The 72,089-nt window shown below is 38.9% G+C and overlaps 1 protein-coding gene across 3 annotated transcripts; it reads left to right on the forward strand.

Moving 5' to 3' along the window:
• The first annotated feature begins 18,512 nt into the window (after window positions 1–18,512).
• Window positions 18,513–44,087, forward strand: LOC149808530 (uncharacterized). Of its 3 annotated transcripts, none has more exons than XM_089978641.1 (8): window positions 18,513–18,762; window positions 21,853–21,929; window positions 33,876–34,190; window positions 34,846–34,979; window positions 35,346–35,475; window positions 36,924–37,061; window positions 38,886–38,969; window positions 41,885–44,087. In XM_089978641.1, the coding sequence occupies exons 1-8, from the start codon at window positions 18,722–18,724 to the stop codon at window positions 43,261–43,263; spliced, it is 2,298 nt and encodes a 765-aa protein (XP_089834767.1). In that variant the 5' UTR covers window positions 18,513–18,721; the 3' UTR covers window positions 43,264–44,087. The 3 variants fall into 3 exon arrangements, with proteins under 3 accessions (XP_089834767.1, XP_089834776.1, XP_089834786.1); XM_089978650.1 differs by having other exon boundaries at window positions 35,346–35,469; XM_089978660.1 differs by having other exon boundaries at window positions 35,346–35,469; window positions 37,005–37,061.
• Window positions 44,088–72,089: the final 28,002 nt, after the last annotated feature.

Below are 72,089 nucleotides of genomic sequence, written 5' to 3' on the forward strand. Positions count from 1 at the left end.
CAAAGTACGTTGGAAAGGATATCCACTTAGTTTTGATTCTTGGATCGACGCTTCGCAAGTCATCGACTATAAAAAGAAGTGACCATCATGCCCTTTCACACAGCAGACGCAGCTACGTCGATCACACCTTCTTCACCCAGTTCTTCTGTGCAAGATTTACAAAAACAACCCTTGTGGTTGTGGTGTGGAGAACGTGTGTCTAAAACGCAAATCGTCTTTTTCTGCCAAATCTTCGTGGTGTATTGTGTCATCGGGGCAGCCATCGCCAATTTGAGTTTGCAACAAGGAGACAAACAATTGTGGACCATTTTATTGAGCAGTTGCATCGGTTACCTGCTTCCCAATCCCTCCCTGAAATTCTCCTCGAACGGGAACCTTGTGCCCAGTGCCAATGTCAGTCACCACTCCAACAACAACCACAATCAGAACCACATTTTAGACGGAGACACGCCTCTGACGTCCAGTAACCCCTCGGACAGCCACAGAACTCTGGAATTATGAGTCACCAAAACCAATTTTACTTAACCTTACCCAGTGACAGTTCCATGGAGGTGTTTCCCCACAACACGTTGTGTTGTTACACGGTCAAATTACCTCAGGCCATCCCCTTAGATCACGAAGCCCATTGGGAAGTGGCTTTAGTAGAAATGATTCACCCGACCCAAGTCCTCAATGTCCTTTTCGATCAAAATTTTTTTACGGTGGAAGTTCATGACGAGCAAGTGCAAAAGTATTTGACTAATGTCAAATATGATCTCAAAAAATATGATGACACAACTAAAACGTGGACCTACAAGATTTTGATTCCCCCAGGCTATTATTTTAGTGGTCAACATTTGGTCAGCACCATAAGCTCCAGGTTTAATGCCGTGTTTGGGAAAGCGATGGACCTTGCCCAAAAAAAGGTCACCATGCAGTACCACAAAGCAGCTCGTCGCTTCTTGATTACAATTGAGGCTATTAAAATCGTGTCCAATTTATTTTGTCCTGAATTGTTTGACATGTTGGGCGGTGACATGGAGCTGAGGAAGAAAGTAGAACAAAATGGACAACCCGAATCACCAGTCATTTCTGACAACGAGTCTTTTGCCCAGTATTTTCGTACCCCGGTAGAACTGAACCAAGGACTGAATTTGATGTTTGTGTATTCCGATGTGGTGGAGTACAACGTGGTGGGACACACCTCCGTACCGTTACTGCGTGTCATTCCTTTCAAAGTGGACTCTGCCACGTCCGCTGACGAGGAAGGTGGAAACACTTACCACGTCCACCGGGAATTTGTACATCCTCATTATTTACCTGTCAGCAAGTCGTATTTGGACACGGTCAACATTACTATAAAAGGAGATCTGGGACAAAATATTCCATTCACCAAAGGAAAAGTCACGGTGAAACTCCATTTTCGAAAACGGTTTTCTCACGACTCGTAAGTAAGTCATGTATCCAGTGTACCGAGGGGTGGCTCGACAGCGAGGACACGGTTTAGGAGATATGCTGAAATCGGCCTTTCGTTCGGTGGCCCCGGTATTGAAACCGATGGTGACACGCGGATTGCACGCCTTGAAAGATGCGGCACTGACACAAGGCAAAGAATTTCTCCAAAATGTCATCATCGACAAACAAAACCCTAAAGAAGCCTTCATGAGGGCAGGCAAAAATGTCTTGCTACAAACGGGCAAAGACCTTTTGGGCCGACGAGACACACCTATAAATGCCCTGCACGCTACCGAGTCAGGCATTCAGCAAGGACAAGGCAGAAAGAGACGACGACGAAGAAAACACCCTTTCAGCAGACTTCAAGCTAGAAAGGCCAAGAAAAGAAGAACCGTTCGAGACTTAGACGTTTTCGATTATTGAGACACAGCAACAAAAAAATTCTGCACCGAGAGTCATGCGCCTGTTCCAAGACGGAACTGGATATGTTTGCCATGCCCCCCACCATGATGACGATGCAAGAATCTCAGTGGGTGGAATTTCACCCGGTCTCCTCATTGACCGATTCCGCTCCCATCGAGTTTGAAATCAAAGGACAGCCCGAAGATTACATCGATCTGAATAGCAGTTACTTGTACTTGAAAGTGAAAGTGATGGAAGGAACACCCCCCGTTCCCATAGACGCTGATGAAGCAGTAGCTCCCGTCAATAATTTCATGCATTCCTTGTTTAGCGAAGTGGACTTGTACTTGAATAACAAACTGGTCAGCAGCAGCATGGATACTTACCCTTATCGAGCGTACCTGGAAAATCTCTTGACGTACGGAAAAGAAGCCAAGAACACTCATCTGGATGCTTGCGTGGTATGGAAACCTGACCAAGCGACTAAGTTCAACGGCATTACACTTGCTGGGGATGCTTCAAATCCAACGGGATTTGTAGAACGACAAAAGAAAATTGCTGGAAGTCGTAGTTTAGAAGTGATGGATCGTTTGCATTTGGACATGTGGTTACAAGAAAAGTATTTGCTGAACGGGGTGGATGTCCGCCTGAGACTGAATCGCAGTAGTGCTGCTTTCCATTTGATGGCTGCTGCTGATGCCACTTACAAAGCCATCATCCAAGAAGCCAGACTCTACGTGCGTCGTGTGGAAGTGTTACCTAAAGTAGGTAACGACATCAGTCAGACATTGAGCAGAACAACCGCCAAGTATCCGATACGACGCGTAGAAGTGAAAACGTTCACCATTCCTGGTGGACAGCGATCCATGATCGAAGATCATCTGTTCCAAGGACAGTTACCCAAACGTTTGATTGTTGGTATCGTCAAGAATTCAGCTTTCAATGGTGTCTACAACGAAAATCCTTTTGAGTTTAAGCATTACAATGTGTCCAAGATCGAAGTCAGTCGCGATGGCAAGACCTTGTGTACCCGACCTTTCGAGCCTAACTTTGGTGGCGCGAAGAATTACTTGAGATCGTACTTGTCCCTGTACGAAGCTACCGGACAGTTAGGAACCAACACCAGTCACGGCATTACGTACGACGATTATGCAGGAGGCTACGCTTTGTGGGCTTTCGATTTCACTCCAGACCAAAGCAGCGACGAGGGACATTTCCACCCTATAAAATCCGGCCAGATTCGTGTGGAAATTCAGTTTGCGAGTCCACTGGATGCAGGGAACACAGTGAACGTCATCCTGTATGCATAATTCGATAATACCATAGAAATCAACAGTTTGAGAGAAGTCATTCTAGATTACTAGAAGTCATGGAAGACTGTTATCCCTCTTTACCTAGTGGAGAAACTTTGGACATGAAATGTAAGGAGACCGTGGAAAAAGAAGAAGTGATCATGATGAAGTCGAGATGGCCAGAACAAGAAGCCCATTTAGTCTCCTGTTTTGCCAAACACTTGGTGGAAAAAATGACGGAGTTGATCAAGAAAAATTGCTATGGATGTCAAAACGATCATCCCAGTCAAATTCAACACGATAAATGCCTGATGGTGAGTCAAGAAGAAAAATTGGACGAGTATCTGGACGATGCTTGGAGTCTCATCTCGGACAAAGACGTGTTGCACCAGTGGTATAAAGACTTGCGTGAACATTCTTGTCCACCATTAACCACTCAAGAGATCCATCGTATCGAAGCTCTCCTGAATCAAAGTGAGGAGACGAAACGAAGAAACGGTTATTTGTCAGACTTTTTCAAGCAAAATGTCAGGATCGAATTGACCACTTATTATTACCTGTGAAGAAAAATACCACACAAATGGATACCTGGGAACTTTATTACCTTTTGAACCACAGTTCGTATACGGCTTCTTGGAATCCTGTCGTCTGTGCTAAAGATGAACTCCCTCATCGCAAACCTCAAGACCATCAAGCTTACGTGATCAACACGGACGACAGTCATCTCCCAGGAACCCACTGGGTAGCCGTCTACTTTCCTCAAGAAGGATGTGTGGAATATTTCGATTCGTACGGATTGCCCCCCTTTGGAAGACGAACCGGGGCAGTTTTCCAGCCTAACCATCCATTGTCGACTCATCCTCCTACGAAGATGTGCTCCAAACTAGCTAAGCTAAACGAAGCCTACGTGAATTTGCATAGGGTCAGACACAGTTTGATACCGAAGCCAGAAGAGATAGAGAATGTGAGAATGCTAAAAGTCACTGAAGACCTGATAGAAGGGCTCTTCAGAGAAGAAGTGAACAGGGAGAAAGAAGAATGGACAGAGAAGTACAGACTTCAGAGACAGCAGCAACAGCAACAACAACAACAGCAGCAGCAGCAACAGCAGCAGGAACCTGAACCTGAGAGAGGCTTTGTCGATTGTCGTATCGACACGAAAGAGTTCTTCTTCTCTTTCCGAAGAAGCAGACCTATCGTCAGAAAGTCTATCCTTAGAGGACATCGCATTCTTAGAAACTAAAAAAGATTGCCATAGCAAACAAAAAAACAGCCCTTTTCAGGGCTACCCCAATACTCTAGAAAAGAAATAGCCATCCATTTGCCAATGTGTGTAGGTAGAGTAGTGTGAAAATAAACACTAACTCTGTTTTAAAAAATGTGAGGGTATGTGTTTGTGTGTTTGTGTGTTTGTGTTTGTAAGTGATCAAGTACGTTGGTATGGATAGTAGATTAAAATAATGTCTTTTTTTGGTGTTTGAGGTGTATATTTGGGGTTAGATTGGATTGCTTTGCGTATGTAAATAGTCTATTGAAGTGATTTATAAAAAATTTTAAAATAGTGATGGGTAGCATAAAAAGTGAGTGAGTGTTTCTTTTAGGTCCGCGCATTGTTTTTTTTTTGGTCATGATCAGGTAAGATCAATTTTATGTTTTTAGGGGGATGTTTTCCTTCACGTTCGCGCTTTCACTATAAACTGAAACTCGTTCGGCAGTCCAGCTACCCTTGTTGATTGATCAACACCAGAAATGAACACGAGACTGTCTAAACTGTTGGAACTTCATGTGCATCTGGAATATGCCAGGCGCATATTAAATGAACTGGCCGCGGAAGCCATTGTGGAGGAGGGAAGGATAAGAGAGGAGGAGGAAAGAAGAAACAAAGAAGAGGAGAGAAGAAACAAAGAAGAGGAGGAGGAAAAAGAGAGAAGAAGAAATTTCAGAATCCCAGAAACCGAAAATTGGGATTCTGAAGCCACATATCCTGCCTCTGCTCTCTCCCCCATGTGGAACTGTTTTACGCATCAACATGCTCTCAAGTACATCGACGTCTTACCACACCTGGTTCAAGCGTACAACCATTCTTACCATCGTAGCTTCGATGTTCCCCCACCCCACCCCCCACACCCGCCCAGGAAGTGACCGAGCGCTGTTTGGTACTTCCCCGGCGGTGACAGTTCACAATAAAAAGAAAGATATTTGATACGCACTGGCAAAACCAAATGCACTTTCGACAACAGTAACTTACCCAAATGGACCACTGAAATGGTTTATGTCACTGGACGAGTGCGTGATCGTGATTTCCATTTTATGAAGTATTCTTGAACGAAGAGCACATAAAGTGGGAAAACGCTGTGTCAAAGAAGTCAAAGTGCGTTTGAAAAGATATCCTTCAAGTTTGGATTCTTGGATCGGAGCTTTGCAAGTCACCGTCTATAAAAAGAAATACCCATCATACCCTTCAACACAGCCTCAGCTGCCACTGCCATAGTGACCAATCATTCCCGAGTTCTTCTCTGCAAGATTACAAAAGCAACCTTTGTGGGTGTGGGGTTGCGAACGTGTGCCTAAATCTTCCAAATCGGTATGGTATATTGTGTCATCGGTGCGGCCATTGCTAATCTGAATTTGCCACAAGGAGAGAAACAATTGTGGAACATTTTACTGAGCAGTTGTATCGGTTATCTTCCTCCCAATCCTTCCATGAAATACTCCTCAAACGGGAACAACGGGAACCTTGCGTCCAACGTCATAACAACCCTCTCTTAGATATTCCTGTCACTTCGAGTGACCTATCGGACAGCAGAACTCTGGAATTATGAACAACAGTAACCAATATTGCCCTGTAACATGTCCGTGGAGGTGTTTCCCACAATACTTTGTTGTGCTGTTTCATGGCCACATTACCTCAAGCCATTCAATTACATAGCCTATTGGAAAGTCGCTTTTGGTGGAAAAGATTCACCCCGTAAAAGTCCAAAATGTCCATCCAAATCAACATTTGTTTGCGGTCGAAGTTCATGACGAGCAAATGCAAAAGTACTTGAATAACATTGTAGATTATAAAATAAAAACACAGAACTTAGAAACTCAAAAGTGGACCTATAATTTGATAATTTCCTTAGACTATTGTTTTAGCGATCAACATTTGGTGAGCACAATTGCTACCAGGTTCAACGTCGTGTTTGGCAAAGCCATGGGGAGTGTCAGAACAAGTGTCATCATTGAGTACAGTACAGTCTCTCGTCGCCTACTGATGAAAGTTTTGGAGCGTAAAGTGTTGTCATTTTTATTTTGTCATGAATTGTTTGACATTTTGGGTGGGAATGTTGAGATGAAGATGACGATGATAAAAAATATAGGATTACCAGTCATTTCCGACAATAATTCTTTTGCCAAGTTAATTTTCCCCGGTAGAACTAAACCAACGTCTTAATTTGAGTGTTGTGTACTCTTATGTGGTGGAGTACTATGGGGGGGGACATACCTTTTTACCCTTAACTGCATGTCATTTCTTTCAAAGCGGATTCTGCCGCTACCGCTGACGAGGATGATTAAAACACATGTCACTTTCACCTCGAATTTGTACACTCGCACTATTTACCCATTAGTAAGTTGTATTATGACACTGTCAACATTACCATAAAATGAGATTTTTTCAATTTTCTGGAGCCATTTCCTGAAAACGGGTACATATAATCATGATAATATACACCTGCGCAAAATCGTCACAAGTTCTCAAGCACAAGAAAACCACTAATTTTCTGTAGAAGGATAATAGTAAATTGAACACTCTATACTCACTCACACACTAACTTTTGAACCTTTTAACCCTCTCTCTTGCTCATCAACCAATATTTATTTCATTAATAAATCAAACAACTAACCAGACTCAAAAATCTAGTAATCAAACCAATTTAAGTAAACCACAATGCAGAAAACAACATAAATAGTCCAACTACTCACCAACAAATTGGTCATTAAAGCCAGTGGCAATAGGAATAGACAAATAAGTAAACAATCAGCTTTATATGAACGAATATATAAACGAATGGCAGCTTGCAATGCAAACACACCACAAGTACGGGAAACCCCAACCTTTACCAACATATGACAACTAGATTTCACACCTAAACCAGACTGTAGGGAGATATGCGCCAGAATATTTTCTAACACATCCACACCAGAAAGGCATAATCTCATTCAGGAGCAAGCCAGCATATTAAATAAATCATACCCTGTGGAATTTAGAGACATAACCAAATCATTGTAACTTGAGGATTTAGATTCGACTTAGAAATTCAATCCCCCAAACCCGGCAGGGAAAGTAATTCAGGACAAACCACTCACCCACTTAAATGCAGTTAACACAATCCCCAACACGAAAACCTATTGGAATCAAGATTTAGCTACCTAACAACCCAATTAAAACAAAAACAACCTCAACCACAAACTGTACTACCCTAAGTGACCAAACAGCCAACAATAAACGGGGGGGGGGGGGAGGGTAATATCAACAACAACCACAAAAACACCAGCATGGCCACCTACCAAGCAAACTCTCAACCCCCCAAATCTAACCCAATCTAAAGCCGCCAGGGACATAAAGACATCAACCCCAACAATTGACAATAAGCAAAGGAAAACAACAACAACACAGTAGCGTCATGTAACACTCAAACCCCACCAAAAAAGTCCAGTTAAACCTAACAAAGGTAGGTACCATAACAGCCAAACCCCAGGTCCCTCTATATTTCTAACCGTAAGGGATATTCTTCATAACACCTAGGAACTATCAAGGAAAAACAATACGCCAAATAGAGAAACCACCCCCACCCCTATTAACAGTAATCAAACCAGTAGTGAAGGGAAGACACCCATGAAAAGGAAAAACGTTAAACGACCCAAAACAACAGACCAAACAACAGCTGAAATAAGGAATCAGTCACCAAATAATAAACAACCAAACCCATCTAAACAAAATAATTCCAAACAAACCAAGTTCCCCTACCAGTACATAGAGCACACATTATACATAAGTAGCATCTCTACCAAATAAATCAATCTAAGCATAAACGGCTTAAAAGGGGCCTTAAAGAGGGTACACCAGGGCAAATTTACAGTATTTCGGCCCAACACCAGCTACCTAATTGTGCACTGTAGCACACTAAACCAATTGGCAAAACTCCTTGAAATGGAATCAGTTTAAGACATCAAGATAAATGTGCAAGGCACCAAAAATAGGAAAAACACCACAACATCCCAAACCAAAAAACAGAACCAACGCCCCACCTGACCATATCTACCAACCAATAACTGTCAAACCACCCCCACCCCCAAGTAGAAAACACCAAATTTAAAGCAGTACTTAAATTAAAAGGCCCAACCAAAGGATGGACTAGAAAACTAAACACAAAAATTAAAATAAAATGGGGCGCCAATTGAAAGGGCTTACAGACTCAATAATTATAAAGGGCAGTTAACCAATATAGCAGTCATTGAGTCCATAACACCCCTTATATTAATGGTAAGATTAGGACCGTATGGAGTTCGTCATCGCCTGGAACCAAACGTAAATAAACCCAGATTTTGTAGCAACTGCCAGCATTGGGGGGACTATCCGTCCATCTGAAAATACAACACCCAATGCAATCAATGTGGGGGCCAACATAAGGCACCTTGTAAAAGGACGGCACCTAAATGAACTAACTGCAGTGGAGAACAAAATCCTCAATCCCCCGAATGCCCTTATACAAACAGAGAAACTAGAACAATATATCTCATGAACAGCAAGCAAATATCCTATAATGCAGCCAGTAAAATCGCAGTTAATTAAAACCAACCTAGAACAAAACAAGAAACACATTACTCACATCCAAACAGTGAGTCGTAATTCAAATCCAAATAAATCAACTACACAAGCAAAATAAAAATCAAGACTATAAAAGCTAGGAAAAAATAACTGAACCACCCAATCAGGAAAAATATAAACACCCTCCCCACCCACCAGCAGTTAAAGAAAATCCAAACACAAATAAGGAAAACACAGCAGCACCACCAATTGAACATGTTAGTCATGAAATAATTACATTAACCATGAATAGCCAAACTCCATGTAAAAACAACGTAGAGCAATACCTAGGCAAACTCAAACTAATATTAGCCAAGCTACCCGAAACCCCCTCCCCCACTGATATATAACCAAAGAAATGACCACGCACCACTATGAATAACACAATCAAGAATAAATTAGTAAAATGGCATTGGAACTGTAGGGGTATATCAAGTAATATCAACGAATTAAAAATCAAATCACAAGGCCAAGTTCCAAAGCCTGATATTATTTGTACACAAAAAAAGTAAGATCTCAGAAAAAAACTAATCAACTACCCAAACTCCCTGGCCACTCCCCAGGCCACTTTAAAAATCGTAACATAGGACAGGGAGGGGGCCTAGTCATTTCTATCCTAGAACAACTACATAATATTACACCAGTTAACATAACCCACACCCCAGATAGTAATGAAAATTTTAAATTACAATCCCTAATATTCCATACAGGGAGGGGAAGCCTTCAAATTGTTACCATACGACCCAGGCAGAAACACCAACGCCTATAACATGGCAACCTTTAGGCAAATAACGAACAATAAAATGGAAAATAACATCGTCATATGGGGAGATTTAAATGCATACAACGAGCTGTGGTGGTGGGGTGGGGGGGTGGGTGGGCGATAGAACGGACAAGAGAGGCAGGTTGGTTGAGGTATGGGCTGCCGAATCCAACCTGACCATCCTTAATGACAGGACAAACACTCGCTTAAACCCAGAGGATGGATCACTGTCTGCTATCAACCTAACCATATGCTCACCTAAAGTAGCACAGATGACAGACAGCAGAGTGGAACAAACCGGCTCGCTAGGAAATGACCACTTTCCGATCATCAGCACTCTGCAGATGGCGGTTCAAAATAACCCCACCAACAAACACCCTAGATGTAAATATGACCAAGCTGACTGGGAGTCCTTCAGAATACAATTAACCAAAAGTAACACCAAAATACCTAGAAAATGATAACGTAAATATATTGTATTAAAATTCAATTAACACACTTGAAGCAGCTGCCACCTCCTACATCCCTAAATCCAGTGATACACAAACCGAACAAACAAACAAACTGTACCATGGTGGAATAACCTTTGTAAGCAGGCTCATACAGAAAAAATGAAAGGCCTTTAACAAATTCAAACGATCAAGAAACTCTTTAGATTTCACAACATATAAAGATATGGAAAAACTTAAAATAAATTATTTAGCAGGAAGAGGAAAGATCTTGTCGACATTTCTGCTCTAAAATTAATGTCAAAACTAGCCCCAAGCAAGTATGGGACAAAAGAAAATCAATTAAAGGATAACACTAAACACCTCCCCCAAAATAGCAGGTACCACCACAAACAAAGAAAAGGCAGATTAACTCGCCAACCAATTTACTGCAATTAGTAGTAACCTTAACCACACCCCAACTTTTCAACAACATAGGGATAAATTAGGAACAAAAAAAAAACACTCACACCTCTTCAAAGACCTAGGGACAAAGGAATCCAACATAAACTGTAAAATACCCTAATATGAGTGGGACATAGCCTTAGGATCTATAAACGGAAATCTCGCCAGAGGAAGATCAAATAGTTTACATTATATACAAACACCAGCCTGAAAATATTACCAACTCTATACTAAAGCTATTTAGTAAACTATGGGCTATCGTTAAACTACCTGATAAATAGAAACACGCCATAGGAATCCCAATCCCTAAACTAGAAAAAGACGCAAATTATATTAATTCTTATAGACCCATTTCCCTAACTAACAATATCTGTAAAATTATGGAGACAATTATAACAAATCGCCTTTAATGCCACTTGGAAAGTAACAATCTACTCTCTGAAAATCAATGTGGATTTAGAAATAGAAGGTCCATTATTGATTGATGCATAAGATTATAAGCAGCAATCAAAGTAGCACTAACCTTCCACCGCAAAGCAGACAGAAATTTAATAGCAGCATTCCTAGATCTTGAAAAAGCTTTTGACCTCGTCTGGGCTAAAGGATGGATAGCCAAACTAATTCATTTTGGAATCACAGGACGAATGTTCAACTTTATCGAAAACTTTCTAACCAGAGTGTTGGGTGCATGTTATGAACTATGCTCACTAGAAAACTTCACAAGGGATAGTACTCAGCCATACACTCTTCAACATCATGATAAATGACCTCGATTTAAAAATAACTTCGTCCCGAATTGAAATGTCACAATTTGCGGACGACAGTGGACTCTGGCGATCAGGAAACCCGGAAAGTCACACAGTTATCAGTGAAATCCAAAATTGTCTAAACCAAATAGGGAAATGGGCAGATAAATGGGATTCAAACTATCTCAAGAAAATACCATTGCAGTTCTATTCTCCTCCAAACTTCAAATCAAACTAAAGTACCTAAACTTACCATATAAAATAAAATCATTAAATTTGTTAAATGTGCTAGATTTCTGGGTATCTACTATTACGAACATCTAAACTGGGGACATCATATAGATCAAATAGTTAACAGTTATAATAAGGATCTAAACTTACTTAAAAACCTTAAAGGTACCACATGGGTGCTAATCCAACCAGGAAACTCTGTTAACACTACATAGGTCGTTAATAAGATCTAAATTAGACTACGGGTGTCAAATATATAACTCGGCACCTCATAAACAGCTTAAGGAATTATACTTAATTCAAAAGAAAAGCACTAATAATATGCACCGGCACTCTGCCGCCTGTATCCCCAGCTGAACTCCAAACTCTAACTGGAGAATTACCACTGTACTTAAGAAGGCAGGAGTTAACCTAAAGATAACCTCAAGACACACAACTAGATTACCAACCCACCCCAATTCACACCCCATCCGGGTAGCCATCACTAAATGTAATAAACCATTCAGCAATACATTAGTACCCAACGTGCCTGCAGGGAAACACGTGATCAACTAACTGTACCTTTACTAATATCTAACTTCCAGGCTGGTATCACTAAAAACTATGACGGAATGCCATGGACTAAAATCATCAATCAACATACAATTAACTAAACTTAGCAACAACAACGAACAGAAGCATCAGATAAAATCAATTTCCATAATAGAACTAATGACTAAATCCTTAATTCAGTCAACATTTACACTGATGGATCCAAAAAGCCGAACCCTCCAGGACTGCAGCAGCAGTATTAATCTCTGAACTGAACATTAAAATGTGAAATAGACTACCGGATCGTTGTTCCATATACACAGCTGAATTCTGAGCCATCATGGAAGCCATAAGATGGATTAAAGAAAATAATATAAAAACCAGTAATATTAAGTGACTCGCTAAACGTTGTTTCATGTATCCCCAACAATAACAACGACTCAAGGAAAGCTTAATAATAACCATCAAAAAGTTGACTTCATGTGGATACCATCCCACATTGATATTAAAGGAAATGAATTGCTGACCAAGTAGAAAAGCAAAATCTACATGGCCCAGCTTAAACTAACCTCCTCTACAGTGTTAGTGAATAATAAGTATTACCAACACTTATATCAGTAGGATATGGCAAGAAAACTGGAAGCGAAATACTACTGGATAAAACTATACTCCATCATGAAAAACGTCACCAGATCTAGGAAACCACCAAAAATGAACCATATCAATCAAAGGATTATAAATAGAATTTACACAGGAATAACCAAATTGGCCAGCAGCTTTGGGCAATACATAGGACCGCAACCCCACAACCCAAAACTGCTAGCACTGTCGGGTTCCAGAAGACCTAACACATATATTCAACACCTAGCCGAAGGTGACAGTAATATCTATACCACCAGAAATTCTAGGCCCCCAAAATTAGAGAATATAAGGTGGTCAAACACCCAAGACCATCAGGGCCCTCTACACAAAGTAGAAGAACTATAAACAACTTGAGGAATGAAGGAACACAAATTAGCAACTATAAGGTGGTTTAAACACCAACGACCATCAAGCACAAGGCTGCAAATGAAACAACGATAATCTAGACAATTAAGACCCTAAACACAGAATCATTCATATAACGTAGTCTCAAAAGTCCAAGACCATCAGGACCAGCCACACAAGGTGGCAAACTTTACTAAAAACTGTCACCTAAGATATCTCTCCTAAGCTAAATTTTAAACTCAAAACAGCACAGATGTTTTTGTTTTTTTTTTTGTTGTTTTTTTTTTTTTTTAACTGTGTAGGACGACGATTTAGACCAGATACCCTAAAGTCTAGGAGCACCGACCTGTGAACTTGGAGTCGCCTTTCCACCTAATCCTCTCTTGCCACGGCCAGACACCAAAATAAATAGCATGCAGTGCACGCCCTTAATACTACTGACAATTTAAGTACCAACATATGAGTATGTGATGGGTCCATACCCACTCATACATACCTAAATGCAGCTAAGTAGTAGCGACTGAATAGGTCGAGTGTGTGTGGGGTCTTTTTCCTCTCGCCATCAAGCTCTCCATTTATACAGTTAAGGACTAATTTTAGTTACAGTGCCTGACGGCTTCAATCAAACAGTGCTCTGTGAGCACATAAAAGCCTGGGGGAAGTGGCTCGAATTCCGTCCCCTAGGAGTAATCAAACAGCCTACCTTGTAAGCATAAAACAGTGGCACATGCACGATTATGCGAAAACCACTTAAATCTAAATTAATTAATTCGCGCCATTCTACACGGAATATCCAGAGAAAAGGGGCACCGAGTGGCCGAGTGGTCTAAAGCGCTCTCCGTTACGGATGACTGCCATCTCACCTCTGTCTGCGTGGGTTCGAGTCTCGAATTCGGCTAATGTGGTTATGTGAGAAAGCTTGCCAGTAGCTTTTCTTGGATCGGTGGTTCTTTCCGGGGTTTTCCGGGTTCTTCCTCCACCATTAATACTGGCCGCCATGTATAGCCTATCGTGTGCTGAAAAATGGTGTTAAACCCTACAACAGCATCACCAACAACAACCAAAGAAGATAGCCAGTAACCATATGGATCAAATGATCAAATTACAGGAAGTGGTGGACACAATAGGCATGGTAGAAGTGCTACTAGTGAGAATAGAAAATATAGCCTATAGTCCGCAAATTTTAAAATGGAATTAATCAGTTTAAAAAAGGCTACGGAACAACCGAGGCAAATGATTAACGAAAGAAAGGAGGAAGAGGATTGAATAAGGATAGAAGAGTGGAATAACAAAATAGAAAAGGAAATGCAGGACAAAATGAAAAACGAAGACAACAGCCATTACAAAACTAAGACGATGGTGGAGGAAAAGAAGAAAATAAAAAAAGAAGAAGAAGCCCAAGCGTCCTTTTCAGGGCCCCTCATGTGCCTTGAAAAGATTTCATAGTTTAGGTGTGATAAATTGATATATCTATATATGTATCTATGTGTTATTTATGAACAAAACACCTTGTCCATAAACAGACCGGGTAGGGTGGGGTCTGTAATGTATTTTCCCATTATCCGTAAACAGCATCCCTTCAAAACTAACATGCATTTAAGTAAATATCCATGTTCTTCCTACATTGGATTCTACGGTGTGTCGAATAGTTCACGTATAAGGAAAGAGTTGACACTTTGTACAGTAAGTTATATACACATTAGTGGTGATTTAGTGACATTTTTCTGTATTTGTGATCATTTGTTATTTATGTTGTTTAGTGTTTGACATTTGAAGAATGGATAAATTTGACTTTATCGGTGTATAGTTTAGTCGCTTAGAAAGAGATAAGGTGTTTGACATTTGAAGAATGGATACATTGGACTTTATCTTTGTATAGTGTAGTCGCTTAGAAAGAGATGAGGTGCTTTACAAAAACAAGATACAAAGAGGCAGCTTGATGTCGCTGGTGGTCTAAACAGAGGGGATATATTAGACCAAAGTTTTACATTTCGCACAGTTTGTCTTTAACCCATTACCATGATACCAATACTATGGTTAAAGATTCAAACTCAAGATTCGTTAATTAGTAAAGTATTAAAGAAATGTGAATTAACAAAATTTTGGTACAGTAGACAGCTATTCAGAAATAAGTGTGAGCCGAGAATATTAAAATATTCCAGACTGGTTGTTTGGGAATCTTTATAATATTTGGGACTAACAATTGTGTCATTATTGTAAATACCAAAATACGCGTAGAACTTGCATTATTGTCTTCATAAAATGTGCGTGTGTGTGAGATTTGGATTTTTAACATAGCTTTAACAATTTTCCAGTCATATCGCTACGATGTCTGTTGACAGTTTATAGCGGTGTCTAGCACTGGGGCATCATGCCGCAGACATGTAGTGACAGTGTCCCACCTAGTCATATTATCCTGACACCAGGCCGACCAGTCCTAACAATAACCTTTTAATGCTGAGCGCCAAGCGAGGCAGCTGTTAGTGTGTGTGTGATTTGGATTTTTAACGTAGCTTTAACAATTGTTCAGTCATATCGCTACGATGTCTGCAGTGTGGCAGTTTATAGTGATGTCTAGCACTGGGGCATCATGCCGCAGACATATAGCATGATGTCCCACCCAGTCACATTATCCTGACACCGGGCCGACCAGTCCTAACACTAACCTCTTAATGCTGAGCGCCAAGCGAGGCAGCTGTTAGTACCGTTTTTTTAAGTCTTTGGTATGACTGGTCGGGGATCGAACCCACGACCTCCCGCATCCAAGGCGGACGCTCTAACCACTAGACCACCGGAACGGTTGGCAGCTGTTAGTGCTATTCGTATAGCTCTTTGGTATGACTCGGCCGGGGATCGAACCCACGACCTCTCGCATCTGAGGCGGACGCACTAACCACTAGGCGACCGGAGCGGTCTCATAAAATGTAGTTAATGCATACACAAGCCTTACTACCTTTACTTAGAAGCTACTTTGGAGATTCATCAGTACTGAGTAGAATCCATTTGATTTGTAAGATAGTATGTGAAAAAACAGCTCAAGTTCATTTTCTTCAAGCTTTATTCAAAGTCAGCTTCTCTTTGCCAGTAAATTGATTATCCATACGTGTTAGTGACATGTCATTTTCTCTACATACATACTCTATGTTGCTGTAAATTACATCAAAGGCAGTGGACACAAATATATGGAAATGTTTTAATTATTCTTTCACAGACTCACTGCTAATACTACACTGAAAGAAATGGGACATCACAATTACCATAATTTGTAGCTATTTGTTCGCGATCAGAGCACGATTCCCCACCCACCTATATGGATTGATCCATTACCAATAGCCCTTAATATAATAATAGTATGCACTATATGTGGGTTACACTAATTCTCTGTTCTTGGCAACGTAACAAATGTACATGATAAATCATGAGTTGAAATCTACAGTGGTCACATGGTAGCTATGTTATTTGTTATTCAATATTACACAAGTATGAGAAGCACCGTTTCAAATTACATAAATCACCCTAGAGGATTATGTCGCGGTAAAAAAGTATTTCTTAACATGTTGTTGTTGTTGTTGTGGGGTTTAACGCCATTTTTCAGCACACGATAGGCTATATATGGCGGCCAGTGTTAATGGTGGAGGAAGAACCCGGGAAAACCCAGGAAAGAACCACCGACCCACGAGAAGCTACTGGCAAGCTTTCTCACATACCCATATTGGCTGAATCTTAGACTCGAACCGACGCAGGCAGAGGTGAGATGGCAGTGATCCGTAACGAAGAGCGCTTTAGACCACTCGGCCACTCGGGGCCCCTCTTAACATGTGTTGTGATTTGGATGTTTAACGTACCTTTAACAATTTTCCGTCATATCGCTACTATGTCTGCAATGTGACAGTTTATAGTGATGTCTAGCATGATGTCCCACCCAGTCACATTATCCTGACACCAGGCCAATCAGTCCTATTACTAACCTCTTAATGCTGAGCGCCAAATGAGGCAGTGTTAGTACCCTTTTTATAAGTCTTTGGTATGATTCGGCTGGGGATTTAACCCACGACCTCCCACATCCGAGAAGTATACTCTAACCACTAGTCCACCGGAGCGGTCAGTATCTCTAAAGAAGCATTCGTTATTTTCAAAGAAATCTGTAATGGTATTGCTAAATCTACCCAACCAGTCTTAACACTAACCTCTTGATGCTCAGCGCCAAACGAGGCAGCTGTTAGTACCCTTTTTGTAAGTCCTTGGTATGACTCGGCTGGAGATTGAACCCACGACCTCCCGCATGCAAGGCGCACGCTCTAACCACTAGGCCACCGGAGCGGTCAGTATCTCTAAAGAAGCATTCTAAATTTTCAAAGAAATCTGTAATGGTGGTGCTAAATCTGGTAAGAGACTAATGAACGTTTGACCCAATTTCATCATCCTGAGATTAATCAGTTTTTAGAGATGTAAAGTATATATACATGAGTTCAACAAGAAATCAACAAGCTCGGTATCAAAGGATCAGGCAATACTTAAAATTTCAAGTTTGGATGTGATTAATGTGTGGTTGTGATACAAAAGAACATTAATGATAGAAAATCTGATAATATGCCTATTTCAACAGTATAAACATGTCATGGAATGTTTCATAACAGATGATGATTTACAATAGTGCATTGCACGATATAAACATTGAGATGAATATTATCGACCCAGACACTAGAACGATAAAAACTGGGTATTACATTCGTATTTCATGTAGACAAATACACATATTAGGCAAACTTTACGGGATAACTTAAAGGCCTCGTCCACTTTACAAGATCAGTTTACAACAGTACACATATAATTTGTGTAACGTTGATGTTTGCAATCAATCATTGGAATGACAATAGCTGACACCTATTTTGAAATCATTCATGCGTTTCACAACCAGAAGATGAGAGTTGTAATCATACCTATACCAGGCTGGGACACGGATACTGTCAATGTAGACTCGTACTATCCACAAAAAAGCTTCCAGATATGCATTACAGATACTGTCAATGTAGAAGCTTCCATATATGTATTACAGATACTGTCAATGTAGACTCATACGCTTCAAAAAAAGCTTCCAGATATGCATTACAGATACTGTCAGTGTAGACTCATACGCTTCACAAAAAAGCTTCCAGATATGCATTACATACACTGTAAAAAAAGTAAAGCTTCATAAGAAAATTTACTTTGTCAGATATTGTGCAGAAAGAAACCGTTCCTCGTGTAGAAACCTTGTTTCATTCCGCTTATATTACGCATGGAATTAAGCAGAGATTTTATTATCATGCTTATAAGCATATTTACCCACAAATATTATGGTATTGACGAGCATATACCCTTAGAGTGATAATTGGTGTATGACTTCCTGTTCTGAATACTCAAATGTTGATAAATGGAGTTCTAATACATTGATTGCAGCTTGATATTAATCAGACTTCAGTTCTCAATAGACAAGACAGCGGAATGTTTTAGAATATGGATCTTTGTTTTATATTTGACAGACAGGTAATGTGAAAACTAAATTTACAGTGGAACAATATCGGAGCCATGGTGGTTAGCATGTCCTCGTCATGACGGTTAGGCTTCGTCAAATCAGCATGACGAGAATCGGGTTAGTGTCAAAGTTTTCTATTCTAATTCAGGCAAATTCTGCCAGTGGAGATAGGAGAATGTGTAGATAGGTTGTATAATTACACTAACGAATTCAATTATAGCAAGGTTATTTGCAATTTATAATGCTGTTTGCAAATGCTTTATGAAATGGAGACAAATTATTATTTTTACGTGAACTCAGATTTTGATTGTGGATTCAATATGAAAAATTTGACAAACTTTTAGTCATAACCATAATTCACATGAAAATCGTTTTTCTCATCGTCATTTTCTTTTGTTGACGCATCTGCTTTTTTAACAAGTTTGCTATTGTTTTTATGTAGACATTTTAAGAGCTTTTCTTTATCTTCGTTTCACGAGATTGTGGCACTTTTGGATCTACGTCTAACAGTGGCTGGTAAATTACATCAGTAGATTCAGATACTACTTAATTCATGTTTAGTACACATTGGCTTCTTTTCGATAAACCGCTCCGGTGGCCTAGTGGTCAGAGCGTCAGCCTCGGATGCTGGAGGTCATGGGTTCGATCCCCGGCCGAGTCATACCAAAGATTACAAAAACGGTACTAACAACTGCCTCGCTTGGCGCTCAGCATTAAGAGGTTAGTGTTAGGACTGGTCGGCCCGGTGTCAGGATAATGTGACTGGGTGGGACATCATGCTACTTGTCTGCGGCATGATGCCTCAGTGACAGACATCACTATAAATTGCCACATTGCAGACATCGTAGCGATATGACTGAAAAATTATTAAAGCTACGTTAAAAATCCAAATCACATCACATATTTTCGATAAAAAGGTCTTAAGATGACGTATAATACCTCCTTCGTTTGTGGACACTTCCTGTTTCCACCGGCAAGAAAAATACAAATGCTTCATGGTTGATATTGAGCTGTCATTGCAGTCCATTTTGAATTCCCGACCAAATATAACCCCCACAATTATAATATTGTGTCGTAGGGTTTAATATTAAGTTCGTGTACATCACAATTATGCATACCTATCTTTACATCAGTAGTGAAATCGGTCATTCGGTTGTGTTCAATTTCTAACTTACAACATGCTAAGGATGAAGTTAGCGTCCGACATTTTATGACTTTGGTTAGCGGTTGTCTCGTAACATACTCGTTTAATTTAATGTCAAAAGACTTGTTTGGAGCTTGATTTAGCTTGATTTATTACTGAAATAGTCTAACAACTCATAGATAATATCTTTAATGGACATAATATTCTGATGCTAATTTATCAAGAGGAGTGTCATTTTCAGCGTTTTCTCTTAGATACAACTCGACGTTTAGTATATGTTTCTAAAGAATATTAAACTTCACATTGCCATTCAAACATTAGTTCAGATGAATAGCTTTTACTTTACAATATGCGTTGTTCCTGATCATTTACTAAATCCACCCACTTGGGTTATGTTAGAAAATGAAGAAGCATAATATATTTTTGCTACAACTTTTTTTTAGATCGGTGCTTCAATAACATTTGTGCTACATTTTCTCATTGCTAGAAGTGACCTTCATTCTAGCATCGGGTAATACGACCCACTTTCGGAAGTTTCAAGATAATTGCACTTTCTGTATCTTTCGGTTTTTCTAGTATCCTTGAATGTATTTGTATGAAATATGCGTCTGTACTTTAACAAATTCCATTCTAAATAAATGGGAACGTACTATACTCGTTGTACCTTCTGTCCAATCGTCCGTTACAGTTAGATTTCCATTTTTTTAAATAAGGAGATACACCGTGACATACTTGTATCTCATACATAAGGGGTGTGTTGAATACATCATTGCACGTACCATCTTCAATATATATGTCACTGCTCAATAGTGTTTGTCAGTTACACTTTAATTTCACAAGCTAATATTTAGGTTTCAGCCTTTTGCTCTATAACGTATTGCAACTAGACTATGTTTCATAGGAGTGATCTCATCAAGTCAAGGTCACATGTATATATTTCATGATTGTGTTTGTTTCTGATTAATCTTTTGAAAGTTGTTTAAAATTCAGGCATTAAGCACAATACCCTTGTGTTTCCTTCTTCAATCAGCCATGAAGCATGAGACATTTGTTTGTCTCAGGTTCAATCTATCTCATTTATAAAATTATTGTTTTATTTTCAAGATCTAGATTACTGATCAGTTTCATTTATTCCCACGGGGCCCCGAGTGACCGAGTGGTCTAAAGCGCTCTCCGTCACGGATCACTGCCATCTCACCTCTGTCTGCTAGTGTTCGAGTCTCGGGCTCGGCCAATGTGGATATGTGAGAAAGCTAGCCGGTAGCTTCTCGTGGGTCCGTGGTTCTTTCCGGGGTTTTCCCGGATTCTTCCTCCACCATTAATACTGGCCGCCATGTATAGCCTATCTTGTGCTGAAAAAATGGCGTTAAACCCTATAACAACAACAACTTGTTCCCACTTAGACTCTATCGCTCTTTGAGATACAGGCATGAAGCATAGATACTTTCAATTGCTCTTAATAATTATACCGCTTCTTCAAATCGAGCAAAGCCCTACTATCGTTGTATAAGCGCAATAAGCGGGGAGACACAATTTCTAAGAATTGTTGTATTATTGTCCACTTAAGATTTTAAGCAACAAATCTAAGGCAAGAAACATTTGTTGTATGGCTTTTAAATCATTCATTTCTTAATTGTTCATCCACAGATGCATATCACTAACCCAAATAATGTATTTATTAACTGCATTAAAATAAACATAAATTACTTATGAATATACCGGCAAGACCTAGAACGAGTTTAATAATGGACTATACTCATACGGAAAAATCAGGCAATACTTAATCTACTGATCAAATGTGTTACCACTCAAGACCTTTGTTTCTGGATAGTTCTTCGTACAAGGTCCATAAAACGGCAATCTTGGGAGATATCAGTGTTCCACTAGATCGTTATGCATCTTACAAATATTATTCTACTTTTTATGCAAATTCATGCAGTGATGTGTAAAATTTCCTGGCCAGGTCAATGCAAAGTTTCTTAGGGCGAATGGAAGTATTAATTGTAAATCAGAAGAGAGGTAAAGACAGTTAATTGAATTACTGGTATTTTGATGTTTTGCAGACTCGTAGCACCAGCATGTGAAGGGTATTGTCTCATTGCTGTAGGTGTGCTAATTCTGGTTGCTGGGATTACTACAGGTTTGTTGGCGTGCTTCTTTTTCATTATCGTTTGTTTTATTTAAATTCCTCTTTTATACATTCATCTATATTTCTTCTCTAAGTAGGTTGGACAATCAAGGTACTGTTCCATAATGTAAAATTAGATCACTTTCACTCCGATGAATAACCTCTTTATAGGGGAGAGAATTCCAAGTAGAAGAATAAGTTTGCTTTGCTTAAAACGAAAACGTGTCATTCAGATGTCTTATTTAAAATAGAAGATTATAATGTTACTTTAAATTACAATACCAATATTTTGCAGGCGAAAGATAAAAATAATGAAAGTTTTAAAGTTGTTTAAAGGTTGTAAATCCAATTCCTAGTATATCGTGGCTAATACATATATTAGTGCCCAAGGGCTTCAAATGCGTAATAACACAGAGCAACAGAGAGGGTGAACAGCCTCGAATTGGCTCACTCTCTATTTAAAATAAGAAGCTTCCTAGAAATCGCAAAAAAGGTTTCGAAGTGAACGTCCTTCTTGAAATCGTAAAGAAAAAGGATTTACAATAATCCGGTGCCGAGTAGAAGACGTTGCCCTTATTGCTGCTATCAATTAAAGAAAGTTATATCAAATAATGGCAAACCTCGGTGAAGCTTACGCAACTAAACTAGCTCGAGAACGACAAGAAGCAAAAGTTACTGAAAGAGTTGCAACAGCTACTGAAGGTTTTTTCCATCAGTCAAACAAACCGCTGAACAAAATGAAAGAAGATTTTACGAGGGCTTCCAACTGAAATAGCTGCAGTTCAGTCTCGACCTGTCGAAGAAGAAATACAACAAATATTTGATAGTATTGATAAAGTCCGCAAGGAGGTCAGTGATGTAATAAACCTTGTTACGCCAGAATGAAAACCATGTTCAAAACCACCAGCTAAAAAAAAAGGGTTATAACCAACTTCATGATAATCCCAAGGTGATTGCCGCTCACGGATATAAAGACCATGTTAAATTATTAGATCCAAACACCACCGGTATTTCAGAAGAAAAATGGACTCCTTTTGTATTTCGAGCATTTGAAATTATACAAAGAATCACTGTAAATACAAGTATAAATTCCCACAATTTGAGAAAGAATTTGAAGAGACCAAGGAAGAATTTTACGGTGCACCTGGCTTTGGTGCTACTGGTAGCAGTTTTACCGGATGTGGCCTTGTTGCTTTTCCTAACAATATCATCAATGATGTGCAACGACTAGAATTTATCATAGGAGGAAGACAAGCCGGTAATAATTCTCCGGAAATATTCAGTGAAGCAGCTAGTATATGTCGGTGATATTTCAAAGCGTTATGATGCATATTAATGTCTATCGGGAACTTATTGATGAAATCGTCGATGGATACCACAGCGACTAAACGAATAAATAACAAATAAGATGATTATACATGACTCTCACCACAGACCCAAAATGGTCAGAGTAGTAAACTCACGATTACCTGTTTACAGCGCGTATTACGGAGATGGACTCGGTGATGATGTTCGGGGATTATTTACTAGAATAGCTCCCAAACTTACAAGATCGCAAACAAATATCAATGAAAGCCATGGATGTGATTTGTGAAAAGGCTACTGGTGCAATCAGTGACTTTGCTGGTAAAAAGTTTACGGCAATCAAGAACATAATTGGGCGATTAATACGACAACGAAACCCGATTCAACCGATTCAACAATAACTAGAACAATTACCAAGTACAGTGGATATGCCAGCAAAAGTCATTAAAATAATAAATCAAGCTGAAAATCAAAAACTAGCAGAGTTTGCTGCTATCCCTGTGGAAAAATATAACTGCAAGTCTGATAGTGGGGAATGGTCTTCGTGTTAGACTATGACAATTATAATAAAAATGTTCAAGCGTATAGCTGACACCGCAATTGGCATGGACGTACCAGTCCACAAGGAGAATCTGTGCGTGATTATTATTATTATTCTTATGATGCGCGCGCACCAAACGCACGTGGACAAATTGAATTACAAGTTTAGGATACAAGTATATATTTCCTACCTTCTGAAGCGTTCGTCGAATTTGAAGGTCCACTTGTAAAAGAAGATGATACAGCATATGGAGCAAATGATCAAGTTGGTTTTGTTAACAATGTCATAATGGCGTTATTTAGCATAGCCACATACTCGACTATCGGAAAGGATATTGAAACATGTATTAAACACGTTGACGTTGCCATGACAATACTTGGTCTTGCAAGATACTCCGACGACTATACAAGATCGGCTGGTCCAACTATGATGTTCGCGAAAGACACAAACATCTTTCCTAAAAGTAATCTATATGTTAAAAGATGACCAAGATAGCACACTGCGCCCGCCAATGATGCAGATGTGTGGGCTTGGTCGCAAACGCTAATTCTGAATTTAATTTGGGGTTTGCTACACGTCGAATGATGGTAAACGCCGATGGGAGATTTTCATGCGCGATTCCGCTGTCACATATATTTGGATTTTGCAGGGATGTCAGAAAGGTTATATTTGGAGCCAAACACACTCTAGTAGTTGTTAGAAAACCCACCGACAACGATGCAGTATGGATTTCTGCGGGGCTGGTAAAGTAACTCTAATACAACTATCCCTGTGGATGCTAACAATGACTCCATCGGTCACTGAAGAAGAACGATTACTTTCTTTTATGAACTACAGATAGTGCTCCCGGTAATGCCAATGGGTTGTTCACATAGCAAATAGCATCACAGCAGGGAGTGACAGCACATCGACATATATTTGCTGCATTCCGGGGAAATACGCGAATAAACACTCAAGAAAGAAATCCAAAGGCATCTGACACATTTGAAGTTTCTGAGGTTGGACACCAGGAACTATCTGAAGAAATACTGCTAGACTTTATAAATAATCATGTTGCACGTGCATATAATCGATTAATGTCGTATATGGGGCCTAATCAAAATATCGATACAGGTTTACAGATATCACAGCGAGATTTTACAGTATTGTATCCGATTGATTATTTCTCCCTGGAACATCTTCATTTATTTTGGCAATCCTTGAACCGCAACATACATTTTCGAGCACGTATAGGAGTTTTTGGTGTGGGTGCTAGAGCCATCGCGGTTATACTTAGCGACAAAGCAGTGTTACTTAAAGGTGTTAGGTGGCGCTCACCAGATAATATGTACTTTTGAGAGAGTGGCGTATGTAAGGTGAAGTAGTTCGCATTTAAAACATGCACAGTGGAGAGAATGTTTGCATACCTCTATGCTACATTAATGTAATGTGGATGATATTTCTTTTGGATATTGTACTTTTGGAAATTTTACATGATTTAAGCACACTTCTAACTAAAATGACTGCTCCCTTGTGTTAAAAAATCAGTCTGAATTAGTCTAAAGTACACTATACATGGCAGCTATTAAAATAGGGAAAATGAATTTTGCCAGACTAGACAATACCAGCTTCTGAAAGTGCAATGAATGAATTACCAAATATATAAAATGTAAAAAAAAGTTATCAGCTCTTTTTTATACAATTTACCTCTGAAGTTCAGGAAGTGAAAATGACCAAGTAGAGCTATCACTTTTTTGAAAGGTGCACATTTAAAGTAAGGCCAAGCTGTATACTCTATAACCCATAGTACACCAATCAATCATACACCAAAATAAAGGGAATTAAAGGTTCTTTGCATTATACCTAAGATATACAAGGACTTTTTTAAATAGCTAGTATGACCAGTGAGGAAAGCCGGGGACATTCTTTTTCTTTAAAATCCTAACCCTATGCAAAATACGAAACTGTATAGCGCCACCTTAATGGTCGAATGAAGGTTGTGGATGCCCCAGTATAAAATCTTTAATATCTTACCTTAATCCACGTGATTTATAAATACGAGTATTTTATAAAATGTCTTCCCATCACCATGTTAGTGTCAGTTTGACTCCTGGTCAGATCAAAAAACTGCATCAGTGAAGAAAACGGGAACCACAATAACTCTGAAGCACAATCAGATTACAAGCGGTCAAAACAATCTGTCGTTGACAGGACGTCAGTTTAAACATCTTAATAAAGCCAAACAATCCAATATTGGGATAAGACTTAAACTTTCAGCTGGAGCCATCAGCAACACCGCTTAGACAGGCGGGATATTCCCACTTCTCGCGGGAATACCAGCGCCGATAGCTGTTGCTGATACAGCTGTTGCAAAGGCGGCCGGGTTAGGTGCTGTTGGAACCGCTGCTGGAATGGCATTAAAAAAGCTATCGGAAAGGGTTTAAGACTTCCAGGAACTTATCGAGGGAATGGTCTGAGACTTCCAGGAACACTTCGTTGATAAACCAATGGGGTTTTACGCCTATGTCAAATTTTGATTTAACTGATGATGCTAAACAACCAAAAATAAAATAAACTTCAGAGGGCTTTATGCGAGATCAATTACCACAACGACCAAGCAGCGCTAAAACCGGTATTATTAATATCGATAACAGCACTGGACCTGGAACTCATTAGGTATCTTACGCGATTGACGCTCGTGGAATTGTTGATTTCAAGGTTAGCTCCACCGCAGGAATTAATCAAGTATGTCACACCCGTGTTCGCAAAAGTTTGGTACTCCACGATACCAACACAAAATTTAACAGATCCGCCAATATGCGGCCTTGCAGCAATTGCTGAACTCGGGTCTGTATCAAAATCATCATTACCACCTCATAAAGTTGTGCATAATTATACAAGTCAGCACTGGTAATCTGCAATTTCTAATCATTGATTTAGATCAGAAAGAAAAGAATACTGGTAGATATTTACGGAAGATTCCGCGGTGGTATTACTGAGAGTAAAAAACAAATCTGACATAGATTTGTCAAATTCCTCGACAAAAGACGATCTTAATGATCTCATGAACCTGGCTGGAGTTGACCAAGATGAGGTTATTTTTCAGGTCAGATACGGTGTTTAAAACGAGCAATATCAAATGGAATGATATAGTTCGACGAATACTCGTGCTACCACGGATAACATCCCTGTGTTTAGTGACTGCGGTAGAATCAGAGACTCAAATATATCGTTTATAACCATCGGAGATGAAATTGCAAGAAGTTTTGCTAATCGTTTGAAGAATACCGGCGACACAATGATAGGTGAACTCAGCATGAACGGAAATAAAATAGTAGTGCTCAGATATCCAACAACCGACGAAGACGCGGCAACATGGTAAATTATCCACTTTGCAGGCCGAGTATGACTTTCATGTAAATATGTTCACGAATCTTCGTAAAAATTTTATAAACATTATTGAAACCGCAGAGGAATTCTTTGGTACTACGTTGACCGCTGATGTGAAACTCTCTGATATCAAGACGAACATTAAACCGATTAAAAAGATACTAAAAGACGTAGTAGGTCGAATTCCTGATATCGTTAACAAAATGAATCTGATTAAAATCCCCCACAAACAGATCATCAATAAACTTATACATAGTGTCATCAGGATTCTCAACACAGCAAAATAATACTATCAAACATACCGCGGAAGTCACTGGTGTTCAACGCTGCAAAATTTAGTATATACACTACATATCCATGTCGGCATTCAACCGATAAGTTTTCCGGGGTTGTGTCTGTTGTGTTAAATAGCGGGAACGAAGAGACATTTATACTGGAAGCAGCTAATAAGAAATTAACTGCAACATCTTACTAGTGGTGTCTGGAATTTGATGCTGAAACGCCAAAGTTGGTTAGAAACGCCAAAATTGGTTACAGTGTAACATATAATGGAAGATCAAAAACTTAGATATGATCAAGTACGTGAATGGTAAACATCACTAAAAACCATCATTGACAAGCATACCACGAAAGTGTAAAATATCGAAGACGTGTAATTGCCATAGATGTTGTAGTATACTCGGTATCTGCACTCATTGCGTCAACCGGGGTAGTATTATCAGCGTTGACTCCGCTAACAGTAGCAATATCAACATTACGTGTTTCATCATCGGCAGCAATTGCTGCGGTTTTACTATTATCTCGAAAAAGATATTCATGTGCGCAAGTACAACATTGGACGATTATATTACGCGGTTACACGCGCCAACAAACGCGTGTTTGAAATTATCGTCACTAATAGCACCCAGCCTTGACGATAGAACAATATCAGATTCCGAATTTGCCATAATGGTTAAGACATAGAATGACGTACTTGATTTAGAAAACCGCCATTTGAAAAATGACGGTTTAAATAACGATCGAACTACTTCAGCAGATAGTACAAATACACGTCCGCTTAAAACCACAATGATAACAGTAAACTCTACCAACCCCGAATTCAGTATTAATTTTCCAACTGCGATTCCTGTAAAAGAAATCGCTCTTGCGCAGTTGCGAGTATGCTACATTTGGCCAAATATCCGTTCAAGATCATTCGTTGGATTATATTCAAACAATTCGCTGGTACTTGCAAATAAAAATCAATCAGATGGAACACCCGACTGGAACGTTGCTGGGATACCGACTGGAAGTTATCAAATCGAACAGATCAATGATAAATTTGCGCGCAGAATAAAAAATATTACAGGGAAAGAATCCAGGGTAGCAATAACAGTTCACCAACCAACACTGTATGCCGCCATAGAGATAAATTTTCCGGATTGCGTCGCGGATATCTAGCAGTCATCGATCAGATAAATACTAGGATGACCTGATGCTGCCCCACCGATACCTCCACCGATACCAGAACCAACGCGGGTTGATTTTACTTCAGACAAACAATCATACTACGAAGTTACCCCATCATACAAAGATCGTTTATTTGATATAAAAATGCAAGGTTGACTGGTTATCTCAGCTTCATTAATAAAGACGATGAAACTTGGCATATTGTTCAGGAACATCTCGGTTTTGGAGTATTTAAATATGCGAATATTCACCTAGATGAAATTATTGAATACTTTAAAATTATTAATCAAGAACATAAGCGACAACGAAAGAACTATGACAAAGTTTCACTGAATATCTTTTTGATATAACAATTTCACGTGAGGAAATCATTAAACAAATAGAAATATTAATTCAACTTGTATCTGATATGAAAAAAATATTAACTATCGAGAAATACAGGTAACAATTAATATTCAAGCGATAGACCGCAGACAACAATTTTTAAATGCATATTCGATAGCAGAAGCTGATCTACCAAATTTTAAATATCCCGGGTATAACCCAGACGAACTTCAAAAATCCGCTGACGAAATCGATGGTGAGTTTTTCGTAAAATGCTCGCCGAGTAGAGAAAGATAACACCACCCCAGGATAACATTCTCCGTTAAAATAATTTACAACGCGGACAGGGCCGCCACGTTTCTCAGGGAATCGTAAATATAGCATCGACGATCGCGGTCAATCTTGTATGTGACGTCATTGATGTCAGCTATCAGAAAAACACAGAAATATCAGCTCAAGCACAGCAAAAATATATTCTGTATACATTTACCCCGCAAGTCCCACCTGGATCTCTCATTGTGCAAGAGCCAATCAATCCCATCTATCTACAATTACTTATCCCACTATTATCAAGAATACATTTCAGACTAACTGACCAGACCAGCAACTTGATTGACCTAAGAAATGAAAAACTGAGTCTGAATTAATATGTGAAATCGTAAAATTCGACGATTTTTAAAGATTTCCTCGCAGAGCGTTATCTCTCCCTTGATGTTATCAATGACAAGGGACCAGTACATACTTTAAAAAAGTAATAACAAAAAAAATCTTCGTCCTTCATTTGTATCCCCTGATTCTATTTTTGATATGTTTTTTAAACAGACAATTGGATTAAAATCTGACATACTTTCACTTTCATTTCCATGAATGAGTCTAACTTTCATTTTTATTACCATTAACAGTTTCTGGCATATTTTTCTTAGTTGTCTCACACGAGTATTAATTGTCTATTTCGCTTCGTATTCACGAGATAGTTCTGACCTAATGTTTTTATTTGCACCAGAGAGAAGGACAAATTCTCTCACCTCATTTTCTTTTACTGTACCTAACGATTGAAACATTGCCGTCTGAATTTTCTTTACGAATCGATATTCCGATGGTAACGTTGATGCAGCCTCCTCCTTACGTTCTTGTAATGTTTCAAAATGAGAATGTTTTTTTCTAGGACTTAGTTCATCAGATATATATATATATATATATATATATATATATATATATATATATATATATATATATATATATATATATATATGCCATCTCTTTATAACGTTTTAATGGCAGAAATAATATCATTGGTATATAAGTAAAATTTTTTACACCCCTATGTGATTGTCTAGGGTGTCCATATAGACATCCTAGCTAGTCTAGAAGGGTGTTTTCTTTTACACGTACGACACAACCCCATGTGAACATCTAGGGTGCCCATATGACATCCTAGCAGGCCCAAAGGCACACAAAACACAACCCCCTATGTGAACCGCTAACCTGTCAAACAACAGTCTAGTAGGCTCAAGAAGGCGTGTTCAGTGGAGGACTACACAGTACATAAATCTTAATTAACTTAATTCTAAGGACGGCACAATCTACTTATGTGAAATCTTAGGGTACGATATGACATCCTAGCAAGTCCAGAATGATAAAGTAAGAACGGCACAGTACATAAATCTTAATTAACTAAATTCTAAGGACGGCACACTCCTTTATGTGAACCCTTAGGGGCCGTATGACATCCTAGCAAGTCCCGAAGGACACAGTAAAGTTTAATTCTAATAAGGACGGCACAGTACATAAATCATATTTAAATTAATTCTAAGGACGGCCCAACACCTATAGGACGGTAGAGACGGACATGTGATCATTGTCTACACCCAACATATTTTGCACACACTCCCCCGAAATATCAACTCCTGGAGAGTGCAAAAGGTACCCACCACGTGTTGACATGGCGGGAAGGTGTGTTTGTCTGTTTAGTTTCGATGGTGAAGACCCCAGTAATAAAACAAGTCCTATAGTATATAAGCTAACTGATACCTAAAAATTCGAAGATACCTCGAGCGATAGACGTGACTTGTTTGTTGTTAATATTCTTAATTGTTCTTAATTATAATCGCAGCAAAAATGTTGGTGAACCAGAAATCTGGACGGATTCAGAAAAATAAATATATTGTCTCTGAAAATAAAATATTATTTATCCTTAATACTCAATTACCTTGCCCATACAGACAGTTCATGATAAAAATCTACGGGAAGTAATATAATAATAATAATAATAATAATAATAATAATAAAGACCTTGTATAGCGCTTACTCTTTCAAAGCTCTAAGCTCTTTGCAACATTAGACAGCACTTATAATATAAAAAATATATATAATGATAAGACTACAAAAACAAACACCATGAAATTAGAAAACATAAAAACATGCTGAGAATATTTAAGGTAGGAAACATTAATTATTATGTCTTTAAGTTTGTTCTCGCAGTCGAAAAAAGTGAGTTTTGAGAGCACTCTTGAATGGGATCAGTGTACCTTTGTGTCTAAGTTCAGTGGGCAATTCATTCCACGTTGCTGGGCCCTGGTATGCAAAAGAACGCTGTCCATATGACTGCTTTCATAGTGGTAATAATGAGTGTATGATTGTCAGAAGAGAAGCGTAAGTATCCTGCTGGTGTGTACACATGGGTGTGGTCGGATAGGTATGTTTGACTAGAGTCCGTCAGTTAAACGTAGCACAGAGAACAAATTTGGTGTTTGATTCTGGATCGAATGGATAGCCAGTTTAGGGCAGATAGCTGCGGGGAGGTGTGCTACGATCGTGGTTCTCTAAGTATGATCCGAGCAACTGTGTTTTGAACCTTTTTGAAGTTTCTGGAGTAGATATTGAGATGAACGAGACAAAACTGAGTTACGATAGTCCAGTCTTGAAAGTATTAATGAACATTCAAGTGTTTTTGTGACATCAACTGAAATATATTTGCGAATGGAGCTGATGCGTCTCAGCTCAAGATATGCAGCCTTGCATATGTTCATGATATGTTGGTGCAATGTGAGAGTACTGTTCAGAATAACACCTAGGTTTCGTACTGACTTTGTGAATTTAATGTAGGTGCTGCTGATATTAATTGTTTGATGTAAAGTATGTGAACGAAAATGTCTTTGTGTTGTGACCAGAATGGCCTCAGTTTTATCGTCATTCATCTGCAGCTTGTTACATGTCATCCATGATTTCACATCAGAAATGCACCTCTCTACACCTTGGATGGTAGCATCAACTTCAGTTGGGTGGCTAACTTGTATATTTGGGTGTCATCATTGTACACGGTGAGACACCGGATGATGATTAGAGCAGCAGAGATAACTGTTAGGGCTTGAAATACAACTTCCCTGAAATCTGATGCCATACTGATTGATTGGCACACTAACATCAAAATTTGCGTATTGTATTGTTTTATGTGGTGGTAGATAAAATTTGTCATATTGCCTGTCGTGCTAGCCAGTTTTCAGCAGTAGAACTTTCGACACCTACCGCCGAAGCGAGTTTACTAATCGCTGCTCTACCTTTCTATTATACAATTATCATTTCAGAGGAAATTGCAGTATTATGAATTAAATACAAAATGGTCCTAAAAGTTATACATAAGTCCAAAACAATTGGGTTTGCCAAATGAATTCCAGATCCTCGAATGTGCTACTGTGCCAGCAGCCTTTGATTTATCTCACTGTCATTGTCCAGAACTCCTGTGAGGAAATTCACAATAGTATCAGAAAAGTATTTTCCCCCGAACAGTAATATGAGCATATTGTAATTCCAATTAATAATCCAAACAAACGTTTACTCTCAAATTATATCTAAGCGAAACATTCTATACATATTGAGACCGATAGCAAAACAAGATAATAGGAAGTAAGAATATAGGAAATAATTTCAACTTTTTCACCAATTTTATTCACTTTTAAGGCTCTACAGCTCAATTGTGTCCTTCGCGACTTATGTGAAAATACATCAATTTGGAACAGAACACTCCCGACTCAATAATCAAATGGCAAATGTAGATACACTTGTCAAAGGGCTTATCATAAATATTGATTTTAAAGGTTGTGAGCACCTAATTATAGCTCATATACAGTCTACAGAGAGTTGCCAAAACTTAAATCATAATATATACATAACAGTGATTTCATCCCAAATAATATAAGTCTTTAGCTCGTAACCACAAGTGCTACGCATTATATGTCATAAGTACCCGTTTATATCGGCCACCTTTACATGTGAACATGAGACTTTCATGGTATTACTCTTTTACTGCATATATATTGCATTGTTTCATACTTAGCCGAGGATGCGTGGTTCTATTTGATAACTTTTCAAGTCTATAATGCGTTATAATCGGCATTGCAATATCCTTCTGTGATTGTTTTGTTTTCTTCAAATTCAGCAGCATCAACAACAATAAAAAAAAAAAAAACAATTGCAGCGTGTAAAATTGAGTGGGTTTTTCATCGGTATTAATTTCATCACCGAAGCTAACAGAGGCTATTTTGTTCTGTAATTAACTTTTAATCTCAAACACCTCTGAGTTTGGTTTGAATATTACATCTAAGCAGCATGTTTTGAATAATTTAGAAATACTTTTGTTACTATATTGCACAGGTGTCTAGTTGTGCATCATCTTGCTTTCTTTACTCACGAAATTGATTTATACATCCATCCTGAGGAGTAGTAACTTACCGTTATAATTAATTTGTCTGTGTTTATCGTTTACATTTCTACATATGACTCACTAATTGAAGATCGCATACTAAATAGACATGAAGTAGATATTTATCCCGTATATAAAGAATCTCAGTACTTGAATTTTAATAAACACTATGGTTTTCTCATCATTATCTCGTGACTGAATTAATATGTGCATATATTTGATAGAGAGTTGCATGAATGTATGCTAGTAAATTTTGTTTTATTCCTGGAAGGGACGAATGAAGGAAGCGTGAAAGTGTGTGAGTTTGAAGATGCCAATTTGATCTTCCCCAACATACCCGCGGGTTCTGTAGGCGATATCAGAGCCAAAACATGGAATAAAGAAAACGGAGTTCTTCTTGCCTCTTGGATGGCGAACACAAATTTTGTGACTAGTCCCTCGTATGGGGACAGATTGATGGCAGTTGGGGAGAACGGCATCAAAATCAGGAACGCTACAAGATCCGACACTGGGACTTACACTCTGGTCTTAACAAGTGGGTCAACACAAGACTTCTTAGAGTTCTTGGTGCATCTGGAAGTATTAGGTAATTGATACAAGTGATTCATATTTTTGATATATCTTCCTGAGAAAAATAAATTTATGCAGAAGAAATATCAAGGAATGATTTTGTAATTTTTGAAAAAGAATAGATCGTTTTAATTACCACCTTTTCATGGTATATGGTAAACATTTAAAAGAAATGCTACTTTCGTCTATACTAAGAATATCTGATAACACATAAATACTAACGAATAAAAAAGATACTGTTGACATGTGAATCCTGATTTGATTGATTTGCACATGACACCACATGCTTTTTACAGACACCAAACGTTTCAGCTCAGATTTGTTCTTACTACAAAAATTACTCCTTTTGAAGTGTATTGCTATAGGCTTACTTGCCAATGAATTGTGCATTAAACACCTCGGTTTTATTGTAGTTATATATGAAATCGAGTCAAGTCAGACTGCGAATTACAATCATTACAACATTAGCATGACATACTTTGTCCTTTAATGTCCGATTGCATGCTTACTCTGGTTGGATACATGTCCCGAAAAATAAAAAATAATAAATAATGCAAATTTACTTTTTACTACAGTTTTGTTTTTTTACGATGAAATAACACAATAAATGTCTAGTAAATCTGAAACATTAAAACATGTATTTGGTTTTCATATTGTGTACTTTTTTTCAGTTTCGCCATCAGTCCAGTGTACCCCAAATATTACGCGTAAAGGAGATTCTTTGATCGCTAAACTTCCTTCAGAGGCTTGTGGGATTCCAAAATTGATCCCTAGCTGGATAAATCGCACCCAAAATATAATCCAGGTGAGTTTTTGACATTCATTTTCACTATCAATTACCTTTATTTTTGCACTCTGACGTGATAAAGCTATGCGATACCTGTACGTTATTAAAGACAAAGTGTCTTATTGGCTCTAATTTTACACGCATTTCTAGGCTTGGGAGTGTATTGGTAAGCCTTTAGTTGAACTCGATTTTCATTGAATTGTACTATCAACTTGCTTTCGAATTTCTCAAGGATTAGTTTACACCTTGCAGTGTTTTCTACTGATTTAAACTTTGTTGAACTCTCCACTACACTAAATAATTTAAACGTAATCTGGTTTTTCAATTACAAGATGACATGGCATGTTATGATGTCCTTTTTGATAGAATTATCTTCTTTTGCAGGAGAATATAAATGTCCTTGATATCGATCGAGAAATCCAGGGAGAAATATACGTTGTCTGTGCTATGGGAGAATCAAAAAGGTGTTTTCGAGGAGATAATACATATATGTGTGCAAATTACACGAGTAAGGGCAATGGAGAAACAGTTATTGGATCACATTTTCGAGAAAAATGATTATTCAGACACGACGTGTTTTACATTTTTAATTACAATAAATGTTCAAGTATAATGTGTTACGACTCTGTGGTAACAACTGTACGTAAGAGAAAGAAGCAAAACCAACAAGTTTTGTAAAACTTAAACAATTTAATTATTAAAGTAGTACAGTGAAAAACATAAAATACGTCTGCAGATTAACGACAGGAACACTAAAAGTGTGAATGACTCCATAAATCGGAATGAAACTTAACGCTTAATTTTCTCCTTTTATACACAATGTATTGAGACTGTAATTCGCCATAGGCCTCATGTGACAACATACACTACTTATTTAAGACAAATTATGTATATTTACAGGACCTGTCGCAAATAATGTCAATCTACAGAATGCTTCTTGAAAAACTTCCCTATCCTATCAGTCACTGAGAAATTACGTCACATACGCCATTTTAAGTCTTCATATTAAGATTATTATTACTAAATGCGAACACGTACGCAAACATCCATTTATATATTCTGCTTAATTTGTGTCTTCAACATAGCCAAATTACGTACACAATTTTAAAAGAAATATTCTATACAGCATACGACGATGAATAAAAATTACGCAAAAACAGAATAAAATCATATACCAGAAGTTACAGAATATATATATATATATATATATATATATATATATATATATATATATATATATATATATAACACTTTTTATAGTTTATCGTATATTTCCTCTACTACTATAACGATGAAGATAAGAAATATCTTCTCCTTTGTTCATCACTTGAAACGTCGTAACCTTAGTCAGTTGTAATACCCTGTTGACGTTTTATTGGTCAAATAAAACACAGCCTTAAGAGGGTAAAATAATATGAAACCATGACATTGATGCAGATTTTACAGCAGTCGGAAATGACACTGAATTAGCAGAGAGAGAGAGAGAGAGAGAGAGAGAGAAAGAAAGAAAGAAAGAAAGAAAGAGGGGGGAATGGCAAATATATACAGGGTCATACTTGCGGCCTTTAATGTTTGCCCAATAATAATTCCTAAAGGATTAATTAGTATTACCGAACACAATTTACAAGACGAATGCCTAAGTTCGTTTTTTTTTTCAGGTTAAGCAAACACTGCAGACCTAGTTTTCATTGTCTCTTTGAATCCTAAATAAGCACAAACATTTTAACATTTTTAACAGTTAATTATGAACTCGGCATTGGTTTTACTGTGACTTGTTTTGTTTGGTATTAGTTATCCAATGCCACAATATGTAATCGGAGATATATGGTCACTTATGCTTTATATCTATTAGGTCATGGAGATCGAAATATTGGCTTAGTAAATCTTGTGTTATAAAATTTTGCATGTAAGTACATAGATAGTCTAAGTCTTATAGATCTTTCATTATATTTTTAATTTCAGAACAAGATCTTAAAATTGAAAGTAGATCTACCGTTGACATAAGGATTATAATGCCAGCTGTAAGCGTCTTTATTTTAATAGTGGGCGTTATATTGGCATACTGCTTCATACGGAAATCAAGGAGGAAGGAATCACCTGGTAAGAATAATAGTATATTATGATACAAAGCTCTTTGTATCAAACTGTGCTTTAGTACTGACTATGTTGTCCTTTTATACAGTGAATTACTTTTGTTCGGCAGTTGATATTACGCGATCAAAAAACCCTTTTTGGGATCGGTGTTGCATCGAATAAAGATATTTTGCTCATATGGATTTTGATGCGATCTAAAAGTGACAGTACTTCAATTTGTACAGTTTTATTCAAAATTTAATAGGTGTCAAAATATTGCCTCGTTACCATGTACGTTATAATTTTATTTTAAACCTTTACATTTTTGCTTAAGATTTTCAATCAATTTGTTTCACATAAGTGTTTAGTTATTTATCTTTTTAAAGAGATCATCGCTACAGAATTTGAAAGTATCAGATGGTTATGACTAGAGTTCAGGATTAATATAGAAAACTCGAGAAGAAGGGTAGATTTCACTTGAATGGTACTACATTGCTGTCCGCTGACAAATTACCTTTAACAGCAATAAATGAGAGTCAAACCAACAAAAAGGGAAGCGTTCTATTATTGGCAAATGTTATGTTTATTTCTCTGAGTGCACAAGGACGGAAATATTATTTTTATTTTATTTAAGAAGAAACCTGAGTAGGTAAGGTTGAGGTTTGACATATGTAAAGTTATTTAATGTCATTGTCTCTCGTTGAACATTGTCGAAATTGAAAGGTCTACCAGTGGTGTTGCGGATACTATTTGTGTGAGTTTCGAAGAAACGGAAATGTATTGTAAACAATGTTTAATAGCAGTATAAATATAAGGTTGATGAATCACGTGAGGAAACGTGTTTATAAAAAGTAATATTTTGTGTCATCTATTACTATCGCTAAGTGCTAGGTTTCCTGTATTTTAAAATGCCAACTAGATATGTTGATATTGGACATATATGACATGAAAACGTAAGGTGCACGTATCGTTAAGACAGTCTCATCAATGTATGATTCAGTCACACAGAGATGCCATCACTCTCAATGAAAGTGTTGAGATATTTCAGTTCTGTGACGTAGAGATGAATATATAGGTTTTGATTAAATAGATGGCATTGGAATGTAAAAAAGACAAAATTTAATTATAAAATAAAACAATAAAAATGATGACATTTTGGATTAGAATTATTTCTATGTGATGCGCTGAATCAAGGAAAAAACTTCGCGACATTTCATGTAAAATGTGCCACTTTGCAAAGATAAGCATATTTTGAAAGTCAATCAGTGAGTCATCCTTGCTAAGAAAAATGAAACCAGAAGCGTGGTATGCATTGGTACATCAGCTGTATCATTACATTTGTTTTAATTTTGGATGCAATGCTGCGAGATACTATTCGCGATGATAAGAAATATGATAGAAAATGCTGAAGTTTTATTTCCAAGAAAATCGGAGATGTTTGTGTTTTATGATTTGGATTTTTAACGTGGCTTTAACAATTGTTCAGTCATATCGCTACGATGTCTACAGTTTGGCAGTTTTTAATGATGTATATCACTGGGGCATCATGCCACAGACATGTAGCATGATGTCCCACCCAGTCACATTACCCTGACACCAGGCCGACCAATCCTAGTATTACACTCTTAAGACTGAGCGCCTAGCAAGGCAGCTGTGAGAACAATTATATTTGGTACTACTCGGCCGGGTTTCGAACCCGTGACATCCCGCATTCGAGGTGGACGCTCTAACCACTTAAGCCACCGGATAGATAAAATCTGAGACAAAAACGTCGTATATGCAATATTTTTTAAATAGGAGCAACCTCTCTATATTTGTCTGAAAAACCTAAAATGATTTTTCAACTTTCAGCTGGTGCAGTGTCAGACGAGGTAGAAATGAATGAAGTTGCATGCGAAAGTCAAGATTTACTCACAGGAGAGACCTCCGCTATTGGTAACATCTCTTGAATATATTGATTTTTTTTTTTTTTTTGCATTTAAAGGCTACATATGATCTATCATTTCTGATAAAACAAAATGGAAAAGCAGGGGACATTTCTGCCCTTTCCAACGCATAATAAGCAGCACATACATTATTAAATTAGTGGTTAGACAAGTCGTGTATATCTCGACTCCTGTTCTTATTATCACCAATATCTTGTGCAATCATGTATCGCAGTGCTTATATCCTCATCAATCGCTTTCCTAAATATATTGTGGTTCCTTCTTGTTCCGTCCGTGGATAAAGATCTTTAACGTATCATCATGAAACGTTGTATTTATTTATATACATATATGGATGCTAAAAATTGTCCAGTAGTGAAATATTTAACAGAATCACCTAACGCTTTTTGAGATGCCTGTCCTTCATGTTTTCACCTTTGTTTAATGTTTTACTTGTACTCTTTTACCTACATTTCTTTTGCATTCTTTGAGTCTAATTGACGATTTTCTTTAAAATGAAAACTATTCTATGAAACTGTACAGTTGTCCATTTTCACCTTGAGTACTCATATTTATTATGTTTATAGATCTTATTAATAATTGCTTGCAATTATTCATTTTTTGGCGTGAAGAAACAGTTTGATAGGTACACACTTTATCAATCAGGATTAATAGCCATTCAAATTGTTTGATGTTATTTAACTGATCTACAAAATTATTTAAAATGTTATGTTTTACAAAGGCACAAATTGTATCAGATTCATTAAACATTTTCTGTCATACCTTAATTCACCTTGTATGATATCACACGGTTCAGAAAACGGCCAGGATCTATAACAGTTCCTATTTGGTTATGTTTTTGATGGACGAAAAGGGAATGTCTTTCAATCGAATAGAATAAATGGAAAAGCAAGCAAAAGTATTTTCTCGTTTGTAATCAGACTCATAGTTTACACTATTTTGTATCAACATGGTTGGTATAATATAATTGCTTCTCTCGTTTCTCTGCTGTAATAATATACCTTTTTATCTGTATATGTGCAATTACTAATTTTACTTATATTGTATTCATCCTAATTGCATTCCTCATTCATTTTATCTGATTGTGTTGTTGAACGTATCAGAATTGTGTGTGTGTGTGTGTGTGTGTGTGTGTGATTTGTGTTTTAACGTAGCTTTAACAATTTGTCAGCCATATCTTTGTGATGTCCGTAGTGTGACAGTTTATAGTGATGTCTAGCACTCGAGCATCATGCCACAGACATGTAGCATCATGTTCCACCAAGTCACATTATCCTGACACCAGACCGACTAGTCCTAATAATAACCTCTCAATGCCGAGCTCCAAGTATGGCAGCTGTTAGTACGATTTTTGTAAGTCTGGTAGGTTTCCGCCGGGGGTTCGAATCCGCGACCTCCCGCATCTGCAGCGGACGTTCTAACCACTTAAACTGCCGAAGCAGTCGAACTTAACAGAAGCAGAGGTTATTCCCTCGTTTTGTTTAATACCTTTATACATTCGGTAAAAGTTTTTTTTTAAGCAACAGACCCAAATAATGCTGCACCAGATCTAACAAAGCTTAGATATTTACTATTTCAAGTTGATATTCATTTAAATCCGAACGCAGCAGCTATTCCTCAGCAAGCTTTGAGATAATATACATGATAACTTGCACGCAGTTTCAAACTGTAGATGTTATTTTGTACTTCTATAATATATACACATATATGTGTATGTGAAATAGGAAAATTACTTTATAACATATTTACCTTAGAATTATATTTTGGTATCAATGCAATTCCTATAAGGAAACTGACTGTAACCTGTGACAAACATATACTTAAAATTTTAAAAATCGCCTGGAGGTAAACCTGTAAACATCTTTTATTGCTGAACTTGGCTTCGAGTGATATATTGTTTTGTTTATTTTCTCAGCTGGACACTTTTCTGATAAGGAGCATTAAATACCACCTGCATTATGTATATCTGTTTTCATTATATCGGCAAGAACTTAAGATAAGAAGCAATTTCTATTTATATGAGGGAACCATTTACAAGTATTTGGTTTGTTATTTTACTGCGATTAGTCATTTTCAGACGTTCTGTTAATCTGTTACAAATTCTCAAGCTATTAGGAAAAGAATTTCTTAGTTGTGTTGCTTGTATGAAATTTCTGATATTTGTTGTTTCATTTCAGTGTTCTAATTACAATTACTGCACCATATATTCAATACATGTTGCAGCTAACATGATTTACTCTCAAGATGGTACTGGTCGTTATTGTTCTGTGTTAAGGCTTTCTGCTTTTTTTCTTTTTTTTTCAAATTGTCTCTACCAGGGTATATTCTACGTTTCTCTTTATTCATTTGTTTAGGTTATCTTTTCAACCTTTGATCTTGAGTTGTTTTATCTGTATTTGTACCATGCTTACTTTTAATTTAGTTTCCAGCAAACATTTACCACAATCTAACAACACCTTATATTCCTGTCTAGTTGGTTTCTCGCAATAACATAGGTATGTAACAAAGGTTTTACTCTGCGTATGCATGTACTATGGTTTACTTTTCATCCGTTGATTTGGAGTGATTTTATCCATACTTGTACTCTGTCCATATTCCATATACTTTGTACCAAACTTCCCTACAAACGGACAACACATTTCATTACTGGTAATTAGCCTCTATTATACATATATAACATTATCTTGCTTTATCAATATGTGCCTTCAGAAGGAATGGTGACGAAAACAGCTTTTCGGGGAATATATATGATTGAAGTCTTTTGCCAACTCAATTATTTGGTAATCTTCCAAACATTTTCAAATATCTCACTAATAAGTCAAATAAGAATAACTTGCAACGCTGAGAGTAGGTGATAAAGATACTGTTTCACACGGTTATATATACGGCTTTCAATATTTACAGATTTGGAAGACATCAAGCGGCATCTTATTCATCAATACAAAACTATAAAGAATTCGGACCTTACATCATCTGGGATTATGAACCTTCCAGAATTATCACAATTGTACTTTGATTTAGAAATCACGATTTTAAGACTGGAAAACGTTGGCGACAGAGAAAACATGTCTGCAGCATCTCTGCATGATATATTTTCTATTGGCAAAAGTAGCGAAAATAAAGCCGAATATATCCAACCGATTCCAGCTGTAATTATGGGCCAGTGTGGAATTGGGAAATCCACTTGGTGCCAATATATTGTTAAGGATTGGTGTAGCTATAATGTTGATATGGAATCAAACGTTACAGGCCGGCATATACCAGAAGTTGCCCGATTTGAGATTCTTCTTTATGTGCCATTGAAAAATAGGTTAAAAGGACATTCCTTTGCTGACTGTTTAAGACAGGAATTATTTTGCAATGATTCTCTCCTGTTTGTGAAAACCATGAATTATATCTCAAACCACGGGGAATCTGTTCTTATTATAATTGATGGCATAGATGCAGTCACCGATAATCTGGAACCCATTGGAAACTTGTTAAAATCAAAAGAAGATTTCCCGTGTACCACTGTTCTTACATCCAGACCAGATGGATTAGAATGCCTGCAAAAGAAAGAGAAAAGAACATTGCGTTTATTTAAAATGCATGGATTAAACCTTGAAAAAGCCAAAGAATATGCCACAAATGTTGTAGGGATTTATTGCAAGAATAATGGCGAAAACCAATTTTGGGAAGGCATCAGAAATCATCAAGTACAAAGTTTTTTCCACGTTCCATTCCTTTGCTCGTACTTGGTGCTTTCTTGGATCAAGAAAAAAGCATTCTTAGATAATCTAACAGATTTTCTCTTTATTGTAGTGGAATGTTACGTGCGCCGTGCAATGACAAGAAGATGGTTTAGCGATAATATTGACAAAGTCTTGGAAAACAAAGATTTTAAGATAACAATCAAGGACAAAATATACTCAGGAAAATATGGCTATATTTTGACGTTCGCCAGTACTGTAGCGAAACAGATCTTGCTGTTGCCGAAAAAGAATAAGCAAACTCAAATGACAATAGAGATTGAAAAGTTGACACGAGACATTGGGGAAGATTGTGTCCAGCTCTGTGTTGAAACTGGAATTTTGGTTAAAACATTTGTCCGTTCAAAGACAATAACAGTAGTCCATATTTGTTTCAGTCATGTTCTTTTGTTTGATTTTTTTGCTGCGTTATCGCTTGCCATGGGTAAGCGCGATTCATCCAGTAATAATGTAAAAATCGAGAAAGCTGCTAAGAATATCGTTAATATCATGGATATGCTCAAAGAATTTGATCCCGAATATTGGACAAGATAATACTGAAAACAACAATTCTGGCAATGACAATGAAAGCAATACCATCAAGAAAGGTGGCATTTATAATAAAGAATCAAGTTTCCAGTTACATTGAAAGGCCTTTAGCCAACAATGGAATGAAATGAGGAAAAACAGCTTAGAGCCTCTTGCCTATTAGTCAGCTAAGCAATGGAAACTAAATATTGTAATTTTGTCATGCATAATATTGACAAACGAATTAATAGTTTTAATTGTAGATTAGTCAACATTAGATTAAAATTGCATTTATATTACCTATACATTCACGTGAATACTCTCTTAATAAGCATTTAAACTGCACATCATTTCTCTGTGGGGTAAGCAGCTGATTCAATCAGGGTAGTGATCTAATCTGTGACAATATATGAAATGGCTGGAATATTTCGCCTAGTATTTTAACTTATGCCGTAGGGAGTGGAGCGCGTAGGTACTGGTGTTATTTGTGTGTATCAAAAAGGTGCTTTACACAAGGAGATGGCTGTCTGAAAGTAAGAATGCAGTTGAAAACATGAAAGAGGAAATAGCATATTATTCCAAGATCATTACCTTGACATGTCTGTCTAAGTTGCAATGTGAAAACAAAAAAGAGCAAGTTTGCTAAATATTATAATTTTAATGCAAATGTTATGGTAATATTGTGTTAAACCATTGTTTGTTGGAGATACATTTATTTTTTGTAAATTGTCTTTTATATAATACCATTTCTTATGTATTTTAATACTCAGCTCAAAGCATGTTTAATTATATATGAACAACGAGATAGTTTTTGTAGACTTTGCAGGTCAAATTAAATTTAATTTATGTTCTGTCTTTCTTCTCTTTTGTTGCAATCATTCTTGAAGCCTGTCAGTGCCACGTTCAAATTAATTTTTGTTATCTTGTAATTATTATCTCGTACTCACGAGATAACTAAATCGTAATTACGTGATACTTAAGATACTAGTATCTTAAGTACGCTGTCACAATCTGAAGTGTATCGTTAAAACAGTTGACACTGTTGGTATTGGGTCACCTTCTCTCAGGGCTTTCAAAAAGACTTTTTAAAATTGGGACGGAGAATAAGGCAGAAAAAGCTTGAATCAATATATTCCACCACCGTTCAATTTCACCCCTCACGGGTATCCGCCACCTCTACGAGATTGTTAAAGATCTATCCGAACAGTATGTAAAAAAAAAAAACGATGTCAGGTTGATCAAATATTGTTATATACATTTAAAAACAGCTACCATCTGGAAGTTTGGACTAAAAGTCTTCACGATGCTTTCTCCTTCGTTTGATGACGACAGAGTGAGCTTGAGCTCTTTGTACATCAAATTCGGTATGCAAAAGCAAAGGTATTGTTATTGACAGACTCTTACTGATGAAAAAAGGGAGAAGAGTACCAAACTTGTATATGAACTTGTGAGTAAACGAAAGGCTAGATAAGAGATAGTAATCTTAGGACCGATCCGCTATAATCGGCTTCCCATGTCCCCACAGAAGTTCCCTATCATGATTGTTAACTTTTCGTGAAGATAATTATCTGCTTCAGTTCTATATAAAATCTGTTTGTATATCCACAATCTGTTTTCTACATAAATTGTCTGAATCACGTGGGAATAAACAGCAATTTTCACATTGTGCCTCAGCCCAGGAAAATCAAAGCGCATCCAAATTCTCACAACTTCACTGAGGTGGTGATGGGATCTATTTGTCCAGCCGGCGTCGCTGCCATTCTGACTGACAAGTTAAATCCGCTTACTGAATCGGAACCTAGCAACCCAACAAAATGAATAAATAAATTTCTAGAGGCTGAAAAGAAAAATGTAGCGACAGACATGCTCAAATGAGGTCCACCTTTGCCCGGTATAATGACATTAAATATTAGGCTAAAATTCTTTGAGACGTGATCGGGCCAATGCTAAAGCGAAAATATAAAAATAGTTGCTCATGTAAAAACATGTCGAATGCGCGTAAAATAAAGAGGAAAGAGGGTAGCTTCAAAATTAGAATGTGGCTATATCAGAGGAACAATACTCACAACATGATCTGTTATAACCAGGACACTTTAGATTAAGGAGTCATTTGACAGCAATACGATCAACGCTTGACCAGATTAGAGAAGCATATATGACTGTAACCAAATGGCTGATAATCTCGCTTCGTGAACAAAACTTTACCGTCGCTTGAATATAAATCGTGTTATGATTTATTATTTCCACAATCATGGTCTCCAACACTGGTAAAGAGTTGACCCAGCCTGGAGGACTGATGAGGTCGCAAAAATGTAGTTCACTAGGCTGGATGTTATGCTGACGCATTTGATCGCAAAGACAGCATGTACGCTCTCGGAACTATATACATAATTGTTTCCTTGTTACTGGCAGCTGTATGATCGGCCGTAAAGGCTATATAGGTAACACATCTACCGGCACTCCTGTTGCAACCAGCACTGTCTTTTTAATCCTTGTGGTCCTTTGCCACGAGCTGCGTTATCACTGGACGTTTCGATTTTGAAGCAGCTGGGTCAAGTTGTTGGATATCCAATGCCTTGCTGATGTTAACTCTCTCTGCATCACTATAGCTGATTGCTACTTTTGGTCGTATTTGGTTTTATTATTACATCAAATGGCCTGTGGCAATACCATTGTAATGATGAATGTTGTAATAACCTGTTCTCTAGCTCAAGTGGAACCCGTCAAAACGGTGAAAACCAGCAAATCCTGCACCCTCATTGTCTGCGGAAGATCACACAACTACCTGGGTGGTACAAATTTGCAGTAGAGGAAGGCAATAGTGCATTTCATTAGCATGACCAAAAGCTTGTTCCAACCTTACATAGCGTGTCACAATACATCCCTTATGGGAACCACAATGTGACAACTATCGGAAAGATATTAAAGAATTCCCTTTCTGGCATGTCATTTTCATATGATCTGGAAGAGTAACTCTTGTGATACCCACATACATACAAGGACGTTAACTTTAAGGGGCGTTTGTAATCATTCTGGCTTTACCTAGCACCACTTTTACTTCGCTACGTACATGGCCCCAAACCCCCAAGTCCCCAGTGTTTTTAAACTCCCTGCTCCTCCACATAAATCTCGAGCAGATCATCACTGACTGTCACCTTGTAGATTTTTTATAAAAAAAAATATTTTTTTATTGAAAGTGAACAGCACCGCGTCTTACTATCGTTTCTGCTGTGCAAACTTCGCGGCCTCTAGGTATTAAAGATAAAAATCTCAGACATACAGTGCGATTCAACAAAATTGAATTGCGCAGTTGTGCTCGAAGCAGAGGAAACGCATCCTTCATTGAAAGTGGTACTTGTTAGGCCTGGTTAACTCTGTGTTCAGCGTGTACTCGTGGCAGTGGAGCCAAGACAGAGAAGTTCTTGATGGGTGGCGATATGATTCTAGACTTGGAGTTTCCTTATGGAGTTCTGAGGCGGGGATCGTTGGAGTTGTTAATTAAGATGTCTACTGGCAATGTCACATATTCCATAAATATAGCGATAACGCTGATTACTTTTCAAGCTATCAAGACCCTACGAAAATATAAAAATTCAACTTTTACACGTATGGGTTGGGAGCGTTTGGTACCATTTGAATATACTTCTTTATATTTTCGCTGGGTTGCACCTAAATGGGCTGCTTCTCTGCGGCTCCAGTGCCGGATTGGACTAGAATCTTTCCAGTTAGCAATGTAGAGGTTTCACGAATTTGTGGCGAGAGTTGATAAACATATAAACCAAACACAAAGCCGTTAGACAAACACTTCCTCTCGGTCATTGCGATCTATCAAATCGGCATTGTTGAAAACAAACGCTACACCGTGTTCGGCTTCACATGCACCAGAAAGATGTGGAGTCAACAGTATCAAAATGGAATTTTTCACATCCAATACCGTTTGGTGAGAACATCGAAGCCTTTTGCACACTGGCGAAATTAGAGGATAAATCGTAAGTGGTAGAACTTCAAAATTGTGCATATCTTCCTGACCCTGCTTTACACTCAGGCAGCTAAAAAATTTGTCGAACAGGATCTTCGACGACGGCAGGTGCGGCGGACAAATCATAGGTTTATCATTCCTACAATAATCGAAGCTATCTATACCCCTGAGGACCTTCTAAACATGAAGTCAAATTAAGATGCAGGTGTGAGAAAACGTATTAATCTCCAAGACGAGAAAATTGACAATCAATAAGATCGCGAGATCAAGAAGAGATATGGCTGTCGATGCACGTAACTATGCTCTGAAAAGGACTCATGCTTGGGAAGTCAAAGCCTGCGTTGCCATATGGTATCCCTTAAACATGAAAGACAATTGAATTGTTGGTAAGGGGAAGCTAGTGTAGCCAAAATTACACTGATTCCAAAGCCTAAGTTTACTGGGTTAGTGCTGAAGCCCCCGTGGAAGAACTGTAAAGGCTCCCTTAAATATGAATTCAAAAAAAATGTAGGAAAAGGAAACCCTGTAGACCTCACGGATGCCACCACCGTAGATTAATCGGACGAACTCCCTGTGCGTTCTTGATGTAAACGCACTAATGGTACGCTTGGATATGAATGCAAGCACAGTAGCGGGTGTGGGAAGGCATATTAGTTTTCCAAACGCGGATACATAGGCATATGTTGATGGAGATTCGCCACCCACAAACTTCGCAGTCCTTGTAATTTATGTTGTTAATTTTCCATTGACTTAAGAAGGTGTTAGGCCTTATCTTTCTAACCCCAGTGTGGCAGATGGGAATGGTCATGAAGTTACCTTAATTGTGGAGAGCACGGGAGAGCAGCCCACCATATACCGCTTGACGGTATTCGGCGGCTTTGCTCCAGGGGTGCCCTTTGTAATGAGTCTGACTATTCTTTAGCGCGGCTGCGAGTAAACTATAGTAACGCATCAGAATGGTACAAAGCACAGTATGAACTCTTTTCTCGTCAAGGTCAGATTACTTATTGAAATGGTAGCATAAACGATTTAGACATATCCAAGCAGTATCAGAATATAATGTACACCATTCTTCAAGTGTGAGATCTAAGGAAAATCACATCTAATGGCTAAAACAGAGTTCGAGAAGCGACGCTCACTCTCCAAAAAAGTATCTACGAGCATTCAACATGGTCATGAGTATGATGGCAACGTCCAGCACTGTTTGTACCATATCCGTTGGGATTAAGCGTGTGGGTTTGCTTATCAATCTGGCTGGTTCCCCTCTTACTATAGCTCTGGAAGTAATGTGACTCATGTTCGAGTTCTTCTCAATGGCTGGAAAGGTCACCATCTGCTATTTTCAGGTGAAAGTTCAAGAACATGATCAAATTCGGATCCTAGCTGTGGTTAAGCCAACTTGATCGTATACTTGGTCTCACGGCCGCCCCCACCTCTGTGATGCCTCCCTGTCCGAAAACGACATTACTTTCATTTTGAATGAGAAGAAAATTATATAATCCTAATAAAAGACGGTATGTCGCGCTAACTTCTGGCACAATGTCAGTTATTAGGCAATGTTTCAGCATTGGCTGTATCATATATTCATCTAGCCTGCCCGACCTCCCAAAGGTAATCTAGAGCTCTCTTTCGTATATGCCCTAATCAATATATACGGGTTATGGTACTGCCTACATTGCGCGCTGTGTTAGGGTCCACTGGTGTATACGCCGGTTCTCATAAGCTCCCCGCTTTCATACGGGTCATCTGAGAGCACACCTACAAACATAAATCCTCCTTCCGATACGTTTAAGATCAGTTCTCGCAATACATCTGTCGAAATTGTGACGGTGAGATTGATAGATAGATAGGTATAACCCCTCTCTATCTCTTTCTCTCTCTCTCATGGAACGAAGAAAGATGCACTTTGATTAGCTTTGGTACTGGCTTGGCTGCTGGATTAGGACAATGCGTGGATTTATAAAATAAAATATATTTAATTAACTTGTCATCTGTTTGCATCAAGAGACCATTCAAAAGATCTATTGCAATCTCATACACATGGGGTGCAAAATATGTGGAGATGGAGCATATGAAATATATTGCATCGAACGTTTTCCAACAGGAACAGTACACCTTCACCTGCAGCCTCTGTTTAAAAAAGCCCGTTCCCTAAAGGAATCATGCCTTCATCTTGGCATCCGTCTGTCTACGGGAGACGATGGCTTAGCTCCAAAGTAAGCTTTTGTTTATCCTTCTTTCTAGCTCTCTTCTCAGCTTGTTTTATTTTTCTCTCTTCCTCTGCGTTTTGAACTCCCTGCCTGACAGCTAGACGCCAGCTGGAACGGTTGTTTGCACAGCTCTCCCAGTGTTTGACATTGATGTTTGCCGTCTTCATATCTTTCTTGCAAATATCTTTGCAGCGCAGATGTAGTCGTCCAGTTAGTCGTGCACCTTCTGCTAACTCCCCATATAACAGGTCCTTGGGAATGAGCCCTGGGTCCATTCTCTTCACATGGCCAAGCAAGCGAAGGCGTCTCTCGCTGAGAATGGAGAACATGCTGTTCATGTTGGCGCGTTCTAAAACCTATGTGTTGGGTACTTTCTTCTGCCACTGGATGTGCAGAATGCGCCGCAGACATCTCCGGTGGAAGATTTTTCCTCTCGTGTCTTACATAGGTGTTCCATGTTTTGCTGCTGTATAGAAGTGAGCTGAGCACGCATGCTTGGTAGACACGCAGTTTGGTCTTCTAGGTGAGGTTGGGGTTGTTCTATACTCCCAGCTTAAGTCTGGCCATCACTGGTGCTGCCTTGGCAATTCTGCCGTTTACCTCAGAATCAATAAAGAGTGAGCTGGATATGTTAGACCCGAGGTATGTGAAGTTCTAGACAACTTCCAAGTTGTACCCATCGATCGTGACAGAGGGAAGGGAGTCTGCGTCCTGCGTCATGACGTTCGTTTTCTTCAAACTGATGGTCTGTCCAAATTCCTTACAAGCATGGGAGAGGCGGCATACCAGTTGCTGAAGTCCATCTTCCGTGTGAGATGTCAGGGCTGCTTCTTCGGCAAAGAGCAATTCACGGATAAGTACCTCTGTGACTTTAGTCTTAGCACGGAGACGGGCGATGTTGAACAGCTTGCCGTTAGCCCTGGTATGCACGTACACTCCTTCGCTGCAGTCCTTGAATGCGTACTGGAGAAACATGGAGAAGAAGATGGTAAAGAGCATTGGCGCAAGGACACAGCCTTGTTTAACTCCGCTGAATGCTTCAGATGTTGCTCCATTGAAGCACACTGTGCTGTGCATGTTCTCGTGGAACGACATGATGACAGCAAGCAGACGTGGTGGGCAGTTAATCTTCTGCAGGAGTCTAAAGAGTCCACTCCGATTAACCAGGTCAAACGCCTTCGTCAGGTCTATAAAGGCAATGTAGAGGGGCATCTGCTGCTCGCGACACTTCTGCTGCAGCTGTGGTACTGAGAAGATCATGTCTACAGTTGACCTGCCGGCTCGAAATCCACAGTGGGACTCTGGGTAGACGCGGAAGGCTAGGATCTACAAACGCGCCAAGTCAACACTGGCGAAAGCCTTTCAGACGATGCTGAGGAGGGAGATGCCCCGGTAGTTGTTGCAGTCACTATGGTCTCCTTTGTTCTTGTACAAAGTGACGATGTTGGCGTCACGCATGTCCTGTGGGATGTATCCCTGTTCCCAGCAAAGGCAGAAGAGTATGTGTAGGGGCTGGAGCAGTGCTGGGTTTCCGCTCTTGAGGACTTCAGGCGGAATGCCATCGCTTCCAGGAGCCTTCCCAAAGGCAAGGCAATCAATGGCTTTTCCGAGCTTTCCAGGGCGGGCTGTGTGTTTCGCTCCTCCATGACAGACAGGTCTTGAATGGCGTCCAGGGCAGTTCCGGTGACATTGTTTTGGGTTCCATATCGCTCGAGATAGTGCTCAACCCATCGCTGCAGTTGTTTCTCCTGGTCAGTGATGACTTCGCCCATCTTTCACTTGAAGGGGACGGTCTTGTAGCTGGGGGGGGCTGTCGCCTTTTCGATACCCTGGTACATTACTCTTGCATCCCCGGTGTCGGCAGCTGTCTGTATACTGTTGCAAAGGTTCAGCCAGTAGGTGTTGGCACAGCGGCGTGCGGTTTTCTGGTCGTTGTTACTTGCAATCCTGAGGGCTTGTAGTGTTCTGGGACTAGGTGCAGCCTTGTATGCCAGGAGGGCTTTCCTCTTTGCCTCAGTCAGGGGCTCCATCTCCTCCCAGTTTGCCTCATACCAGTCGACATTCTTTCGCTCCCTCTTCCGGAAAGCTGTGATGGCTGAATTGTACACAGAGTCACGGATATGGGACCACTTGGAGTCAATGGTGTCATCACGTCTCACTTTGATGAGGGCTTCCTTCAGTTTGCTGATGAACTGTTGTGTTTTCTCTGAGTTGCGTGCACAGCAGGTGTTGATGCGTGGGTGACCCTTCTTCTTTGCGTGGGTAATATTCGCACCTTGCTGGCCACAAGGGAATGGTCCGTGTCGCAATAGGCACTGTCGTAGGTCCGGGTGAGGAGGGCACTGGCCAGTTCTGCGTACCTCGTGATGACGAGGTCTAACTGGTGCCAGTGGCGTGAACGTGGGTGTCTCCACGACACCTGGTGGATCTCCTTGCATTTACAAAAGTGTTGGTCACACATAGGCTGTGGGATCAGCACATCTGCAGCAGTCACTGACCATTCTGGTTGATCTTGCTCCTTCCGTAAAAGCCGAGACAGGTGGACCAGGCCCCACGGTCAGCTCCCACTCAAGCATTGAAGTCTCCTAGTAAGTAAAAGCTTTCATTGTTGGGGATACTGGATATTTCCTGATCCAGAGCCTCATAAAACACGTCTTTCTCCTCGTAGGTGGAGCAGAGGGTTGGGGCGTACACGCTGAAGATGTTGACCGGGCCTAAGGATGTTGACAGCCGGAGGGCAAGGATTCTCTCTGTACCTGATGATGGAGGTTCAATGAAAGCGGTTAGCGTGTTCTTTACGGCAAAGCCTACACCATGCTGTCTAGGTTCATCCGAGGGTTTCCCCTGCCAAAAGAACGAGTAGCTGGCTTCCCTGATGGTGCCGCTGTCAGCCAGTCGGGTCTCCTGGAGGCAGGCAATGTCGATGTTCAGTCGAGAGAGTTGTCTGTCAAATACGAAGTCTTTCGTGCATCGTCGATCTGCTGTAGGTCAGCGGTCAATCCAGGACACATGATCCTGATGTTCCATGTTGCAAAACGAAGAGTTGGAATCTTCTTATTTCTTTTTTCACTCTTTCCAGGTGCGGAGTTTTGTGGCCCACTTGTCGAGATGTTTCTCTAATCTCCACGCACCCAGTGAAGCAGGCGGGCCATGGCAGGCAGTACCTTACTGACTGAGGGCTGCCCAGCTTGAGGCGGCGGTAGCTGTCCAGTGAGACCTGGTGATCTCTCCCACAGTCAGAAGTAACCCCTGGCGCCAAGCTCTATGCCAATCGAGCTTTGACTTAGAACCAGTAAACTACTCCTTCTCGTGTTGTGCCGACGCCGTACGAAGACGCTGGAGTGTCCTCAATGGCGCTATGAAGCCTGGGCAGGGTGGTATGGAGAATCAGCTGTTGTCCATGCAGCAGATCCCCCCTCTCCACGCAGCTGGTGGGCCCAAGGGAACGACGAATGCCGATACAGCTTGGCAGCAACGGCGTCGCAGGAGTTGCCTGAATGACGTTGAAGTCAATGTCATACCACCTTAGGAACTCCGTGTCCGGATTTTTTGTCGGGGTTTACTCCTTTAGCCTTTCCCATGAGAGGGTATAGCCACAAGGCAGCAGAGGTTTGGAATTGGAGCTTCCCTTCTCCAAGATGAGCTACCATCCAAGGTTTACGAGTCCCATCTACCCAAAGCAACTGGTTTTAAGGCGCCAGTGGCCCGCCTTCACATCTTCTCCTGTTAGTGGAAAACGTGGTCTGCCGGACTTCAAATCTAAGCTACTCGCGAAGGCCAGGAGCTGGATTTTAGTTGACAGAGGTTTTCAGAGACGCAAGCCGTATGGGGCATTTTTGGAGGATTGGGGCGCTTGTCTCCCACTCTCACCCCGGCAATGTCAACCTTAGACCACAATCATGCCTTAAGCTTCCAATTATACAACCAGGTCCTTCAGTATACTGAATATTAGTGCGTTTGAAAACGAAGTGTATTATTTGTGAATAGTAAGTGAGTGCTTTCCCTGAAAGCAATATCATTAACCTCTAGAACGTCCTTAGTTTGATGATTCGGTTATGAAATGCCATGTTGTATTATATTTTAGGTATAGTGGTCATACAGTGTAAACTGCACTTCCACTGCATGGCTGATTTCAAATCGTCTGACCGCAGAGAATGTTTGATAACAAAAATCAACCACAAATGCCACTTAGAGCTAGATTAGAAATTATGGATGAAATGGACAAGTTTGGATATCCCTTCAGGAAGTTTGTCACTATGACGGTGCAATGCTTCAGAGAGTTGTCAATCTGTAAAAGTCTCAAAAAGTACATGAGGTCTACATTTTGTCACTTACAGGTACATGTGATATGCTGCAACTAACGCCAAGCCCTTGGTTGTTGGTCTCCCTAAAACAGGCTTGACAGAAAATAATGTCAACGTTTTTGAGCGTGACAGGCGGCCTAGAATGATATTAATTTTGCCCATACAATAACATTAGAAGCACTTTGTTATGTCTTTAGCACTTGACATGGTATTGATATAATTGGAAATTTTAAATTTAAGTGTTAAAATGCGACTCTAATATCATGCTTGCATGTGTTTGTGACAGTAGTCTATTTTAAACAGGTTTTATGCATGAGCACTTCACAACAGGTATCATTTTTTCCATTTTATGTCAATATAATTCTGCAGCATGAGGCACAAAGCGTTGGTTCTATAAAATAGACCCCAAAAAAAAGAAAAATCCACAGGTTCACAACTAAGTCAATTGAATTCTAAATGATTATTTTTTTATTGTAGGATCCTTGTGACTGAGTGTAATATTCGACGATATTTTTTATCTTAGATAAGACAGGTATTGGTCGTTTTATGCCTTTGCTGTCTTCGGCTCTGAACACTTGTATAAGTGCATCAAGTAGAACAACTTTGATGCCCATTAATTATAATACCCTTACCTTTTCCATACGAAACATACTACACGTTTCTAAACGCGAAACGTTCATTTCTTTCATGCAACCAATGGTAGAAAGCTGCTGTGTAGTTCAATGTCACCATGTGGCTATACAATACATGCATAAATATTTTATATCCATCTATATTAAATCTTAGTTTGTCTAGGAGATTAATGCTTACAAACACATTTAACGTTTTTAGGTAAACAACAGACAACATGGCGTGATCAAAGATACGAATAATGTTAGAATGGCTCTAAACTAAATGGATTTTGCAGCCACCAATATCTACACCATTAGGCACGAAACCGTTACAGTGAGCAGGATTAGGCTGGATTAGGCACGAAACCATTACAGTGAGCAGGATTAGGTACAATTATTCACGAAACCGCTACAGTAACCACGGCAAAGATCGATATTGAATCAATGAATAGCAAGAATCCAAACCTATCCATCCATGGGGTATTGTATCAAAAAGACAAAATGAACACCTGGCTCATCAGAGACAAGAAGGTCTTTGGGGAGTTCATCAGAAATAAGCACTAAGATAAATGGGGAAGACGGCACCCTCAAAGAAGGAAAAATGAATGCCAGCAAAAAAGCTACAAGAAAATACCAGGAGAGGAAAGGAAAGATATCGGAGGGTATGACGGCAAAAAGAATAATAGTACTATAAGGGCACTTGGGGATGACATAGTCTTGCAAAGAAAGACAGAAACAAAGAGAAACGCTACCATTGCTAATCAAAGCAAGGGACTAGTAAATAGGGTAAATTATCATAAGTAATAACCATGCTGTGTTTGCAGTAACCCATTGTGAGTATAATGTGGGTGAGAAACATTGTCACTTGCAATAAATATATGATTTAATAAGGAAAAGGACAATGTCTATAATGCAGAGACGATTGGGGGCAGAAAAGCGAAACAAATCCTGTAGAACTTAAAACTACCGAGCTAAGATGTCTTGTAATACGGGTTGATGGAGAATAGTCTTGCATAAAGCCACAGCAATGAAAAAAATGATACAACAGTCTTATCAGCGGCATCTTACCACTAATGAAAGAATTATATATATATATATATATATATATATATATATATATATATATATATATATATATATATATATCTGTGTGTATAGACAGACAGACAGACAGATAGATAGACAGATAGATAGATAGATAGATAGATAGATAGATAGATAGGTAGATAGATAGATTGATAGATAGATAAATTCTTGTTTTGACTCGACGTAGCTCCAAATCGTCGGTTATAACCAATCATACGTCTACTTGCGCATACATCCGCCTGGGTCTCATTAAATAGTGGACTGACGAAATGATTAAGCAGTCAACAGAAAACATAATAAAATGAAGCCCCACTGCCTCCACTGAAAAAAAGGAGAACAACACATAAGCGGAAATTGCAAATTAGCAGCATGCAAAAACCCCATGTGTGTCTTTCATACAGACATGATATATACAGAACATAACAATTATTAATTTATACAAAATACTACTTAGAAAGTAGTGTGTTAATTTCTGTACCCCGCATGGATACATTATTACAAGAAAAGATTGTATAACATGACGCAGATACTACCGTTGGTTTTCCCCTATGAGTTTTCATAACTGCTTTTGGTTTAGATGGCACATAATTATTTGCAAGAAACACGTAATTTCCTGGAAATAACAAATGTGTTTTATTAGAGGTATTGTTCTTCAATTGCAGATGCATTATTCAGCATTTTCCATATGTATTATATGTATAACTACAGACAACAGTCATGATCTGTATATAAATGAAATAGAGACTAATTATTTTGTCATGAGAAGCTCTGACAAGAGAATCCCCGATCTCACATTATAATGGACTACACTTTGACTCAGTACAATTGGTCTCAAGTTGAGTCAAGCAGTAACAATTGACATTTGCTTCATGCTAGATATGAATAAACAACTACATCAGAAGTATCACTTATATTCCGTACATAATTCTCAATATATAAATAATGACCTGCCGGTACATCTAACAATACAAATCATGTCTTTCGCAACTGCATTACACAAAGACCGATCGCACTCCCATCCCACACAGTCTGCATCAAACCAACAATAAAATAAACAAACACTGATTTATCTGTATTGCAATGGCCAGTAATAATAGATCTAATGAGCACAAAAGAACACTGTCTGTAAGAGATATATGTGAAGGATCCGTGTTTCGTGTGAAAAGTGCTACCTACTTAAATCCTACTGACTATTAATTTATGATGATAGGGATTCTGAATCTAAAATCATATCCGTTTAGATTTCGTTGTTGCTGTCGTCTTGAGATATTATACACAATGGTTTCATAGATTTAAAATATAAGGTCTAGGAAGAACAGATTGATATAACCCGTAATTTTGCCACAGGATGTGGCTGTGGATTGGCTATGGGATATTATTATTTAAATATGATTATTGCAAAAACATGCACTTAAAGCCAGCTATTCTGTGTGAATCTCAGATAAGAAATCTGGTTATAAACTGCCCATTTATATAAATCAAGCAATTATAAGAATCCGTATCAAGAAAGCAGGTGCCTAAACAGAGTGCTTTTAAATTAAGCGATTTACCTGTTCCTGACACTACGTTTTTTATATACGGAAACCTATTTGCATAGTTGGGCTAATTCTGCATTGTCCAATAACCTTGCTTCTGTAAATAATTAATGATATCAACTTTCTTTTCTATGTAAACGTAGTTAGTTGTTTTTTTCGTTTCTAGAACCGTGATTCCAGGATATTACACGGTGACACTTGAACCACTCTGTGATATTAAAAAGGGACACAAGATAACTTGATTATTTCTATCAATCAATGCGTGTACATAGTCCCTATAAATAAGGTTTGCAACCTTTTGGACACATCGTTTCATACTTACAGTTACTTAAAATAGGTATCAAAACATATTTATTTGTTCCATGTTTTTCATGATACAAACCCAATTGAAGAATAAGTTTTGATCAAGGGAACAAAGTGAACGTTTGCTATGTGAGGATCATAGGTCACTTGTATGGGCATGTGTGCGAGTAAGAAATAACCGAATTAAAGATATTGACAACATTTTGTGACAATATTAGTTTTACATATCTGTTTGATGTAGTGGGCATCAAATATATACAGTGTACGTCAATCTGTATTCAGCGAATTCGAAAAAATATTATAGAAGCTATTGTTTTATTTTCATGCCAGTTTAGGTCTGACTTTGAATGTAAATCCGAGGGACAAGTGTTTATCCATGACCGCTTTTGCTGCAAGAAGTTGGTGTTATCATCGACATAAATAATTTGATGATACCGTGGTTTCTCTGCCACTATTACATGTGCACTCAAGAAACTTGATGAGTGTATTGACCATGAGCCAAAGCAAAATAAATGATATTCTTTCACGATTCAGCTATTACGTCAAGTCTTTGAAATAGAAACTCTCTACATTTTACGCTACATTTAATATAGGTTTGCCCATTGCTCTATTTTCAGTATACTTTTCAATGTAAACTCATAAAATCTGACACGGGTATTTATTTGCTGCCTAATATTTACTTTTTTAAGATCTGGTAACAGTGACTTATTGTTCTGTTGTAAACTTGCTGTGTATTTGGAATATGTCCAGGAGAAACAGGTGAGATGTAAACTTCTCAGTAAGTCTTACTTTTGTGCATCACCTGAACTATTATCCGATCAATTAATTATCATTAAGTAACGCAGAAGAACTGAAGTATGCTTCCATACTTCATGTAAATGCCTCCATTACGCAGCAATTTCATCCTTTACTACATAAGCCGCGGTGTCTAAATCTTACCACAGAATCAGACTTATTTTAATTATACGGTGTGCGGTAAGTCATCGAACGAAATAAATACCCCTTATATTATTAATCAGATGTCCCGAGCATTCGTTCTCATAGATGTCTTTTTGTTTTATTCGATTGTAGCACTAAGTTTATGTCGATAGTTGTTGCAGTCAATTTGGCTCCAAAGTACACCAACGTGAGCAACTCAAAGCAGCTCATTGGACATATGTTCCAGTCTCCCTTTTCTCATCCAATAGTCAATTCGTGTGAAATGCCAACAATTATCCAATTAATCCTTAGTATTATACAACAGTGTTTTGAAAAGATACAATGCTATTTCACACAGCGATCTGAAGATTACTACCGTCACAGATTTTTCCTTTTTCCTATTAGTCTCAACTCCTTCCTGTATTCTTCCCTTTCACTCATCACTACAGTTATGTCTTCTGTTATCTTCCTCATTTTCTTTATTTCTCATTGCTTTTCTCTGCTCATCCGTTCATCTCTTTATGTCCTCCCATTCACTGGTATCGTCATATTCTTTTTTCTTCCCTACCATTATTTGATCTTCCCAGAACTTTATTTCCCCATCTAATATTTCTCTCTCGTCACTAATTGAATGTCTGAGAGAAGTATTCTAGATTTCGTCAAGAATATAGCTATCTAACAACATGTGCCACGGTTCACTGAGACAACTAGCAATATCTATAAAGGAACTGTCTATGTAATCACGAGTGTAAGGTATGATTCCTTTATCGAAGGGCTATATAATAGGCAATTTCACCTCAGTAAACTGGTTTAATGCATTCTTAAAAAAACTTAGGCAATTTCAATGATGAACTGACTATATATACATATATAACCTGTTCTGCAGGAAACGCTTACTCTAGGAGCTGGATAACTATAAAAAAACATGGTGTGGTAAATGAATTGACAACGGAGCAAATGTAAAACAGTTTTCCTGCTCTGGAGCTAAACGTTTTCTTTATCGGGCGAAGAAACAACTTATACATTTATAAAAACAACAGGAAAAACTCACTAACGAAAAGAGCCACGGTAACTTATTGATTCCTTCATGTTTGAATGTAGAGGAAATCTACATACAAGAGGTACACATTAGAAGAAAGAAAGAACAAATTATTCCCAAAACTGCCTTAAAGCGGGTAAATTAAATATATAATTGGTGCTATTGTCAACCTAGCAAAGATGTATTACAAAGCTCATAGATGTAATTATCGTAAATATCACACAGAGAATCAAATGTTTTCACTTAATTCTAGGCTAAGAGCAAATGATGGAGACCATGCGCGGAGAGAAATGGATATCATCTGCAAATAATTAGAAAAGAAATTATATCCCGGTAGCATTAGGATACTAAATAAAGCATGTACTGTACGAGTCCTTCAAATGTATTTCAAAACAGTGCAGTAATCTTAGCTGAAGAAACAAACACATATTACACTAAGATTCCTTTAAGCATGTAAAGACTAGAGTAAGATTAAATGATCATTTAGTACAAAAATGTGTCTTTAAAGCAGATACTCGGAAGTTAACAATGTATGATTTATTTCGAGGAACAACACCCATCCAATATATTGAGGCAGGTGTAGCACAGTATGTATGCATGTATGTATATATGTATGTATGACTGACTGACTGACTGACTGACTGATTTTATTTCCTCTTAAAAAGAGATTACATCAGATTAAACAAATTTATAATAATACAAGATCATAAAATAGAACAGAAAATTGACAAAAATACAATAGTAATACTGTGTCAGCTACTGTATTGACAAAACGAAATATCTCAATACCTGCAATTATGCAAATCTGCAGTATGTATGTATGTAAGCATTGCTTCAAGACACCTCCCCAGAAAAGAGGCATATAAAGGGATCGGATGTAAAGTCCATAAACATAATTTATTTGTATAAACTGCATTCCTTTGATATGTCCAAGATTCCTCTGGTTTTTATTATTCATGCATGTCATGTTGTAATCGTCCTGTATCACAGGATATAAGTCGACACTCGCAACCAGAATGTGATCTAATGTCAGATGACAAAAGCATGAATTTCATTCCAGCAAAAGACAACCCTTCTTTAAGTATGCATAAGTCAAGTATGTGGATTCGATGCGTGAGTGGCACATTACGATCACATCCTTCCATTTTATTCTGTACCGGAACGTCACTCCCCAATAGTGGGTTTAGCATTCTGAAATTTGCTTGCTGAATTGATATTCCATTTATTTTGTCATGACTTTAATGCTGATTTGTACAATATCTGAATTCAGTATATGTCTTTGGATGCTTTATCTGCATTCTCATTACCCTTTATTCCATTGTGAACAGGAAACCAACAGTTCAGAATACTTTTCCTAAATTGTATGATTGCTGCTGTTTTAAGTTGAGGAAGAATCTGTATTCCGAAAAGGGGAATGAAGTTTCTGTTTCTGAACGTATAAAGTATGATATCTGGACCCAAAGGCTGCACCATATGCGGGATCAAAATGGGTTCGATGATAGTTTGGTAGCATGCTATATAGAAGGTTGCGTTCCTCTGAAATAAGTAATAATTCATTTGCCTCAAGATGTAGACTTTCTAAAGAGTGCGTTCTAAATGCACCCAGCAAGAGTCTAAGTCCATGATTTTGTTTCAGATAAAAACTCTGCAATCTGTGCTACCACAGCTGCCCCGAGAGTCAGAGGGAGAAGTGAGAAGAAATAAAGTAAATCATATTTAGCAGACGTAAAAGGAATCTCTCCCCGGCAGTACCATAGTACCCTACCATAATTGGCTAGCCGAGCTCCTTGCAACGAATTGAGAATGATCTGATAAAACAGCATACATCAAGTGGGAGAAATATTAGTTCCCCTTGTCGGCCAAAGTGCGGCTGAGACTGTGAGATTTAAACTCAGTAAAATTTATTGTTGAAAACACAGTTCCTGTTTGAGAAATTTAGTACTAAAGGTTAGTCGACCGGGATGGCTTTGTTAACGGGAATAAGGAGATTTGATTAAACTGTTCACAATACAGCAACTTGACATATTCATCGTGGTTATTTACCCATCATGCAAACTGACTTGCTCGTGTAGTACTATCAAAAATTTCTTTGATGAGATACTAGTAGTGTATAATGGAAGTGAAGCGATAGACAATTTCTGAATAGTTTTTGAGTATTTGTTGAAAAGTTCAAAATTTAATTCTTGGTTCTAGGCGTGTGCTAAGTTGTCATGCTAATAAACAAATTCATCTTCATAAACGAATATATTTTGTTTAGTCTTGGTTCATTTGTAAACCCTTGGTTTATTTATCAAACTTTAATTATTTATCGGCATTGGCAGGTGAACTATGTTTTCGTTTTCAAACATACATATTTAAATGGATTATATATATATATATATATATATATATATATATATATATATATATATATATATATATATATATATATATATATATCTGTACAAACTGGAATTTAGATCAAGATTGTGAAAGTTTAACTACATAACAATAAATAACCGGCAAGTAAAGGACTGAATACTGGAACTGCAAAACCAATTGCATCTCTGCGATCCGTAAAGAAATAATTTTGAGATCAAAGAGTATAATTGGATTCAGAAAAATCCTTTTCTTGATAAATGAAGTAGGTTTACGTTTTATTGATTGTAAGAATGTATACATACGTCTCAAATAGAAGTCTGACCATACCTGGCCGCTTTTCGCCTTTCAATTTACACAATTTTAAAAGAAAGAGGTTCTTATAATTTAATAACTCGTTGTTAAAATACGACGTTTATGTAGAAAAAGCAATACAAACTTTATAAGAAATACATTTACTTTGTACTACAACTACAACTATAATAATGATAATAATAATAATACGGCTGATCAATTATTCTAGGACATCCTTTTATTAGGAATTAGCGGATTCATATTAGAACATTCTTCACATGGAAAAAGGGAAAGATATTGGACGAAACAATTGTTGAAGTAAACTGGACATTTAGAAAATGTATTAAAAATACATTAGCCTCGGGCAAGCGTGAAAAGTTGAAAATTCGGCCGAAAGAAGCATGAAAGAGAAACAAAAGGGATGATTGTAAGATTCAAAGTACATAGACAGAAAAAGGGGCAAAATGAAATAAATATTTTTGGAACTTGGAGGAAAGACATTATATGAATAAAACTGAAAAATGAAACATAGGATATAATCACTGATTTAGTTCAAAATTTTAAATAAGATGAAAACCTATTACACATTATTAATTATGCAAGATACTAATTTGCTACTTAAAAAAACTAGAAAACATGCTTGGAAGATTCGAGTTTCCTAATTCCTCCACGTCACGTCACAATATGTGTACAGTTCTAAATTAATATTTTGATGTCTTTAAAATTTCATCACGAAATATTAGTGATCCACTATAATACATGATCAGGGTTTTCTTTGCAAATTCTATTACATGGATGACATAATTATGTAGCTCTAAAATTATTTCAAGGTATAAATGTTTATAACATTATAGGCACAGTGATAATCTCCATGATACATGTTCCAGTCATTAAGTGATACATATATTTTCTACCACTGGCATGCTTATTTTGTTAAACGTTTCAAGGCAGGCTGTGTATTAATGTTGGTAATAGTGTTTAACTAACTATGACTGCATGTTTGGTAAACTGTTTCAGTGTTTCTGTCAATATTTCATTACTAAAATATGTATCCAGCTGTTTGACTGTCCATGAATCTAAAACTAGCTACAAATTTCATTGTCCTTGAAACGGTTATTACTTCTCCTGCCTCCCGAAGCTATTAACTATGACAAACTGGTTGAATGAAATATATTTATCTTTTTTCTGTTATAATTATTACTCTTTCCCTGATGATTTCCAAACAATGCCTTCCTGTTACAGCCACACAAGTACTGAATAATTAATATTATATATATGTGATTCAAACTGTATGATTGACCTGTATAATTATCTGGTATTTGATTATTGTCGCTTATTGTATGTGTGCTTTACAATCTTTGACTTTGGATTCAGATATTTCTCCCTCATGTGAGCCATTTGTATTTGTTAAATTAAAATCTTCTTCCTATGTGAACATTATAAATTTTTCATTTGAATGTATTAATCATGTAAACTCTTAGTTATACGATTTGATACCATAGATTAGGACGTTGTGGTTTATACCTATTGTAGATTAATGTAACAGTTACAGCAAGTCATGACGGGTGTGCTTGGCAGTTTTAAATGTCCCTGATTGCAGTGATTACAGGTTATCCAGCAATGATCATCTGTTAAGTTGTGCTCTAATCGTCATCAGCCGCTATCCAGAGTGAGTTTCCATAGCGTCTACATCCAGCAAGCACTGAGTAGGTCCGGTTTCATATTTACTGTAAACATACAAGCTTGGTGCAACCAAGGGAATTATTCCCAAAGCTTATACTTTGGAGGGGTGGATGATAAGAAGGATGTTATTCAACTAATATAAAAAGTGTTCTCTGTAATAAGGTAGGGGTGCCATTAAGAACATCACGCCTTGGATCCTAAACTAATGAGAGTCTAAAAAAACATAAGCCCCGGAAACAAACTCTTTCGCTGCCATTACATGGTTAGGTCAGAGAATGGCATGGCTGAATTCAACGAAGATATGGCTGGTGACTGAATGAAACTGAAGTATTCATGCCTTATCTCAGTGCATGACATGGTTATGTTCGTTGGGTTGGTTATGTCATGGTAGTAGTTAAGTGGGATACTATACGTACAATGGGAATTAGCATTACGGAGACCCCTGGGACAATATACGTACAATGGAAATTTAACATGGCGAAAAATCGTGGGTCAATATACGTACAAGGGGATTTAACATGGAGAAAAATCATGGGACAATATACGTACAATGGAAATTTAACATGGAGAAAAACGCTGGGCCACTTTAGGGACAATGGGAATTTAACATAGAGTTTGGGTCTGTCTAGGGACAAAGGAAATTAACATGGGGAATAGAGTTTGGGCTTTTGGGATTTTTTTTTTTTTTTTAAAAGTTTTTTTAAATTTAAATTTAAATTTAAATTTAAAAAAAAGGGGTAGGCAATGGAAAGGCTATCTCTTTTCGAGAAATATGGCTGGCCCTGAAAAGGGCCTTTGGGTTTATGTTAATGTATTCATTAACATAAATGGTACCGCATTGGTCTTCTTCTTGTCCTTAGGCTACGTCTCACTGTTGGTCCGTAAATCAGCACTCTTTTCAGGCATCCTTGTCTTTCTACGTAGATCCTACGTATCCACAGGCTGGTGTTTGTCCTGTGGACAACGGCCCACTTGGATCGGACATACATGGGTATGACCGTCCGGAACATCATGGAAGACACAAGCGTAGAAGATTGCACATCGGTCCACATCTTGAAGCGACGAGAACAGGTGAATAAATGCACTGAACTGCGCTTATTTATAGGTAGAGGCAGGACTGAAACGGATTGAGTTCATTCACCAATCCAAACACGCGTTGCAAAATTCAGTCAGCCCGCATCCAATCCGAAGAGAGTAGTTTGTGACGTCAGTTGGTCTATCTAGATTCGCTAGCGCTTGTGTGCAGTCAATCTATGCGACAGTGATTCAACATGACGGAAACTCAGAAAACGATCCATTGGGGTGCACCAGCAGGGGAGACTGCCCAAGGGAACCCGGACTTACTTTCAGAAGAGGTACATTGGGATTTTGTGGATTTTCTTACCTCGCAAGAATTTGTTCCGGAACCTTCGTCTCATTCTTCATTACCGCAAGTGGAGAATTTTAGACAGAGACAGAAAGAAGAATTGGAGAAATTTATGCAACGACAAAAGGAAGCGGAACAAGCTTTTCTCCTACAGCAACAGCAACAGCAACAAGAAGAGGTAAGAAAAAAACAACAGCAACAACAGCAAGAAGAAGTAGCAGCAAAGAAACAAGAGGGTGAAAATCAAACGGCTACGGTACTGTTGGACATTTTAGCGGAGTTAAGAAGACTGAAACAAATGTATCAGACTTCTTTATCACGACCGAAGAGAATACGACCTTCCCGAGCTAAACACGCCAACCCTGTGACTAAGCCTGTCGTACCACCCTTAGTGATTTCAACCCAATCATCAGAAGTAGGCCTTGGCCGTGGCAAAGGCTTAAGGCAGTTAAAGTTGATTGGTTAAACTCACTCCTACACCATAAAGAAAAAAGGCCCTTTTCAGGGCCACCCACATTTCTCGAAAAGAAATACAATTTCAATTTCCCAATAACTCAAAAATAAACCCACCCATTTTACCCTTATAGTATGTGTCTGTGTATGAGTGCGTGAGGTTAGCTTCTTATTTTAAAATCAAAACTCAAAGACACTTACCTTATATCATTCATGTATTCTTTTATCCATTTTTTTACAATCCAATTCACAATTCACCACAGAACACTTTAAAAAGTTCGTACACTTCATCTTTTTCATTATTTAGTCTCTCTGTTTTTTTAATTTCTTCACCGTTTTTCCCTCATTTTCTTCCCTTCTTCTTTTCTTCTCCTGTTTCTTTGCCTCTTTTAAATAGAATTGTCTTCTTTCTTCCTCTTCTTCCTCTGAAGAATCCCTCTCTTCTTCCGAAGAATCCCTCTCTTCTTCCGAAGAATCCCTCTCTTCTTTTGAAGAATCCTTCTTTTCTTTTGACTCCTCTTGTTTCTTTTTTGGGCAATCTGGAGACCAATGTCCTTTTTCTTTACAATAATAACAGGTATCTTGACTTTTGTCTTTTTTAGCCCCTGTTTTTGTTCTTTTTTGACGGTCTGGACACTCTGAAGACCAATGCCCTTTCTTCTGACAGATATAGCAAGTATCTTGACTTTTATCTCGAAAGGAAGGAGAGTAGTCTGTCGGCTGGTCTGAAGAGAATTTTCTAATGACCCCTCGCAAAGCTCTGACGAAACGTTCCATCTGGGTAGTCTCTTCCATCGTTGTGCTCAGCTTGAGAGTGAAATGAATAGTGAAAGGACAAGACACACACCCTTTTTATATACACTGGTTTGCCAAGACTATAAATTAGTCTATGGTGTTTAAACTTGAGTCATTTGACGTTTTGCACTCAAGATGAAACGATCCCATTCATTCGAGAAGAAAGAAGAAGAAGAAAGTAAGAGGCAGAAACGTGATCTATCGCCTCGTACCAGGGCTGAAATCTTGGCACAGATTCATGCCAGTGATTTTGAAGAGGACATGAGTGAACCAGAATTTGAAACCTCTAAACCAAGTTCGTCACCCTTAGTCAACCCTGAAAAATACTATTCCATTCGAGAGACGGAAAAGCGCTCCTCTAGAAAATTTAGAACCACGGCTTACACCTACACGGTGAAGTTTAAAGATTTCAAGGCCGACGTACCCTTGGAGAAAGCAGAAGGGTTCATCACCGAGATGTGGGATTCTTTGCTCACCGCACTCAAGCGACAATGTCAACCCAAAGAACACGATCGCTTGACACTATCCATAGATCACAACGGTTTGAAATCCCCTGTTTGGATCGAGTTTAGCAGACCTGCAGAACTAACCCCTTCCAAAATCATGGACAAGATTCAACACGTACAACAATCTAATGACCAGTTTGACATCACCGATGGTAAAGCCACACTGAAAATGGCCCACGTCTCTCTTCCTCAAGGGACAGGACGCAAAAAGATGTTATTGGTGAACGAGCTTCGCAGCATTAAGCGTAGTCTTGTCCAAATTCACAATCCTCAAGACCAGATGTGTTTAGCCCGCGCCATCGTGGTGGGACGAACCTATGCCAACAAGAACGACACGGCAGAATGGAAAAGAACCTGGAACACTATTCAACGATCCGATTGAGCCAAACAACGAAACGAAGCAGAACTCCTGTTGCAACAAGCTGGCCTGTCCAAAGACACACCCTGTGGCATTCCTGAGATGCAAAAATTGCAAGATGCCCTAGCTCCACGCTACACCTTGAAAGTGCACCCTCAAGAAATGCGCGGATCTCTGTTGTTTCGAGGCCAGGATTTTAAGGACGGAAAATACATTCATGTTTATCATCACGATGACCATTTCAATACCATTACCAGTATCACCGGATTCCTGGGATACGGTTATTATTGTGAGAAATGTGATTATGGTTATAACAATCGAGAGCAACACAAGCATTGTGGATTGAAATGCCCAGGATGTTTGGCCTCTCCACCCTGTCTGAGCGAAGAACCAGTGCCTTGTTCGACTTGTCGGCGCACGTTTGTCAGCCCTGCCTGTTACCAGCAACATTTGAAAACACAAGGTTCACAGAAGAAATGTGCTTGTCAACTCCTGAGATTGTGCCCTACGTGTGGACAAGGCATACTTACCAACAATGCCAAGGCACACGTATGTCGAGGAAAGAAAAAATGTCACATTTGTCACCACATCGTGGACTTGGAACACGAATGTTACGTGCAAAAATACCAACCCCCACCAGAGAAAGAGGACGGTCACAAGAAGAAAGGCAATTTCATCTTTTTCGATTTCGAATGCATGCAAGAGACTGGCATTCACATCCCTAATTTCTGCATGGCTCATCGAGCGTGCGAGAAGTGCATTCAAGAACCTATCTTCAGTCATTGCCCTCACTGCAGCAAGATTCTTGGAGGACGTGAAAAAATCTTTCGGGGACCAAACACGTTAGCCGATTTTGCCCAATGGGTCTTAGACCCCATCGACAAGACGTGGAGCCAAGAGGACATCGAACGTTACGGAGATTGTCATCGTCATGCCACGGTGATGGCTCACAATTTCTCAGGATACGATGGACAGTTTCTTTTGAGGTACTATACGGAACATGGCACCGAACGTCCTAAAGTGATTTTGAACGGAGCCAAAATCATTTTCATGCAAGTGGGACAAGTACAGTTTAAAGATTCGATGAGTTACTTGGCCATGCCTTTGAGCCGAATGCCTAAAACGTTTGGAATGGCGGAAATGGCTAAAGGGTACTTTCCACACTTTTTCAATACGGAAGCCAATCAACATGCTGTTCCACCCCATTTGCCTGAGTCTCATTATTACGACCCCGACAACATGCGTACCGAACAACGAGAAGCTTTCTACGCTTGGCACCAAGCTCACGCCTCGGACCCTTTCGACTTTCAGGAAGAAATGTTAAAGTATTGTCGTTCCGACGTGGACATTTTACGACGTTGCTGTGGAAAATTTCGAGAACTGTTCATGGAACACGGAGGGGTCGATCCTTTGAAAGAAGCTTGCACCAATGCCAAAGCGTGTTCCTTAGTGTACCGCCAACGATTCATGCCTGAAAACACCGTGGCTGTCATCAGTCCTCAAACGACCCACTATGTCAAGCGTCAATACTCGGTCAAAGCCCTACGTTGGTTACATTACTTGTGCGACAAGGAAGACAAATAGATTCAGCATGCCCGCAACGGAGGAGGCGAAAAGACCATCGGAACGTATTCGGTAGATGGCTGGGACTTAGAAAACCCCAAGATCGTGTACGAGTTTAACGGTTGCTTATTTCACGGATGTCCCGTCTGTTACCCTGACCGTGACACTAAAAATCAGTTTTTGCAACGAACCATGGAAGACTTGTACCAGGACACTTGTCAGCGACGCCTAAAGTTAGAACAGCAAGGATACCAAGTGGTGGAAATGTGGGAACACGAGTACGATCACCGTTTGAAAACCGATCCCGAGTTTAAACGCCTCGTGGAAAGTTACCAGTTCATGGACCCGCTGAACCCGAGGGATAGTTTGTACGGAGGAAGGACCAATGCCACCTGTTTGCTGTACCAAGCCGACGAAGAGAAAGGAGAAGAAATCAAATACTTGGACGTGTGTTCGCTGTATCCCTACGTGTGCAAATATTGTCGCTTTCCTGTAGGGCACCCGCAATTGTTCACGGAACACATCGACCTGAAAAACATTCGACAATACCAAGGCTTGATCAAGTGTAAAGTTTTGCCTCCCACGAACCTATACCATCCCGTCTTACCTCACCATTGTCAAGGCAAACTGATGTTTCCATTGTGCCGTACTTGTGCCGAAACGTGCAACCAGGACCAACCTTGCCATCACAGCCAGGAAGAACGTGCCTTGACGGGAACCTGGGTCAGCGTGGAATTGTTCAAAGCTCTGGACATGGGATACCAACTGTTAGAAGTGTACGAAATTTGCCACTTTCCCAAGACACAACAGTACCACAAGGGTGACCCTACTCAGAAAGGTATTTTCGCCGACTACGTGGTTGCCTTTTTGAAACTGAAACAAGAAGCCAGCGGCTATCCTTCCTGGTGTCACACTCCCGAAGACCAAATACAATTCAAAGAGAAATACTACGCACAAGAAGGCATCTCTTTAGACCACATCGAAAAAAACGAAGGCAGGCGATCGTTTGCCAAAGTGATGTTAAATTGCTTGTGGGGTAAAATGGCACAACGACCGTGTTTACCCAAGACGGAATATTTGACACAACCTTCCCGCTACTTTCAGATGATTCACGACAAAAACAAATACATGAAACACGTGGACGTCGTTCGAGAGGATTTGATCTTGGTCAATTACGAAGAAGATCTGGACTTTGTACAAGACGACCCTTTTGGAAATGTCATCATTGCGGCTTACGTGACAGCTCATGCTCGCTTAAAATTGTACGAAGCTTTAGAACTGTTAGAAGAACGCGTTCTGTACTTTGACACGGACAGTTGCATTTACATCCATCACCCGATTCAACAGCACCCTGACATCGAAGGAGACCGTTTAGGAGCCTGGACAGACGAGCATCCCGACGACAAGATTCTAAGTTTCGTCAGTGGTGGTCCCAAAAATTACGGCTACGAATACCGGGACAAACAAGGAGAAGTGCACACGACGTGCAAAGTGAAAGGACTGACTCTGAATTATCGTACCAGTCGAGTGGTCAATTTTGGGGTATTGAAAGAAGCCTTGCAATCGGGAGAGGATGGAAACTTTAAAGTGACCACCTATCAACCGAACAAGATTGTACGTTTACCCACTCATCACATCGTCAGTCGGCCCTTGGAAAAAATCTATCAAATGGTGTACCAGAAGCGAGTTAAACTTCCCAATCATTTCACCTTACCGTACGGTCACGTCGGTATTGGTCTGTATATGAAAAGGAACCCTAGGCAAGATCGATAGTTCATTGTTCATTGAAGTAACTTACCATGTCATTGACGAAGAAGAAACCAGATTGGTTAGGAGTCAAATGTTGGACATCACCGAGACCAGGGTTTTGAGGCTTGGACACAAGAGGTGGCCCAGTATGCACGAGAGTTATTCAAGGAAAAAAGTTACTTTTCAACCTGTGTTAGTGACGGTGCCTGAAGAGCCCGTCACTCAGGACAGGACTGTCGTGGACAGGCCTGAAAGACCCTTTCGGGAGGACACTTGTGTGACCTTACCCCTACTATAGAACTGGTTAGAACTTTACCCAAAACATGTTGTACAGACACTTGTGTTTATTCCACGTTCATGGTTATCATGTGCCTTTTATTCTTGTACTTAAGCCTTTGGCTTTTTATGCATTTTTGTCTTTCGTATTCATGTTTGAAACATTCAATAAACGTGTTCTGAAAAAGTATATAAACTCTTGTCTTGTTTGTTTTTCGTGTCACAAGTGACATTTCTCATACCATGGCTACCTCTGCTGTCTCTGCTCCCTCTTCCTCTACTGTCAAAGTCATCGACGAACACTTAGATCGTGCCAGTTGGGAGGCTTTGTATCTTCGCCATCCCTTTAACATGCTCATTGCTGGACCTAGCGGTTCAGGCAAAACCGAATTCGTCAAACGTTTGATCGAACATAAACATCATTTGATCGATCGACCCCCTGAACGAATCGTGTGATGTTACAAAGAGTGGCAATCGGCGTACAGCCTCTTGCGAGAAAGTCAAGGCGATTCCATCGTGTTTGTGGAAGGCATTCCTAAAGAAGACGACGGCATCGTCTCTGACTCCCGTCTAACCCATTTGGTCATTTTCGACGACATGTTAGGAGAAGACGAAGAAGAAATTAAACTGTGGTTCACGCGCAAAGGGCATCACCGTAATGCCAGTGTCGTTTACATCACCCAAAATTTGTTTCAACAAAGTAAAGCCCATCGCACCATCAGTCTCAATGCGCATTACGTGGTCTTGTTTAAAAGCCCTCGAGATAAATCGCAAGTGCAAGTCTTAGCCAAACAGTTAGGAACGCCTTGGCTGACTCAGGCGTACGACGATGCCACTCAAACTCCACACGCCTATTTACTCGTCGATTTGAAACCTACGACTCCCGAGGATTTGCGATTTCGTACCCACTTGTTTCACCACTGGTGCCAAGACGGAGGGCCTGTCCTGTACACGTCTCCGTCCTCGAGTTCATTTCATTCCCCATAAAAAAATCTATAAAAACCTCAGACCCTTTTTCGTCTGTCTCACTCTCAGTGCGAACATGACGTCTCTTCAGTCGCATCTTCCCGTCAAATTGATTCGTGCCTTGTATGGCATCAGTCGAGAAAAAGATCCACAAACACGAGCTCGTGTCTTAGAAGCTAGTCTCAAAGAAGTCTTACGATGGTTCACGGTGACGGCACGTCAATTACTCCAAGGAATCATTCAGATTCCTCATCAAACCAAACGCTTTTTCGATCGAAACAAAGTCGCTTTGGTCCAACTGGTCGATCTCCGCATCGACACTCAAACCAAAAAACAAATCATTTTGAAACCTGGAGGGAGCGGTACTCTAGGAGGGGTCATCATTCGCTCACTCTTAAGATGGGATCCTAATGCCCCCAAAGTTATACCCAAGACAAAAGTCCAACGAAGCCCCAAGAAGAAAAAGACCAGGTCCCCAAGGAGAACTTCTCCAGTGGCAGG

This window comes from Sinohyriopsis cumingii, chromosome 1, assembly GCF_028554795.1.
Source record: "Sinohyriopsis cumingii isolate HCF-2022 chromosome 1, ASM2855479v2, whole genome shotgun sequence".
NCBI lineage: Eukaryota > Metazoa > Mollusca > Bivalvia > Unionida > Unionidae > Sinohyriopsis > Sinohyriopsis cumingii.

Excerpts from the sequence above, each read along its gene's own strand:
- LOC149808530 (XM_089978641.1), top strand. The coding sequence starts at position 18,722 with ATGACGGTTAGGCTTCGTCAAATCAGCATGACGAGAATCGG. Across the intron at positions 18,763-21,852 it reads ATCAGCATGACGAGAATCGG|ACTCGTAGCACCAGCATGTG; the intron begins GTTAGTGTCAAA and ends GATGTTTTGCAG. Across the intron at positions 34,191-34,845 it reads GGTGCATCTGGAAGTATTAG|TTTCGCCATCAGTCCAGTGT; the intron begins GTAATTGATACA and ends ACTTTTTTTCAG.